The sequence below is a fragment of the Salvia hispanica genome, unplaced genomic scaffold, assembly GCF_023119035.1.
Source record: "Salvia hispanica cultivar TCC Black 2014 unplaced genomic scaffold, UniMelb_Shisp_WGS_1.0 HiC_scaffold_1114, whole genome shotgun sequence".
In the NCBI taxonomy this organism is placed as follows: Eukaryota; Viridiplantae; Streptophyta; class Magnoliopsida; order Lamiales; family Lamiaceae; genus Salvia; species Salvia hispanica.
In genome coordinates, this window is record NW_025951377.1 from 1 (window position 1) to 55,633 (window position 55,633).

The window sequence follows — 55,633 nt, forward strand, 5'->3', positions numbered from 1 at the left end:
AATTTTTTTTTTAACTTTCTTGCCATTTTCTTTACAAAGCAATCAATATTTTAAAACCCCAAAACCCATGTATGGGACATTATTCATGGGGGGGAGTATTAAATTTATGATCCCATGGAAAAAACCCTAGATCCGCCATTGGTGGGTCCTTGCCCCCGACTGACCGCTTGTTGACCGAAAGGGAAACGAAATTGATCATGGACTCAAATGGAAACGAAGAGAATATGAATAGTAAAATTTCATTATCCATCGGTATCTATTAGTAACAAACAGTTGCTTAAGAAAAAGAAAAGAATGTTAAATCAATTTTTTAATCTATCAATTGCCTATTTTTGGGGTCCCTCCCCCCGGGCTGACCCGCTTGTTGAAATCATTGGTCGATTAAGTTAATGACAATTGGCTGAGTAGATTATTGAAAATAAATTGATTAGTTGAAATCCACCACCATGATAATGTTAATAAAACCTAGTTGTGCAAATAGACACACACGTATCACGTATGGCTTTGGAGGGCATTGAGAGATAGTTGGGGAAAATTTCCCAGAAGATAGATATTGAACCTCTCGGTGCCGAGGGTGATCGCAACCAATCTCTGGGGCTCATGCTGCAGGTGCCAGAGCATATCGCCGGGAGAAATCACGTTTATGAGCCAAAAGGGTTGTTCCCCTTGGCCCATCACCACCTGAGCATCCAGAACGAGAGCTAGTGGAGCCACTCAAGAACGAGCTACGTGTAAACTCTGGGGAGACCGAAAAGCTCCCTTCTGAAGCAGATCCATGGCGGATAAGCGAAATCCGCCATTTCTATGGCGGAGCAGATACTACACCGACAAGGAGTTGGTTGAAATGATGCTTGCGACGCCTGCTTCCTCATAGGCTACGTGCAAGGAGGTGATTTTTCCCCCTAGTTAGCCGACGCCTGGGAATGTTCAGGAATTTGTTGATGTATGGAGATATGAGGATGCTGGAGAATCAGATTCCTTTTTGGCTCATCTCCTTAATACACCCTATCCCCATTCATTGCTGTGCAACTACATGAACCTCATTGCTTTTGGGGATAACAGGAGGCCGACACAAGCAAACGGAAGAGAAGGGGGTTATACAAAAGGATCACACAACTTCCATGGGAAAACGGAAGGGGAGAAGAGCCTCTTCATCTCTCAAGCTTCACGCCAAACCCTCCTCAGCCTCCTGCAACCAAGAAAATTGGGTAGCGAAGGAAAGCTCAGTAACTGTGTGGCAAATGGTGAACAGTCCGTTTCAGTCGGCGACGGATCTTAAAGCAAAAGGCATCCTTTTCGGCGAGTTCTCATTGCTTGACGGACATCAAGTTCTCCTCCTTCGCCTTCTACGCTGAACTCCAACTTCCTTCCTTCTACCTCACCAAAAAAGCCAGTGTTTACTTCTCAATATTTTGCCTTCGAGATGTCGCCCGAGACCAGCACGGACTTCGCGGTGACGACCTACTTCAACTTTATGAAACCCTGATCCACAATGCGAATGATGTAAAGGTGTTGCGGGAGAAAGGCATACTGTACGGCTTTTTTTGGTGAGCGATGACGAAGTGGTTGAAATGTTTAAAAGCATCGATACTTATGGATGCTCAAACCGAAGAAAGGCCTTTTTCGTGACGTGAAGATGAGGATTGAGGAGCACTGAAACACAAAGTGGGGATGTGGATGGCCGACCTCATGAAAACCAATTTTCGGAGTCCATGGACTGTTATAGCTCTCGGCGCCCTCTTCTGCTATGCTTCACTTTTTGCAAACTTTCTACACAATCAATCCACGCAATTGAACACTACCACTTGATTCCACTTTGTGCTCTATGTATTGAATTTTGGCTGTTGAATCCAAAGTTTGGCTCTGTGTATTTCATCTTATAATGCACATACTGTTTATTCCCTTTGTTTGATTGAACTCCAAATCACAACCCCGGAACCAAGCTAAAGAGATTATCAAACCAGACAATTAATTATGTGACACAATTAATATGACTCACAATCTACCAACTTTTTCACCCATTTTTTATTATAAAGCAAATATTTTTTTAAATTGGTACCAAGTCAAAACGTGTCTTTAACTAATAGATATGCAGAAAGTATATTCAAATGACATTTTTCTTTTTATTAAAATTAAAAAGGAAATAACTAAATACCTAAACTAATAAGAATCTGATATTAGAAAAAGAAGTATCTATCAAAACAAGGAATGGGTTGTGATCAATTCTACTTTAAAGTTCAACTTGCTAACTCATAATGATGTATTAAAAATGTTGATACGATGATATTAAAATGTCAACACATAATTTGTTGAACTTCAATATAATGTGTTGATATTATGTGTTGGCTTTAATGTCCCGTGTTGACATTTTTTAAAACCAACTAGATGAGTTAACAGTTAGCAAATTTTAATTCAAGTACTATAATTATAAAGTCGCATCATTTTCCAGATTTTACTGTCATTATTTTCAAGATTTAAAGAGATATTCTAGGCTATAGTTATACGACAAGACAATATATACGGAAAAAAAAAGACCCTACCTTAATATATTTAAGCATAGGTGTAGTTTTGTTTCACTTGCGAACGTGTCTTAGTTCGTTTCTATTTATAGTTTTGATTTTGATTCGAGATTGAACATCTAGTATTTTCAGTCTTAAATGAATTTAAAAGAGGAATCAACTTGGTTTGAATGGGACATGGGACCCGGGGGGGATCTTTTCCCCCACCCCCAAAATTTTATTTTCAATAATCTATAACCAATTTTCAAATCGACCAATGATGTCAACAAACGGGTCAGTCCGGGTAGGGCCCCCGAACCGGGCAAACTGATAGTTTAAAATTGATTTAACCTGTGGGGCATTTTGTCTTAGGATCTGTTACATCCAACTTGATTCTTTTCTTAGAATGTGTTTGTTAAAGGGCCCTACCTACAAATTTTGCTTTTTTGTAAAAAAATTTTATCCCACGTCGGAGGGAGTTGTTTGGGGGAGAGTTGTATAAAAGGAACTCTCTTTCCCCCATCCTAATATTTTTTTCTTTTCCTTTAAATAAAACCGGGGGGAAAAGGGGTTTTTGGAGACGTGGCAATTTGGAACTCCGTTATCAAAGTTTTGGGTGTGTTTTTCTTTATTATTTATTTTATTTGCATTTATTTGGGGTTTGCTTTTCTATTGTGATATTGTATTCAATATTATTGCGGGTTTTGTAGTAGTGTTTTTGCAGAAGCCCGATAAATTAAGTTGTTTGGAGTACGGTAATTAAGAGATGACGGTGTCCCCACGGTCTTTCCGAGAGAATTTATTTGGAGAAATAATTTTTATCGAGGTACACCCCATTGGGTTAACTCTAAAATGCTAGATCGATTCATTCTATTTGAGAGAAAATTACTAGGTTTTCTCCTTGAAGTGAGTATCGAGCCAAGGTTAGGTCCTTGGTTCTCTTTATCTGTAATATTGAATACTTTATTTTGAGTTTGTAATGGCGGGTAATGATCAAGAAGTCAAGGCTAGTTCTTCGTCATCATGGTCAAGGCTTCCTTTGTCAAATATGAAATTGACGGTGGAGATATTTGGGGGGCTTGGCCATTTTGGTATGTGAGGGAGAGGTTCTAGACTCTTTCCCAGCGAGAGTCTTTACATTGCCATTGAAGAGAAAAGAAACCGAGGAAGATATAGATGATAAGATTGGAGTACCATAAATCGGTTAGCTTGTGAAACAATTCGGTCGTGTCTGTCCTAGGGGAGGGCGAAGTATCTTGTCAAGAATGAGACCTCTGCACATAGATTGTGGAAGACAATGGAGAGCCAAATTTACGAAGAAAGAGTGGTTAGAAATAAGCTCCTTATGAAAGAGTTGTTAGATTTGAATACTGATCGGTACCACTATGAATGAACACGTTACTTTGTTTAATCGGTTAATGTGACTGCTAAATTTAGATGTGAAATTTGAGGATATGAAGATCGGCATTGATGTTGTTGCCGTCTCTTCTGATGAATTTGAACATCTGGAACCACATTGCCCATGGTAAAGAATGTGTCTTTAGATATTGTATGTTACACTTTTGTATAGTCATGAATTGTGAAAGGCGAGATAAAATGAAAGGCAAAGCGATTCGAGATGAAGCATTAGTGGCAAAAGTCGTCAACAAGGCCCGATCAAAGGAGAGAAGAGGAAGGTCCAAATCGAAAGAACGAGCTACCAAAGATGAGTGTACTTTACGGTATGAGAAAGGACATTGGAAGAAAAGAGTTGCCCAAGTTGAAGAAAAAGAAAGGCTTCGCGGGATGCAAATGTTCTTGAATGCAAAAATGATGCGGAGTCGGATTGTTCTTTGACGGTTTCACCTACAACATCGCATCCAGACGAGTGGATATTGGATTCGGGTTGCACATCATATGTGTCCCATCGGGGAGTGGTTCTTTGATTTCGAAGAACTCGATGGCGGTTGTTTATATGAAATGACGGTCCATGTAAGACAGTCGGGATAGGCTCGATCAGGCGCAAAATCGGGGATGGATCACTAGAATTTTGAAGGATGTGCGGTACGTGCCCCGGTTGAAGAAGAATCTCATCTCATTGGGGGCCTTAGATTCTAAAGGCTAGTTGTGATTATGCGAGATGGAATTCTTAAAGCAACTTCGGGAGCATTGGTGATGTTGAAGGCGTGAGGAAGAACAATTTGTATTACTACCTAGGTAGTACGGAGTTGTTGGAGACTGTGTAAGCTGCAACCGAGTAATAAGAAGAGTGCGAGAGGCGACGAAGTTTTGGCATTTGCGATTGGGACATCTTTGGTGAGGATCATTGCAAATTCTCGTCGAAGCCAAGGATTCTTTGAAGGTACGAAGTCTTGCAAATTAGAGTTTGCGAACGCATTGTGTTACGGGAAACAACGAAGAGTAGAAATTTGGCCTTGATCCATAATTTGACGCGCACTCGGATGTGTGAGGACATGCCAAGACTCCATCACTTGGAAGGTAGACAGCATTTTGTCACTTTTGTTGATGATTTTTTTCGAGAAGAGTTTGGGTGTACACTATGAAGAGCAAAGATGAAGTCCTTGGGATTTTCTAAAATGGAAAGCTCAAGTTGAAAATCGGGTGGGGAAAAAGATCAAGGTTCTGCGATCGACGAGTGGAGAATACAAGAGTGATCCTTTCCAAGATGTATACCGGGGAGTGTGGCATAGTTTGGCACTTCACGGTAGAAATACACCACAACGAGAATGGAGTGTCGAGAGCGTATGAATCGAACACTAGTGGAGAAAGTTCGTTGTATGTTGTCTAATCTTTGGGCTAGACGGGAAATTTTGGGCTGAGGCCCTCATACGCTCAACACATTGTCAATCGTTTGCCATGTTACGCCGTGATGGCAAGACTCCTTTAGAGGTATGGTCTAGTGAAGCACATGGCTTGATTATGATTCTTTGCATATTTTGGTTCTAGTGCATATTATCATGTCAGATCAAAATTAGATCCACGTGCAAAGAAGGCTTTGTTTATGGGTTTCGGTGTTGGTGTTAAAGGATATCGGTTATGATGTGTTTGGGTCTAAGAAGGCGGGGTGTAAGTAGGGATGTTACTTTTGATGAATCTTCCATGTTGAATAAAGAGTGGGAAATCCAAATATTAGTGATACTTAGCAACGGAGTGGAGTATACACCTAGCGAGTGGAGTTCGAAGATGCGGTTGTGATCCAGGCCTACGAACACCACAAATGACTCTCCTACGGAAGAAGAAGAAGAAGAAGAAGAATAGGAAGAAGAAGAAGAAGAAGAAGAAGAAGAATAAGAAGAAAGAGTAAGAAGAAGGTTCCACCCCAAAGAGCAACCAGCAATCGAGCCAATTATGATCGAAGGCTTGAACGACGAGAAAATAAAGACACTGCTCGTTTGCGGATATGGTAGATGTATCGCTTCCGTTGTTGATGATGTTCCATATATCTTTTCGAAAGCTATTGAAAGTTCGGCGATGGTTGAAAGGTGCTGGAAGAAGAGATGCAATCTCTTGAAGAACAAGGTGTGGAAGGCGATGCCGTTGTCAGAAGGAAAGAAGGCAATTGGATGTAAATGGGTTTTTGCAAAGAAATAGGGATTTCCTCACAAAGATGATGTTCGCTATAAAACAAGATTGATAGCTAAGGCATTTCCTTGAAGGAGGAATTGATTACGGTAAGTATTTTCTCCTTGTTGTTAAACATTCCTCCATTAAATTTTGTTGGCTTTGGTAGCGCGGTTGAATTTGGAGCTAGCTCAACTTGATGTGAAGACGAGCGTTCTTACGGTGATTTGAAGGAGGAAATCTATATGACTGACCGGAGGGATTCAAGGTTGCTGGTAAAGCTTGGGTTTGTAAGTTGAACAAATCGTTGTACGGATTGAAAGCTTGAGTCTTCAAGACGGTGGTACAAGCGGTTTGACAAATTTATGAAGGATCAAATGTACACAGAAGCAAATACGACCCTTTGTGTATTTGTGCAAACTTCAAGATGGGTCCTACATCACCTACTCTTATACGTTGATGATATGCGTAGCATCAAAGAGCCAAGAAGTTGAAATTGGCCCGGATTGAAGGCTCGAGTTGAGTAAGGAGTTCGAGATGAAGGATTTGGGGGAAGCCAAGAAGATTCTTGTTATGGAGATTACAAGGGATAGAGAGGGAGGCAAGCTTTAGGCGACAGGAAAGCGATGTTGACCAAAGTACTACATCGTTTTGGTATAAATGATGATACCAAACCTGTAAGTACCCCACTTGCTCCTCATTTGAAACTTAGTTAGTTATCTCCAAATACGGATGATGAGGCGAGAATATAGGCGAAAATTCCCTATGCTAACGCGGTTGGAAGCTTGATGTATGCAATGGTGTGTACAAGACCGGACATTTCACGGAGCGTTGGTATTGTGACGAGATACATGTGATCTGACAAGGAGTGGCAAAAGGCGTGAAATGGATTACGGTATATCGCGATATGTAGATATTGGTTTGTTGTTTGAGCGGGATAAATCACTTGGTCATTTTGTAGTCGGATATTGTGATTCCGACTATCTTTGGTGATTTGGATAGCGAAGATATACTACGGCTATTTGTTCACTTTATGGTGCGCCGGTTCGTTGGAAGTCTACTTTGCGATCAGCGGTAGCTTTGTCTACGACGGAGCGAGTACATGGCCATTGCGAAGGCGTGAAGGAGGCAATTTGGCTTCATGGGTTCTTTGAAAGAATTGGGTGTTGATCGAAACAACTTGAAATATGTCGGAAGTCTTATTCATTTAGCAAAGAATCGAGTCTTTCATGCAGGACGCGAAGCACATTGATGTTCGCTATCATTTTGTGCGGGAAATTCTCGAAGAAGAGAATTGTCATTCAAAGGTTCCGACTTTGGAGAATCCTGAGATATGTTGACCAAGGTGGTGACGAAGGCAAGTTTGAACATTGTTTGGACTTAGTTAATATTGCGATTTGGAGGCGGCACTTTCTTGCTTGAATATGAAAGCAGCGAGTCATTTGTTTGGATGGAGAAGATTTGTGTTCGGTGGAATTTAAAATTTTGCCAAGGTGGAGATTTGAAGTTTGCCTAGCCTACAAACTTGGACTATTTTGTCAAAATTTTATCCCACATCGGAGGGAGTTAAAAGCTTTGGGGGAGTTGCATAAAAGGAACTCTCACCTTACATTGTAAACATCCTCCAATATTTATTTCTCTTTTCCATTTTTAAATATAATCGGGCTGCGAGAGATTGCTCGGAGACGTAGGCAATTTAGCCGAACTCCGTTATCAAAGTTCCGGGTGTGTTCTTTCTTTATTATTTATTTTGTTCCGCATTTATTTACGGGTTTTGCTTTTCTATTGTGATATTGTATTCAATATTATTTGCGGGTTTGTAGTAGTGTTTTGTGCAAGCGATAAATTCTGTTTGGGTCACGGTAATTAAGAGAGGACGGTGTCCCCACCGGTCTTTCGAGAGAATTTATTTGGGGAAATAATTTATCGAGGTAAGCCCCATTGGGTTAACTCTAAAATTGCGAATCGGTTCATTTCACTATTTGAAAGTTACCCGATATTCTCAACGGTGTTCACATCAAGCTGTTTGATGGGAAGATCGAAAATTAAAACATGCTAGGATTAATGGATTAGGGGCCCACCCAGTTTGAAATCCCAGGAACTAATGTTTAGTGCACAAGATATAAGTCATGTTTTTGATTATGAAAAATTAATGATTTTGTACATTTTCATGAGTAGACCAAAAACTCCCTTTGTAAGTGTATCTTTGCTAATAGATCTTGATGGATAAAACAATTTTACTATTCATAACATACTCTTTCCGTCCCAAGTTAGCGAGTCGTATTCCTTTGTGGAATTTCCCACTATAAATGAGTCATTTACATTTTTAGCAAAAAAAATCTTCTATCTTAATTTATTTTCTTTTCACTCCTCTACTTTTCTTTCCTTCATACTTTACTCTCATTTATAATCAATTCTTTAAATCCCATGACCAAAAAAGTGTTTTACTTAATTATCTTGGGACGGAGGGAATATCTTAATTACTTATAATAATATGAGCTGTGCTAAGTTGCACTCCTTCGTAACACTTACTTAGGCGTTTCTTTTCGGTAAGGAATTTAAGAAAATTATATTTATGTAGTTAAATAAAGTAAAATAAAGTACAAAAGATAACAAAGTAAGAAATATAAGAATAAAGTAAAAAAAGAATATAGTATGCATGGCTATATATTTTATTTTAACTAAAAAAAAAAATGACTTAATAACTTGAGACAATAAAAATGTAAAAGAATGCATCATTGTCCACAACAAGAAAACCCCAGAGGAAAAAAAGAGGGTCACGTTCTTTTGAAAACCAATTTCAACCTCGGCTTGATATTGGGCGGTGATTGTAAGAGATTGGAATCGGTGGAGAAGCTTGAGTTGGCCTAGACAAGGGTTGCATATGGCTATGGGCCTTCTAAGTTGCGATGTAGATCGGTTGGGCCCATGACCGGCCCATATGAACTAACTTCATTGTTCATATCCTCAAATTGGATGCGTTTATACGGTTCGATTTATAAGATATTAATGACTTCTTTTGTGTAGCAATTCAATTCGCCCGTCATAAATAAAAAACTCTAGATATGCGGGGTCATTTGATTCTTTGTTGGTGGTGTTGTTGTGAATGTGCCGTTTCGAAAGATGGAAAATTGATGACGTGGGGCCCCAGGATTTGCAAATAGCTCTGAATCTCAAGAGAGACTCCACGGCCTGATGAAAGAAAATTTGGTATCGTTGTTCATGGCTATGTGTTTGATGAGAAAGCATAATGAAACTATGTATATATAGAGTTTGTTTAGCGTTATCTATACAATATATAAAAAGGGGGGTTTTGGAGAAATTTACAAAAATTTTTATTTAATTTAAAAATTATATTAAATTAATATATAGTATAATTTAAAGGCTATTAAATGTGTGATTAAGGGAGTGAGTGGGAGGTTTTACTAGATCATGTGTGACTCTATCTCTTTAAATCCATTTGTAACTTATGGTGAATCGGCAGGAAGAACACGTACGCGTGCGTGTTTTTACGTGTGGATTTACCTCTTTTCGGGGCAAGAACGAGCTTCAGTGATATTCAACTACTTTATGTTTAGGTCTTTTGTTCGCGATCAAGTGATTGGGGTGTATGCAGTAGTTGTTTTGATTTTCGCCTCCTTTGTTTCATTTTATTTAATCTTTGCAAACCAACCAACAGAGGTTCCCCGCACAAAAAAATTTACTTGGAAGATTGAGAATTTTTCTAGGATAACTGCTAAGAGGGTCTATTCTGGAATATTTGATGTTGGTGATTACAAATGGTAACTATTCCTTCCTAAAAATTGACGCAAAATTTACTTTTTTTCTGAATGTAATGCTAACCATAAGTGTTTCCTTCTTCTTGTAGGTGGATTTTAATTTTTCCCAAGGGGAACAATGTTGATGCCTTATCCATGTATCTGTGTGTTACTGATTTTGCCAGTTTACCTTGTGGATGGACTAGATATGCCCACTTCAGTTTGGCTATTGTGGATCAAGTCGATAGCAGTTATTCAGTCAGAAAGGGTAATGAAAGGATAATATATTATTTCCTGTAAAATAGTAAATAGCTCATTGCGTTTGCATTATTTATTTAGTCCATAGCAACTATTTGAAGTGATTTAAGGAATTAAAAAATTCGTTGAAGAGGGGCGAATTGTAAAGAATTGAAGGTTTTAGTTTATAATGATGAGATTGATTTTAATTTTAAAGTTAATGTAGTGTATAAAAGAAGTTTTAAAATGATAAGTAATTTTTCCTTGTGTTTAATTTTTTATTGTGATACATTTTCTTTCTTCCTATCCATGATTTAATGTAGAGACACATTATATTAGTGATCGTTTCAAATTTATTAGCTCGTTGTTGATTTGTATAGATTTTTGATTCTCATATACCTAAAATTATTACTCATATTGTCCATTGTTAATATTGATTCTAATTAATTTAAAATTAAAAATTAATATTTTAAAAATATATTATTCGTGCATAGAAAGTGTGATACTAGTTGGTTTAATGTTGCATAATCATAATATCTCCTAAAATCTTGAAAATAACTATACAATCCGTAAAATTTGGAAAATAATGCGACTTTATATAGAGTTTTAAAGTTCCTAGTTTTGATAAGATATTCTTTTTCTATATTCAAGATTCTTATTAATTGGGCAGTGATAAATAGGGGTGGGATGGGAATATGGATATTGGATATTGGTTTACCCGTATCCGACTCGATATTTGCCGGATATTAGATACCCAATATCCAATTTTATGGGTTTGGTATGGGATGGATAAATTTAATATTAATTGGGTATTGGGTAACCGGATAAATTTTGATATTACCCGAATATCCAATTTATTATTTAAAGTATTTTTTAAATTAGGTTTAGTCTTTTTGGACTTCAAGAGTCAGCTAATTTATTTACTAACTTTCTGATATAAATAAGTCAATCTCTTAGTCTAGGTCCCGCTTTCCCAAAATCTCAAGTTTTATGTATTGCATAACCAACTCATGTGGTTTTTATATTTTAGTTAATTGTTTTGACTTTTGAATTATCTTTCGGGTTTCTTCTACGGCTTAATTAAATGCGTAACTTTATTATTTTACTTACATATTGTATAACCAATCCCCATAAATATAATCATATACTTTAAAATAAAAGTGACCAATTTTTTTTTTAGTTTAATACTACAAAATAAATGCAACATTAAAGATATATTAGTCAATTTAAATATTTTTATATTTATATTTAATATATAAAATTTAATTTTTTTATTAGTTATTAACACATTTAAAGAGTCGGGTATTTGGGTACCCCATACGTCGGGTATGGATGCCCGAGGGGTATTGAAGTACCAAAATATATCGTGTCGATTTTGCATAGACATTTAGATGATTTTCGACTGGGGACCCGGTTTTTTTGGGTCGGATATCCATCGATACCCCTATTCCCACTCTAGTGATAAAATGCAAACTTATATATTTTACAAACTCCAAACTATGATTTGGACCGTTAGAAAATGTCAATAGATTAAATTACATCAATAGAAAAAGTCAACACATTTTCAATACAACATCAACCGTGACATTGTGTTTACATTTTCTGTTGATATAAATTTTGTCATGTGTTGACATTGTTTTAACGGTTCGATCATTGTCGGAGTTTGTACAATATTTAGAGTTTAATTTGATTACATCCCCTTATTAATTTACGTATTTAATTATATTCTTGTCATTTTAATAAAAATAAAATGTCATTTAAATATACTTCTTTGATCCTTGAATAAAAGGTAATGGGTGAATATATTAGTAGAATGTGAGTCTTAAATAAAATATAAATGAATCTAATAAAATAAAAGAAATTGAAAAGAAAAATATCCCATCAATATTTATCTACTCCCTCCGTTCCAAAGAAGATGGCACTGGGAGATTTACACGAGATTTGGTAGACGTATTTCAGGTGTTAAAGTGCAGAGAAAATATAATTTATAAATGATGTGAGAGAAAACTTTTCCAAAAGAGGAAATGTGACATCTTTTATGGAACAAATTAAAAAAAAAAAGTGTGACATCTACTATAGAATGGAAGGAGTACTTTTTATTACCAAATCTATCTTTAACACACTATACATTCCTCTCTTAATCCTCATGCAGACACAAGTGCATCCACTAGTACTGCAAACCAATTTTTCTACCTTTTTTATTTACAAAGGCAAACAATTTCTTAAAATCCGAGTCAGAGAAATGGGAGACATCAATTGGCGGATAGAGGGAGTTATTTTTATAAACTCATATCGTAAAATAAAAATTACAACACCGATTTAAAGACACAACATAAGCCTAGGTTGCGTAATACGACTAGGCAAAGAACCTTGGTAGAAGAAATCCCAGAAGGAGTCTAAAACCCTAGACTCGACACACAATTACTTGATAAAGAAGAAGCAATCAAATACAATCACGTGAAAGTTTTTTGTTCGGTTGGAAACATTGTGTAATATGTTTGTAGAAAAGTGAGGCCAAGTAGAATAGTGGCGGCGGTAAGAGCTATAACACTCCATGGGCTACGAAACTTGGTGTTGATGAGGTCCGCCATCCTTGTCCTCGCTTCGTTGTTGCAGTGCTCCTCAATACTTTTCTTCACGTTATATAAAAGCTTATCGTTCGAGTATCCATAAGTATCGATGCTTTTAAACATCTCGACCACCTCATCATCCTTAGCCAACCGGCTGTAGAGTATGCCTTTCTTCCGCAACACCTTTACATCTTTAGGCTTGTCGATCAACGTTTTCATGAAATGAAAAGTAAGTCGTCACGCCATAGTATTTTCCTCTGGCGACATCTTAAACGCAATAAGATTGGAGAAGAATACTTTGTTGTCGCTAGTGAAGTAGAAAGAAGGGAGGTGGAGCTCAGCTTTGGCGACTTGATGTCCGTCAAGCAATTTGAACTCCCCCGGGAAATCAATCCCTTTGCTCTTAGGTGGTTCACCGGCCGAAACGGACTGTTCCTCTCTTTGCCACTCTGTTCTTATGCTTTCATTATCCGCCCTTGGTTTTATTTATGGGTGTGTATATGCACAATTAGATTTGTATTAGTTTTATAGAATAAAATGGAATTAAACGGTTTCGCGGAACGTAACTCCACTACTAAAATGATAAAAGTGAAAAGTGATAAATTTTTGGACGATTTGAAAATGAAATACAAATGACAAATTTTTAGGATAGAGAGAGTATTTTATTTTCAAATTTTATAAAAATGATCATACCACCAATTAAAGCGCTATCATACATATTATTACTCTTTTACTTCCCTAACTTTATTCATGAATTGTTCAACGGATTGAGATTTTAAAATATTCAATTTTTGTTTTCCACGAAATAACACATCTACTACGTCCGACCCATTTGTCAATAAGCAAAACGATTCACGGTGTCAACCTAAATAAATACTAATTGGCCAATTTGCCTAGAAAGTCAAGTAAATAATGATTAGCGTAAATTGATGTTAAGAATTGCAAAGGCCGAGCACATGAGTTGTGAGTTGGCGGCTTAATGTCAAAGATAAAAACACAACTAACGGATCCAATATATTTATAATAACGTGCATATTGGTGTAAAGATTTCATTTTTTTAAAATTCAATCTTTAATACAGTTAATATCACAATAAATTAAACAAACAAATTTTAAAGTGTACATAGAAAATTGAATATTTAAATTTATTTATATGAATAAATAGATTGATTTTATTTACGACGAATAAATAAGTTATGGGAAATGAAAGATTTAATACTTTGATATCATTTTGGGCAAATTCAATGTTTATAACTTTTTATGCTTCATTCAAATTACAACAATTAAATTGTACTCCTATTTTGTCCGACGGAATTTTCATTTGTGTCGAAACCTAACTTATCTCGTAGGTGGATGGTAAAAAATTTGTGATAAATTTGTCCATGTTAAAATCGTATTAGAGAAAAAAAGAAAACTAAATTTAAATTTAATTAGGAACTACCTCATCCAATCTAATTGTGTTGGACCCAATTTATGGAGGGTGGTAGCTTCTTAAATGTGTAGCAATTAAATGACGATTGTACTACTATCAAATATTTCAAATTCCAATCAGAAACTAATCCGATGATATAAGGTTCAAAAAAAAAAAATTATTTTGAACTCCATGAATGTATTTACCTACTCCACAATTTATGATTTTGGAACAAACTTCATAACATACGTGTTTGATAGTGGGTCAAGTTTGTGCTTTTGCAGCATAAAGTTTAGGCTAGTTAAAATGTTAGAAGTCCTATTATAGTATTGAAATAGTCATATGATTTATAAAAAGAATTTGTTATTAAAAAAATTAGTATAAATATTAGTAGCGGGAAAAGGCTAGAGAGAGGCTCCACGAATATTCCAAGCATGAACTCATAATCACTCTCCTGTTTCTACTTTATGGAAACTACTTTATCAAAGTTATGTGTTCTACTATACGTCTACTACTCTAATTAAGTACTCCTCCATTTCTTGTTAATAAACGCGCTTTTCTATTTATCTGTGAGTTTAAAGAATAGGTTTTAATGAGGTTAAAGAAGGAGAGAATAACGTAAGAAAGATAAAGAGAGAATAAAGTAAGAATGATGGTTACTTTTTACCAAACATAGAAATTTTACTCAATTAACTTGGAACTTCCAAAATAGTAAAATGATTAACCTTCCAAACTCCGCCGTTGATCGGTGGCACGTCGAACAAGTCTGGGGCTTCATCGTCGCAGGCTTGGACTTTTCACCATTGTTGTGCCCATGTTTATTAAAAGGATTAGCCAGTAGTAGGTGTGCATTCGGTTCTGCCGGTTTTTTGTCCAAACCGAACCGAATCCGAAAACCGAATTTCCTTGAAAATCAAAACCGAACCAAACCGAAAAACCAAAAAACCGAAAACCGAATTTAAAAAAACCGAATTAAACCGAAAAACCAAATTGTTTGTAATTTCAACCAAAACCGAAAAACCAAATTATAGGGAAAAAACCGAAAACCAAAAAAACCCCTAAAATCCAATATGATTAACATCCATAAACAACAAAATATAAATATTTAAGCCACAACATCAATGCCAACCAAAATAAAATTTAATACTATCTAATAAATGTTAACTCTTCATCTTCCAAAGCTTCAAATACCATGCTCTATCTTGCCAAGTTCTAAAGCCTTCTCAATCTTCTCAATCTTTTCTTGATCACGTTCAAGTGTCAATAGAAGAACTTTGGCTAAATCTTTTGTTCATAGTTTTTTTCTTTTTTTTATCTCCTTTGTCATCCACCGAAGTAACTTCAATTACAATGCTATCTCAAATCATTTCACTTTCATTATTCAACATCTACAAGAAAAAGATTTAGAAAATTATATAACATTACATTGTAAATTGAGAAAATCATAACATCAATGGTATCTCCCAATCTGTTTCACTCAATATTAAAAATTAAACACTTAATTTCACCATCTAACAAAGCATATATCACAACAATCATTTATAGAGTATAAATTTTTAACACTCAATTCAACATATGAAATTATACATTGTATCAAAACATTAAACAATCAATTTCACAGCATTAGAAAATTAAACACACAATTTCACGTTAAAAAACTTAAACTCAACTTTGGATATAATACAAATTAAATAGGAATAAAAAATGAATATGAGTAGGAGTTACCTTCTTCGGCGTGAATGGTGAGGCTGAGGGAGGAGCACGGGATGGCTGGAGGGCGAGAGTCGCTGGGTGGAGGACGACGTTGGCGTTAACGTGCTGGACTCGGACCACCGCGAGGAGAGTTTGGTGGAGGGGCACCATCGTCGGCTGAACTCGGAGTACGGCCTGGAGGGCGGGAGGCACAAACGCAGCGACGGTGGAGATTGGAGAAGAGAGCACTGGGTGGAGATTGGAGGTGGAGGATTTGGATTTTGGAGAAAGGAGGCGAAAGTAAAAGAAGAGAATTAGGGTTAGGGTTTAAGTCTATTTATATATATGGTATAAAATATAATAAATATTAAAATAAATTGATTTTTGGGTTTTTTTTATAACCAAACCGAACAACCGAAAAACCGAAATTTTCAAAATTTCAAAACCAGATCGAAAACCGAAAACCGAAAAAACCGAACCAATTTCAAATTTTCGGTTTGGTTCGTCGATATTCGGTTTTGTTTTTTTGCTCACCACTAGCCGAGTAGCTTGTGTCTTCAGTGTCTATAGGAATTAAATTATGATTATGTTATTAAGTTAGTTGAGAAAATGAAAAACTAATTTAGCAAAATGGTATTTGAAAGAATAAAAAGGTATTTTAAAATATGGATAAAGATAACGTGGTAACATTCCCTTCAGTCACAGCTAGTTAAGCTCGTTTGAATTGGCACGCTTTTAAAAATGTAGTGAAAAGTGGGTTGAAAAAATTAACGTAACGTGAGTCATATTTTTATACTCTCTCACCACAAAAAATAGAGCACATTTACCATTTTTGGCCGTCTACAAAAATAGAGCACATTCATTTATGAAAGTTTTCAATAAATAATAACCTTATACATCATTTCACTAACACTATTTCTCACTTACTTTTTCTCCTTCTCTCTTACTTTTTTCCCTTCTCTCTTACTTTACCAATTCAACATTAAAATCCGTGCTATACATCAATTCCTCTATTTTTTGTAGACGGAGAGAGTATATTAGTTCAATGGTAAAATGTTACTTTGAATTTATTAATACTCGCGTACAAGACACAACCGTGAAAGTTGACGCCAAAAGTGGGTTGAAAAAGTTAACGACGTGAGTCCTATTTTTATTATGTATTAGTTTTATCGTAAAATGTTACTGACTTTATTAATACTCATCGTATAAGACACAACCGGTGAAAGTTGACGTCATTGAAACTTTAAAAGTAATCTTATTTTTAAGGAGTTTCATGATGAAAAGAAATCAATATATAGTATTTACATGTTTGTAATGAGTTTCATTTTACTAAGTCAAGAAATCTCAATCTCCACCAGATCTTTACTAAGTTGGGAATGGAGAAATACAATATAACTCGCTTTGTTCGTACTCAAGCCTTGTATTTGCAACTGGCTTCCATGGGGACATGGTGTTGACAACATGCCTATTCACTATCTGGAAGGCGCATCGAGTGCATTTCACCTTCAATGAGGGCAACGCCGAAAACCAATGGGAGCTCCGATGATTCAAATCGTGCGACGAATTAATATCCGGATATCCGATTCGGACGTATTCGCCATATGCTAAGAGGGTTAGGTTCACTCGCTCCAGCAAGTTATATCTTCCTAAGATATTCATCAATGTCAACTTCGAGGTTTTGTATTCAAACCTTATTGCTTTTGAAATATCACCGGAAGCAACAACAACATTTGGTGTGTTTATCATACATCAATTTTCTCAAGTCTCGTACAAAACAATAGCAACGTGAAAGTTCTTAAGGACGCCGAAATTTTGTACACGATATTTTCTAGCGACGATGAAGTCGTAGATGTGTTGAAGAGTATTGATACCTTCGACTCTAAACGAATGACCTCTTGCGTGTGGTAAAGAGGGGTATCAAAAAACCCCGGGAGCAAAGCCTACACATGGATGGGGGAATTTGAAGAACCCCCACTTCAAAAGTCCATGGACAATGATTCAATGTATGTCGCAACTTTGTGATCGGCTTCTACGTTGCCCCTTTTGTAGGCTTTAACCAAAAAAACCCCCTATCATCCCAATGGGCCAAACGCTTGGAAAGATAGGAGGGATTAGTTCATAGCAGAAAAAAACACAGCCTAAATGTTCAAACAAAAAAGCTTAATAAAAATTTATAGTTTTTTTATCAACAATTGGAAACATGGGAAGGGGGTTACTACGGAAGGTGTGAAAGGAAGTTTAAAAAATTTTGTCGAGAGGTGTGGCCTTGCCGGGGGGGGAGGAGTGCTGCCGCGAGTTGTGTTGCCGAGAGGGGGAAGGGGGGTGCAATGGGAGGGATGGGGGGTGCCCCCTGAAAAAGCACTTTTGAGGAGGAACCCTTTGCTTCGCACCCCGGTACTATTAAAAAACAAAAGGCGCCGGCAAGCTAAATTCATGGTGTCAACCTAAATAAATAATAGGTCAATTTGCCTATAGTAAGCCAAAAATAATGATCACGTAAATTGATGTTAAGAATTGCAAGAGGCCATGAAATGAGTTGTGAGTTGGTGGCTTAATGTCAAAGATAAAAACACAATTAGCGGATCCAATATATTTATAATGGGGCATCTTTTGGGGAAAAAAAAATTTATTTTTTTTTTTAAATTTTAATCTTTTAAAACAGGTAATATTTTAAAATTAAACTGGAACTTTAGTTGTTTTATTACTAATGTGCATTACATTATTGGATTCTGGGAAATTATCCCAAAAATTTTTGTTTTTGCTTTTTTGATGTAGTTGAAGGGGTTTTTAATTCCAAATTTTTTATTTTTTATTTTTTTGCCTTATCGTGTTTTTTAATTTTATATAAATTGAGTCGAAGAACCGATTGCAGCCCAATTAGTCACTTTGGGCCCGTAGTGGGCCAACTAATTTATTAGCCTCATGGCCCAATTTTGGGATAATTTATCTACTGAATTTAAAACTGATCAATTTGCCATGTAAATAGATTATATAATGGTTAAAAGAAAAGTGACGGGGGAAATTTTGTTTTATAGGAAAATTTAATGTGAATTTAAGGTTGGGAAAAAAGATTTAAGACATTGGGTCTCAGGCAACACAACTCTACCGCTAGGTCAACTGGGAACACAATGAGCCATGTCTTTTTTTGGGGGGGTTAGGGGGACTTTAGGCACTTACTTTTTTTACAAATTAATTTCAGTTTTATCTTGTTTAGAAGACTATTGAGATTTGATAGAAAAATCATGGCATCCATTAATTGATGAAGATAGAACCTAAATACTTGGAGACTTTTTTTTAAAAATGACCCGTTTACCCAAAAAATAAAAAGGACTAATAGCAAAAAATTCCCAAATTTTTTGGGAATTTATATTTTTCCAAAACTTTAAATGTTGTGAAAAAATACAACTTTTAACTTGAAATTTTCCCCAAAAATTAAAAATTTTCAATGAATTTAATCTAGGTGGCCCAGAGATGTACTTTTGTATTTTTTTATTTTTTAACATTACAATTTTGGTACTCTAAACTATACCGTTTAAGGGAATCGAGGTCAGATGGGGAAAAACTCAACATTAAAATTTTTACTACTCCACATATATAAAAAAGGGGCAAACAAAAAAAAAAACTCAAGAGTACTTGAATATTGTTGAAAACATGTCTAATTCAATTTTGGATTGATTGTGTAGAAAGTTTGCAAAAAAGTGGGGCTATCAGAAGGGGCGGCCGAGAGCTATAACATCCAGGACCCCGAAAATTGGTTTTCATGAGGTCGGCCATCCACCCCTCCTTTGCTGTTGGTCTCTCTCCTCATCTTCACGTCAGGGAAAAGGCCTGTTTTCGGGTTTGACATCCATAAGTTTATGCTTTTAAACTTTTAACCACTTCGGCCCAGCTACAAAACCGACAGTTCCTTTCTCCCCGCCACCCATCATTCGCATTGTGGATCAGGCTTTCATAAGTTAAGAAGTCGTCACGGCGATTTTGTGTGTCTCAGGGACATCTCGAAGCAAATATTGATGAAACATTGGTTTTTTTGGTGAGGTAAAAGGGAAAGGAAATTGGAGTTCAGCGTAGAAGGCGAAGGAGGAGAATTTGATGTCCTCAAGCAATGAGAACTCCCAAAAGGGATGCCTTTTGCTTTAAGACCCGTCGCCGCCCCGAAACGGACTTTCCCCTTTTGCCACACAGTTACTGATTTTCCTTTCCCTACCCAATTTTTTTGGGTTGGGAGGCTAGGGGGGTTTGGGCGTGAAGCTTGGAGATGAAGAGGCTCTTTCCCCTTCCGTTTTCCCAGGGGTTTGTGGACCCTTTTGTAAAAAACCCTCTTCCCCCTCCGTTTGCTTGTCCCGGCCTCTACCCCCAAAAAACAATGGGGTTCATGTAGTTGCACGGGAATGATTGGGGATGGGGTGTATTAAGGAGATGGCCCAAAAGGAATCTGATTCTCAGCTTTCTCATATCTCCATACATCAACAAACTACATTCCCAGGGTGGGATAAGGGGGGAAAAATCACCCCCTTTTTTGTAGCCATGAGGAACAGGGTTGGGGAGCATCTTTCACCAATTTCCCTTTTCGTGTAGCCATCTGCTCCGCCATAGAAATGGGGGATTTCCCATCCGCTCATGGATCTGCTTCAAAAAGGGGGTTTTCGGTCTCCCAAAATTCGTAGCTCGTTCTTGAGGGCTCCACTAGCTCTCGTTCTGGATGCCCGGGGGGTGGATGGGCCCGGGAACAACTTTGGGGTCATAAAGTGTTCCCCCCGCGCCCCTGTTACTCTGTCAGCATGAGCCCCGAGTTGGGGTTTTTCCCGGGGTCCCCCCTCGGCACCGGAGGTTCCAATCTATTTCTGTTTTTCCCAAATATTCTCATGCTCCAAAACCATACGTGATACGTGTGTGTCTATTTGCACAACTAGGTTTATTAACATTATCATGGTGGGGATTTCAACTAATCAATTTTATTTTCAATAATCTCCAGCTAATTTAAATTGTCATTGATTTAACAACCAATGTCAGTCCAGGGCGAGGGACCCAGGGGTAATTGATAGATTAAAAAATTGATTTAATCATTCTTTTCTTCATGCGCAAGTGTCTCCTAAATAGATAAAACTGATGGATAAAAAAATTTTTTAATATTCATAACTTAATCCTCCCAAAGATAAAAAAAGATTCTTTTGGGAGCCCCACATTATAAAGTCTTTTTTTTTTTTTTTAAAAAAAAACTTTCTTTACTTTTTTCACCTCCCGATTTTCCACCCCCAATTTTTTTTTCGCTATTTTACTTTCCCTTATGCAATTTCTTAAATCTGGTCGAAATGATTCACTTATCTTGGGACGAGAGAGTATCTTAATTCTTATAAAAATAGAATTTTCAAATTTTTTTTTCCCTTGTTTCCCACTTATTTGAGCGTTTTTTTCATTTAGAATTTAAGAAAATTATATTTATGGACTTAAATAAAATAAAAAGTAGAAGAGATAATAAAGTAAGAGAGATGAGAATAAGTAAAAGAAAAAATAAAATATGCATGATTAGATATTTTATTTTTAGTTAAAAAAAAGAAAATGAATTTGAGACAATAAAAAATGTAAAAAAAATGCATCATTTTCACAACGAGAAAATCCACAACGAGAAAAAATAGAGGGTCACAATCACATACTTTCTTTATAAAACTGAAAAAGTAAAAAGTCGTCTTTGACTAAAGAGGGAGAATTACGTTTTATTTAAGAAGCTGTAGATTTAACTTTAATGCACGTCTACCTAATGCTGTAACAATTTCTAACAAACTTCATAGGTGATTTTGACTACGCATATAATTTGACTGACAAGGAAAGGCTGAAATTCTGCGTACGTGTATTACTTCCTTTCTAAAGTAAGTTTGGGTTTTTTGGATGATATAAGATTTTATACTTTCGCTTTGAATAATTTGGGCCATTTTGACTTGACACCGCGGTTAATCAGAATGAAAGTGGGTTGAAAAAATTAGTGGAATGTGGGTCCTACCTTTATATATTAGTTTTATAATAAAAGTGAATAGGATTGAGTTAGGGGAATATGAGGTCCAGCCAAAAATGGTAAAGTGGAGTGGAACAAATTATTTGGGACTGACCGAAATGGAAAACCGGACCAATTATCCTGGACGGAGAGATCGTAGTTTACGCTCACATATGTGACATGTGATAGAATCCTAAATAGAAAATTGAATTTTTAACGTAATACATTAACTTGGTACAAGACACATTTTTCCCTAATATTTAATTAATTATTCTATTAATTGGAATGAAATTTGGTGGTTTCCAAATTAGTCTTCAATTAGTCATAATGTATGTCGCCTAATTTAACTAGTCATCTATTGCAGAATTAAAAGTAATTGCAGTAAGTAAAGGAATATTTCATTCCTATTACTAATAAGATAAATGAATATATATTATCATTTGATTGGCTCATGTAACCGATCAAATAAGAGTAAATATATATAATTATGATTGCAATTAATCATGTCATTGATTTTACTATAATTAATTTATAGTATAATTTTGGTCAATTAGGCATTACCGATTGATTGAGGAATTAATATCTCTTATTAATAATTTTAATAGCCACTTTGATGGAAAGGGCTTTAAGGTATTACAATTAGGGTTTGTCCTCTCTCTGCTATAGATACAAGTGTGGTGATCCCATCAAATCACACACATTACGAAACACATAAACGAGGAAAAGAGAGAAACAAATCCTTGGAGTTAGAGTTGCGCCACTACGCCAAAAGAGTCCGAGGAAATTCTCTCAGTCTTCCCCAATCGCTTCCGCTATGGATCGTGAAGGTAAGTTTTCGATCCTATTAAGTTTATGGTTAATACGTGAAATATATGATGTTCGAAGATCTTGCTTTATTTATATTCAATTATGTAATCTTGAATATATGACGATAAATATTTTCCAACAAGTATAATTTTATTTTACGTGTTGAGCGAAAAGAGTAACATTAAAGAGTGAAATAAAATAGAGATAAAAATATTTTTATTTTAAATAATGAATCATCTTTATTTAAAATATTAAAAAAAAAAATTATCTTTAATAGATCAGGTAGGGAGTAATTAATTACCCCATCCATATTCCAGCTAAAAAGCTCCAATTTCTAGCCACGTACTGATATAATCGATAGAATCGGTCAATTCAATCGAATGGAGTACTTCAATAAAAAAACTACTGCTTCGCATATATTCTAGTACTACAATATTCACATTAGCATTTTACGTGGAGTGGGGCGTCTGATATCCCGCCCTGTAATTTTAACTAATATTTTATATTTATTTTTTATTTTTTATGTTTACAAATATGTCAATTATTAGTAAATACTCCCTCCGTCTCGATAATTCGTCCAGTTTCTATTTCATTGGTCCCCACATAATTTGTCCACTCCACTTTTACCATTTTTGGTAGTGACCCATATTCCACTAACTCATTCATACTCACATTTTATTATAAAACTAATATATAAAGGTAGGACCCAATTCTACTAACTTTTTAAACCCACTTTTCATTACGATTCTTAAAACCGTGCCCTGGTCAAAGTGACCGAATTATCCGAGACGGAGGGAGTAAATTTAAAAAACCATAAATTAAAGGCAAATCCTATATTTATTTAATTAAAAAAAAGTTACAATTATAGAAAGATAGGAAGATAGGAAGAGTGGAGATTGAGATGAAGAAAAGAGTGGAGTGAAAGGTGTGAAATGAAGTAAAAATATGGTGATATATATAGAAGAAATTAAAAAGAAAATGAAAATATGTTGCATTGTCGGACCTATCCTCCGGACCCACGAATGGGACAAAGGATAGGCCGGAGGATGCAAAAATGGTTTATCGTCCACGAAGGATGCATAGGACGCGGAGGATGGGAGTATTTTAAAAAAAATTAGCATGATAACGCATTCTCTATTTATATTCCATCTTATTTATTGGAAACTTATCAAGTTATGTTCAGTTCAACTTTTTGCAATATTTTTTTTGTTTGGACTTTTCATTCTACTACGCGACCAAGTGAAAATTGCATAAATATTTTCACTTGGACTTTTCATTCTACTATGGGACCAAGTGAAAATTACATAAATAATAATTTACATAACTAACCAGATATATATTGCAGCAACGGCATACTTACTTTGTCACTCTCCCATTTTTTTAATTAAATTTAATTTATCTCTTATATTTTTAATATAAATAACAAGATGCATTCTTTTTTCACCACTATACTCATTTTTATTTTGATACATCATGCACTAACAATTGCGTATTAAAATTCACGGAGAAAGGTAGAGTCCTTCTTAGCATAAGAGCATCTCCAATGCAAATAGGTCACCATAGGCCACTCTCTCTCCATAGCTACATCAGCTTAAAAATCCATCGCTACATATTTGATGGCCAAAAGCACTGAATAAAAATAATTCAAAATATACTACATTTACGGAATTAAAATTACGATTAAATTACGAATTAAATTTACGAGACATATACGGGAAAATTCATTAATTGCATTAAAAAAAGGTACATAGATAAAAAAAATTACATAATAAAGAAAAAAACTATCGGCGTACAGTCCTCCGTGCCCACAACTCTTCAATTATATCCTTTTGGAGTTGAATATGAGCTTCCACTTGGCGCATGTCGGCATATTCCTTGAGGCGGTGTCTTCGACGATCATGTTGTGCATGATAATGCGGCGTACATTATTTGGGAAACGCATCGACATCCCACAAACGCGTTGGACCTGCCGCCCATCGGGGCCCGGAGCACACCAAATGCGCTCCAAGTCCTTCCCGCCGACTCTCCCCTTTTCCGCAGTAGGCCTTCCTTTCATCACTTGCGTGCCCGATCGTCTTCACAAAGACAGCCACCTAGGTATATCCCATCCGCAAGTAGTAGCCCATATCATGCCGTTGCGTTGGCCACAAATGAGACAGGCTGGAACGATGCCCGACATTTCCCGTGAATAGGGGTGACGAGTTGAGAGGATGTTGAGGTCGTTGTTCGACCTGATACCCAAAATATGCATGCCGATCCACACGTTATCGGCTACGGCCTCGAGGATCATCGTGGGATTCTTTGACTTGTAGCCGGTCGTGTAGGCCCTCTTCCGAAACGTCGGACGGTTCTTCCACTCCCAATGCATACAATCTATGTTGCCTAACTCTGGGAACCCATGCTGCTCCGTGCATCGCATCAAATGCGACAATCTTGGGGAGTAGGGCTTGAAGTGCTGCTCACAGAAAATGTTTATCATGCCCTCACGAAATACTTCGGACATTCGGGCCGTCGACTCCTCGATGTGGAGGACTCATCCCACATGTACGCGCGCCTCCGTAAAGCCATGCACGATTGCCGCCGTGCACTTTTGAATAGGGGTGTGGTCGGGTACGCCAACCGCATCGTGCTTGGCGGAACACGGATATCGGCGCTCCAAAAGCGTCAACGATACGCATAAACAACTCCTGGCATTCAAAACGCCGCCTTAACATGTTTGCGGAAACCGCGGGTTCTCGAAAAGTAGTCGTCATACGGCCGCTAATGTGCGGCTACGTGATCCGATCAATCAGCGCACGGCGGTGGACAACCCGTGGAGGGCGAGGTATCCCCTGTCTTGTTCCACCTACGCATGTACCGCTCCATCTCGCGGTTCATGTAGGCCTCCATAGTCTCGTTCATCCTCCGTTCGTACTCCTCGCACCCCCCACTACCACCACTTGCTACCACCCGCGTTACTCATTGCTCGATGATGCTCTTGTACGAGAAAGTTAGAAAGAGAACTCATTAAAACAAGTGGTACAAATGAAAATGAAACTAAAATCACGTTTATATAGGTTAAAAAAATCAAAATTGGGCGCTAGCCAATGACGCATCAATGCAGTCAGCGCATCGGCCGAGCGCCACGCAATCGGCCGGCCTTCGCGCTTTTCGCGATTCGGCCCGCTGCCAATGGTTCGGTAGCCGACGGCTAGGACAGCGAATCGACTAGCCGGCATTGGAGATGCTCTAAAATACTTTTACAAAAATGAGAGCGTTTCATGGAAAGTCACTTTAACTCGTGAGCCTTTAATCAATCCTAAATAAAAGCTTGAGTTCAACACAAACACTATAGTCGACTAAACGCCTCAATGGTTTACAGCTCTTCAAAATATTGTTTAGAAAAAATGCTTGTACAATATTTAAAATTTGAGATACTAAAGCTCGTTCTTTTGACAATTGTCTACGCCTACCCTTGGTTTCTCAGCATCTATAACAAGACATCCTCAAATGGAAATCAACCCTATGTATCGTTGCAGAACGATTCCGTCTCAGTTGATCTTCGGCTTTGGTCTCCTCGGCTTTAATACAAACCACAGTACAAGGCCAACAACCCCAAAGGCAGGAATTGTAGTCATGTCAAACTCGACTTCCACTTTCCTCTGCCTGGTGCAGTGAATTGGATGGAGACTTGCAACAGTCGCATTTGTGTAATCAGCAAATCTGTGGAAAACAGCATACGTAAACTTATAATGCCGAGATTGTCATCCTTATTTTGAAGCCATGGACAAATAAAAATCAGAACTGTGCTAATTTAACCAGAAATAATAACTGAAATTCAAGAAGTAAATTATATGCTAACCCTTTTGTTGCATCCTCTAGAGTGTGAAGCAGTCTCAGGGCATCCGCATAACGTAGTTCCCCAGTTACAGTCGAAATCTGAAGGAGAAACCAAAAAGAAATTCAAAATAATGATGAAAAATCTAATCAGGGCTAAGCATTATATATGCGATTTCAGCTGTCACTTACTCTTCTCCACAGACTGATGACATAATTATACTTGTTCAGCAACTCACGCTCCTGGGATAGGAAGAGCTTGAAAGTGTGTTCTGCTGTTTCTCATTTAGTGTCAACAATCAAAGATTCAAGGTACAATTGAAAGTGACAAACTTTCACTACTAAACCACAGATTTCGTGGCATTAAGTATGAAGTGCAAAACTATGGTCCTGAAGGGCCTGAATGAGATATTTAATTCAAATTTAGGTTCTTTTATTATAGTATATTTTGTATCTAGGAATCACATAGGTACTCAGGGACTGAGGGACAGATTCTTGAGTTTGTTTGTTGTTTGATGAATGTAGCTAATACCAAGACCAAGATACCACAAAGAAAGGATACATGTACGCTCCATCAAAAGAAGATTGATTGCTGAATTCACAAGTTGTATTGACTCCTCAAGAGTTGTGAGTATATAGCTCCTAGCAATGGTATCAGACTGGAACTGGGAAATATGCCCATCTCCGGAGGTAACAGAAAATGGGTTACAACCCACTGACCATGTCCAGTCCTGTCGCACATCACAGTATGATTCAGAACATTATTGGAAGTATAGATGTCTATTATATCTCTAATTCCCACACTAGAAGTTATAAAACACCGACTCAACACGAACCTGAACAAAAAAAGAATCAAGAAAAATAGGAACATAACAGACATAACTGGTACATGGCCCAACATAGCAACCACTAGATTCAGCTAAAAGGGAAGGTAGAGGAAAACTAAATCAATGTGCAGTTGTGCATGTACCTAATTGATGTGAGAATAACATAAAAGTAAGGGAATAAATGACAAGACATGCTTCAATTTTAATTGGATAGGACTATAATATTAATGCCCTCATAGTCTAGTAAAACCTGGAGCAACTAAACTTCCAAGCAAATGCAAATGAATCCACAACTTACTGCTCTTGTTCCAAAGTTACTTCTGATACACGTCCCAAATACTTATATATAACTGAGCTTCAGTTATCAAACTGGAAAATTATGCAGCATAAGAAGGTATTTGAGCAATGAAGCACTACATTTCACTGTTCATTAACAAATTGGAGAATGATTAAGTGCAACAGGGCTTTCCACTTAACAGGCAATAGTCACAGATTAGGTTAACGAACTTGTCTAGGCCAGAGCAGATATATAGCTCCATCGAGAACATAGGTTAATCAAATACATATGTGAACTTTTAGCTGGGATTGCACCTGAAGCTCGCCATGATTATAGGATGCCATTGACCATAGAATCCGAGTCTTAAATATATTAAAGTCAACGCACAAAGCAATTCCACAAAGCAATTTAAGGCACTAGTGTGCATATAAATATATATAAGACAAAGCTTTCTTGGCACGAGGTAATTAACAGATATATGATGGGATACAGATTGGAACTTGGTGAAAGCACAAATAAACATTGATTTAATAAAACATGTATAGGATGTTAAGGATCCAATAGGTTAATATTACTATTATTATATCTATTTGTAGAAAAATCTTTCCATCACGTTTCAAATCATTATCTCTCCTTTCCTACTCATGTAAATCACAGAAGCAGAAATATTTACTACATGCTAGGACCATAACAACTGAGCTTAACTGTTGAAGAGCAGTAAATAGGTAATAACCTCAATTGCAGCTTCATGGGCTTGACTGTAAACTAGATGAAGTGGAAGCACCCCAGCCAGATGTTCAGAGACAGCAGCCAGAGCAGCTTTTGTAGGCTTCCTGTGCAACAGACAACAATTTAGCTTTTTGTGCTTTACTTTGAGCATTTATCAGTAGTTATAACAAAATAAAAATTATAGATTTTAATGCTATTATCTATGTCCAATGTTTTCATTATAGTAGCAAGTGTTTTAACCTCAAGTCCCACAAAAGTGACTGTCCATTGCACTGCAGATGGCTTTCCCAGGATGATGGCTCGATTGACAACAATTACCATGTCAGAGAGTGCTCTGGCCTGATAATGCTTGTCGACTAACAAACCCTCATTGTGAATGAACCAAAAGATGGGGATTTCCAGTGTAGACCTGCTTTGTGCATGCGAACCTACATAACAAAATGATTAGTGAAATGTATTTGTGCACATGAATTTGGAAAATAAAATTTAAATATGAAATCTATAAGCACCAGAAAATAAAACCTTTCAAGGAAGCATGACCATGTAGCCTCTGTAACTGATGCTGAAGAATAGAAGAATCAAGATATGAACTAACTGTCTTTCTGAAAGTTCCATTCACAAGTAACAGAGGAACAGCAGCTGCTCTCCTAGCCACTGAAAATGCCATTGCCAAAGCAGGATCTTCAGAAAGTGGTAACCTAAGAACAAGTCAAAAGTTGGGTTAAGACCATTAATCAAAGAACAAAATTCAATTAACTGTCAGTAAGGGGTTATCCAGTGATCTAGTCTAACAGCATGGCTTAACAGTTTGAAATTTGTTTACATGCTCCACGAACCTCAACCAAAAGAAAAGTTAAGGAATGTTGATCATAATCTATTCTTAAAAAGTAGTGCACTATGGGCTCCACATTAGTTTCTTTCATTCTGGCTGAAGCAAAGTGAAGACCTATCAGCAAATTCCAACAGAAATTCTTAATATTTAGATATATATATAATTTGAGCAAGGATTAATTGTTATTCATTATTGATAAATTCATGTTTTTAATTTTAGATGGCAAGCCTGTTTGGCATTTAAGCTCAATTCATATTATCAATATGTTTCATAAATTGTGTTCCTGGAGCTGTCAGAAGCAGTACTAGAACTTCCTATCATTTTGTCTACTGCAGAATGTACAGGCTTTCGCATGTAGTAGACACACAAGAACTGCATGCATGCAAATCTTCTAAATGCACACTATAATGGAGAACGTATTAGTCTATTAGATATAGATGAACATCCTAAATTACCTAAGATGATATATAGAAGTTATGAATAGAAAGCATACATGTGTTCGCTGAAGTGAACTTGCTGAGAAGGTAACACTAGAGAGGAAAGCCTATGTTTTAGACTTTCCAGATCAACAGGTAACTGCTTAACATGTCTTACTTTCTGCATAAATAAAGGAAGAGTGAATATAAGATTGGAGATACTTTCTTTAGAACTTCTAAAGAATGTTTTCTTTCCCATACATCTCTACCTCTTGTGTGACAAAAACAATTGAAAAGAGATTTTTTCATAATAGTGGAATGCACCCTCTGCAAGGGAGGGAGAAATAATGTGCCTCAACGAACCCCAGAGTGTTGCCCCTAGATGTGAAAGGAAAGTGTCACGTGCAACAGTGTAGTTCTGGAATTCCTGCATGGCCAGAGTGTGGTCAGAATAATACATTAGTGTCCACTGACAACAGAGAAATAGCATCAATTGTCAGGATCTCTATTGTGAACCAAGAACAATATATATCAGACGTGTCTAATTTGGAGGAATGGAAGAGCAAACCTCATTAGTATCACTGAACAAATTCCAGCTCTCCATGCGTTTCAATGCGTCTATGGCTTTTTTTCTATGACTTTCATCATATTCCTCACCCTCAAAAGACTGGAGCTCATTTTTCAAATCATCCATGTTCGTCAAGCTCTGTATTGATGTTGCAGGAGTTCAATTAGAACGTACAAGAAGGGGGAGTGGGGGAAAAAAGGTCATCAAGTGAAAGCCCATTATTACCTTCACAAAGTGAAAGTTTGATCTTTCTTCCCTTGCAATGTTTGAAAGCAAAGAGCTCGTATATGTCTATCTCAGCTAGAAGGATATCAACGGCATGATGATCTTTCTGCACCATATCATATGAAATTTAGCTCATAAATCTAATTGAATAGAGGATGCTTACGAATTAAATATATGCATTTTGCATTGAATAGAAATACTGTACAAAATTGAGGACTACAGCAAAGGCTTTCTCCCTAAAATAGAACAAGCAAAAGTGGTACATCGCATTCACAAGTTCTGGCAACAATGTCTAATAACTAAAGATGCTCGATCATTACACCACGAAGAATAAACTTTTAAATATGCATGGAACATAAAGCCAGGCAATCAGCATCCTCATGAATCTGGTGTCAAGAGTTACAATATCATAAAGTCATGACAAACAAGAAATCCAAGAACCGTACTAGACTAATAGTACATATAATGATTAAGGTTTTCCTAAAAGCCATATTCAGTAACTCAACGCCTCCTGCTACCATTCAGTTCAAGGTGAGCATCCAGGCTACAGTCCACATTAGAGTAACTTGGCAACCACCACCAGTCAGAATACATGATGGCCTTTTTTGCCCTTTTTCAAAAAGAAATGTCTTTGATGGTTGAATTACTTTTCATTAGCAGCAGTAACTAAAGGTCTCATGTATGCCAACTATATTATCAAGTCTCAGAAGGAGTTACTTGTACTCATTCATGCAGCATATTTAACTCATCATTGTCAAACAGCCTTTAAATGAAATACTATCTAAGATAGATATGCAGTATTTACGATATAAGGGATCATCTAAGGTAGATATGCAGCCTTTGAAAGCTCAATACAGCTTCACTGGTGGATGCTTTTCATGCTGGGTCAACAATTTGTTACACAGTTTATTCGACTGTTGGACTTGCTGCTGCCTCGACTGTTGTGGACCTGGCCCTTAAATTTGCTCAAGAGAACAAAAGGAGGCTTTCTCCTTACAAGATGGACTCGTCTAGAATATGACCTTTGACCAGAAAGGACGCTGTTCCGCTTGGGCTGGAGAATTCTCTCTTCTGATTGTTCTTTTTACTGTTTGGATATTGATCATATGATTTTATTCTAGAAATATTGTTCTACATTATGTTGGTTCTCCTGTAATCTAAGTTCTGCTCTTCTACTCGTATAAAGAATCAAATTTTTTACTATTTGAACATGGGACTTAACTGCTATATCCCTTCTATAGAATTATTACACTGAAGTGATCCATTGAATTCAAATAAAATGTAATAACTAGTAAGTACTGTACACCCAGCCACAAAGACAAAGAGAGATGTCAAAAAATAATGGAAAAAATTAGAGATACATTTTTCAAAACAATCTTAACTGCAAATAACATAACCAATAAGGTTGCTTTTTTCAATGTATCGTCATTTTGGCTAAATAGTACTCCCTCCATCCCAATAAATATGAAACATTTGGTTTCCGGCACAACTTTTATGCAATGTTGTTTTGTGAGTTAATGAAGAGAGGGTAAAGTACGAAAGAGGAAAAGTAGAGATGATGTTGTTTCCATTTTAGGAAACATTTCATTTTTTAATGGGACAATTCAAAAAGGAAAACATTTCATTTTTAATGGGACAAAGGGAGTATTTCTCATCATGTAATTGAATGCTGTAAGAAGCTTAAATAAATGCCTACTTCACCAAACACCGCAAACTTCTCCTGAATTGCCTTTTGCAAGCGATCTTCAGCTTCATCTTCTGATATCTCTGGATCATTAAAACATTGTAAGGGTGAAACAGCAAGTACATTAGTTTACCATTATCAGGAGGTAAGAATAACATACATTGACAATTAGAAACAGACAAATGGCGCACATAATTCAAATATATGAAAAAAAGGGACATAGACATTAAAAATATAATCTCAGGGTGACAGTGGCCGACCAATAATGCAAAAGATATCGATGGAATTGTGAAAAGGAAACATAGTGATCTGCGGCTTATCTGAATACAATCAGTGTGATTAATTATAATTCACTTCCTCTGACCGACTATTACCTGCAACTGCACCAATTGTTTTCTCCACATTTGGCAGGCTTTGTTCTGTACGCACTCCTTCCCACCAACCGAAGGCCCCCAAAAAAGGTCCAGCAGACAAGTCGATGAACGCCCACCTGGTATAAAACGATCCAACTTTTAAAGAATCAAGATCTCGAGGGTGAAAAAAGAGAGAAAAGGGGGGGGGAGGACTTCACCTTTGTTTCCTATCCACGATCTGTGAGACATTCAGCATGAAAACCATCTAAGTTTCCAGACTCTAAATTTTTTTAGTAACAAGCTTCAGATTTTCTTTTTTCCCTTCCAAAACTGAATAGATTTTGAAAGATCATACCGAAGACTCCAGAGAGAAGCTTGAAGCACAAGGTGATAAAGCTTCCAAACTATCGTCACAGCCAGTCCCGTTTAAAGATGAAACTGGCATATGCTTTCCCCTTAAGCATTTTCAGTTGCATTTCCCAAAAAAAATATACCTGCATAACTTTGCCTGTATACATGAGCTGTGTCTTTCCCTTGATGTAGCACCCAGCATTGTTCAATGTGTCAAGGCATCTGTTATACCAGTCTATCTGATAATCATTTGAAAATACCCAGAGAACACATCAGAATCATGAAATCTACAATAGTTTGGTTGATAAAAACTTGACATGTTTTGTATTTGTTACCAACCAATTTTCAGAATGAGAAACAGAAAAAAACCCAAACCCAAAAAAAAAAATGTAAAATTAGTGAGGTTATATAGCACACTAGTGGTGCTATGACTAGTTACAAGAGCTCTGCAGTAATTTTCAACTTATATGTCACAATTAGATATATAAGAATACAGGTGAAGTATAACGAACCGTATCAGTCTCTTCCATTACAGTCCAGGAAAACTTTGCCATTGGATGCTTTTCATACAAAGGTCTTTTGATTTTCTCAAGCGCTATCAAGATTATTCAATGTATAAATTAGTGACTGGATAATATGTCAGTCATCTGCCAAACTAAAGAGCAAGTACTACACACCAAGAACATTTTGGATTTTTTCCAGACTGAAGAATCTTTGTCTGCAAGGTCTTATTCTGCAATATTAATTACAGTAAAGATTAGTGGAACACTATACAAAAAGGGAAAAAGAAAGCTGATTTTATAGTTAAGATGTATGGCTCAAATATGAAAATGATCAGGTCCTGTAAACTAGTGAAGAATGGCTCTTTTCTTACAAAGAACAGCAAGGTAAATCTGATCAATTAGTTGAGAAGAATCTTAAATCTGTCCTAAAATTTAAAATTGAATGTAATCAGATCGGAAATGGAACTTCTTGAGTATGTACTCCCTCCGTCCCGGCTAAGATGACACATTCCTTGGCCGGCATGAGATTTTAGGAGTTATTGGTTAATGTGTTTAATTGGAGAGAGAAAAGGTGGGTGTAAGTGTTAAAATAGAGAGAGAAAGAGAGATGAATACTTTAATAGGAGGGAAAAAGTGGTTAGGTGTTTTAAATTTGGGAGAGAGAAAGTCCCCAAAAAAAGGAAATGTGTCATCTTAGTTGGGACAAACTAAAAAGGAAAACGCCCCATCTTAAGTGGGACGGAGGGAGTATTGAATAACTCTCAAATAAGGAATGCAAAAGAGGCCAAAAATTATAAATCATACCTCCTTAAGAAAGTTTATTTCAGACTCAGACAACCCCTCCTGCAGTGTAAAATCTGAGTCAGTGACTCAGTGACCTCACCAACATGAAGATATAAACACAATGCCAATTTTAAAACAAAGACTTTTCTGCCAGACACAAATGGATGATGCAAACTATTTGAAAATTTCTCCTGCTCTTTCTGCATTTCATTATCCTTTGGTTTTTTCCTCCTCTCTTCCGTTATTTTCATTTCATTCTGAACCTTTTCTTTTTTCCCCGGGTCTCTTTTGCATAATAGTTCTCATAATAACAGAACATATGGAATCTACATCTTGTCAGAAACATGTATAATAAAAAACAACCATGTATTCATAATAATTAGGTAAGATCAAAGATCAGAACTGAGTTTTCACTCCTTCAATGCTAAAAGTTATTACAAGAGTTTGTCAGACCAAGGCAAAACTTAATCTTTTTATCCTAGTTTTGAGTTAAACTATTTAGGAAAAAAACTATGTTCTTTATGTGTCTGAGTTGAAGCTTTTTCAAATTGGGTTGCAACAGTATACAGTCAATGTGCATCAGAAATTGCCCCCCTATACTGGCTGGTTAGTATATAATACTGGATAGAAGTTCAAAATGTTTACTTATATGATGGTGACTCCATGGTCTCAACCATAATCTTTTCAACGGACTTGAATTGATCAGATTAGTAGAGCAGATAACTTTTATAAGTAGATCAGGACAATTCATGGTTCAAAGTGGATGCTAGTTACACATAGTCCAAACCTGGATCATATAGGCAGCTAACTGAATATTAAGTGGATTTCTAAATTTTGGCATGGCATATGCTTGTATTACAAAAATTATAGCTGGTAATAGTAATACTAGAAAAAATAAAATAAAGCATGAACATAGTTCCTACAAATCCAGCAGTAATCTAATACACGTTATATTGAAAGGCCACAAGGCTCTAATCATAGTATCTTATAAGATGATCAACATATAACAAACACCATCAATTTAGAAGTAATTCTCGAGATCCTTTTTTGAATAGAACTTTCAATACTTGTAAGCTATCATGGGTTGGTTAAAACGTTTTACAAGGCACTGCGTCAAACAATAATAATTCCTCAGTTTGAGAAATTTGAAACTTAACCAAACCAAATATTGGTGTAGCCAATGTCTTCAGGTTGGTCTAGCTAGGAAAGGCATCCAAACTTATAAAAAACTCTCACAAAAGACATGATAAATGTAATAATGTATTTTGATCTGCATGCATCCTATTATTGTTGAAATGAATGGTATGTAAGCATAGTCAAAACAACTGAACAGAGGTGCATGGGTGTCCTAAACATGGAAAAGAAAGTACTCTAAACCATAGCAAAACAAACGCCATTTAGAGAAGATATACAATAGCCAGGTTTATCTCAAATTCGATTGACATTCCTCATATGTAATAGAAAATGCTCGAGGAACTTACCGATAGCCATATTTAGGTCTTTTTGCATCATGATTTGGGTTCAAAATAAAGATGTTATATGCACCTTCCAGTTCTAAATATTCCACAAGGCTGTTGATGACAACACTGATCATATCAATATCAACTTGCCAAAGACCTGCAGGATCGTCCCTTTGAAGAAAAAAAACGGGCACCACAAACATGAGCATAGGCCAGCTAAACTAAACTAAAGTACTAAACAATATATCAAGTCTTCGCCTAGTTCACATGGCATTTAAATACCTGGTATTGGATACGTTATCCCTGCGCCCAAGGACATCGATTGCACGTTCAAATATAGATGTGACTTTTTCGCCCATCTGGATGGCATGAACAGAAAAGCTACAGGTGCATTTGACAAAAAGATTAATGTTAATAATCAACTACAACAATCAATTCACAATTCTACAAGAAAGTTCATGAATCAGGCAAAATATAAAAAGTAATGAAGGATAGAATAATTAGTGAGAGCATTACTTGTAATTTATGTGACTGACTAGTGGAAGATGGTGACGTTGCTCGTGATCAATGTTAATCTTGTAAAACGGTGTAAGAATTTCTCCAATTTTTGGAATTCTAGTGTGTTCAAATATATGATCAATTTTTGTGAACCATCGCTCTAATTCTTCTGGATTTAGCTTAAAATCTGCAAAACAAGAGATAGGAGATAGTCATAAATAAAATACACCTTGTCCAAAAACAGCAAGGTGATTGAAGTGATCATTTGCAAAAGTAAAAAGTGCATCTCTAGATACCTTGGTTCCCATTGCCTTCAAATCCAATGAAAACAAAGTTCACAGGCACGGGAAGGTAGATTGAGTGAACTTCCAAAAGCTTGAGATAATTTGCAATATTTCCTAATATCCAGAAAAATACAACTTCAAGTTCCGAACAGGTGCAGTAAATGGCATAAAAACTTCATGTACCCAAGGTAAAGAAATAAATTGTGCAAAGCAATCATATACCCAATGTAATTCTTAGCTAATAGAATTATCGCAGCTAAATATATTCATCAGATAATGCAAACTCAATATCTACTGACGTCTGACACATAAAAGTTCTTAAAAACATTTCTTATTTGAGTGTCACCAGGCGATTCAAACCATAACTGTGTACCACGCCTCCTCTAAAGAATCTTCTTTATCCTCAAAGATTCTCCTTTTACTATTCCGGATGTAAAACCAACAAATGGCAGGACTTTACAACAGTTAGCCTCATTTAAAGATCAAGCTACTAAAACCAGACAATAATAAGTCAATGACCATAGCAGAGTACAGTGACAAGCTGGTTTAGCACTCTATACTAAAGTCTGAGAGAGAGGGTCCATGAGGAAACACGTGGTTAAGATCTTCAGACTAATTCCTAACACAAATGCTCCAGTTTGAGATAGAACATTATGTGGAATCACATGCTTCAGTCTCAGAGACCTGCCTAGAACAAGGAGTCACTTTTCTAAAAGTTAACAGCAAACTCATCCTTGGATATTAATCTAATAAAAAGAAAAGGTCATCACTTGTAGATTGGAAACCTAGTCTGTAAAGTTCATCTATGTTTTACTTTATGACATAATGTAAGTACTACCCCAAAAAGTTGCTTAGAGGGAGCATAGGCACCCCCGCACGTGTCATATAAAACTGTCCTACAAACAGCTCCTGCTAAACCTGATGCAAATTATTTTAACTATGATTTATACAATAATGCTCTATTAAAGAAAAGAAAGTATTTGAAGAAGTATATCCAATAAAACTTTCAGGATTCAATCAAGAACCCTATGCTGGTGTCTTTAGTCCATATGATCTTTAAAGATTATGAAGTTTCAGTAAGGTTTGAAGTATCCCCAGCTTGGCAAGTGGCAACCTAGTTAAAATTTAAAAGAACAGAAAACAGCAAAAGGAGAAGTGGAAACTACATGAATGAACATGCAAAGAAATATTAAACGAGTTACCAATATTCAGGCAAGACAGACGCGTGTTTGTTCATAAGAAAACAACTAACAGATGTTGTGGAAATCAACAAATGAAGCTTAATGAATCTTGGTAAAATTTAGCTACCCCTAAGAGATATACTGCGAACAGAATAAGTACCTGCCTTGGTGAAGTTGAGGGATCAAATTTGCTCGGTTAGATGATTCCAAATCATCAAAACCTGTATACCGTGAATGCCAGGTACAGAGAAGGCAATTAATAAGCAACTGCAACATTAAGGCACCAACAATATGCATCGAACAAACTGAAGATTGTAGAAACACATCATACCAGTTTTGATTACAGACTCACTCCAGAAACGACTTTTCTCCTTGAGGTTGAACAAGGAAAAAAAAGACGACGGTGATTTACCGCTGTTATGATTACCGAGTGGAGCCCCATTTGACGTATTCTCTAATAGCTGATATAAAGCATAAAAAATCAAGTCAGCCAAACAATAAATTTCCACCAAGGTTAACTCGGTATTCATCTAGCATGCTGTTCTCCCTCAGTTTCAAAATCAATTTCTTCAATCTAGAGGGACTTAATCAACTTATACACATAAAGTAAAGCCAAATCAAACAATTAAGCAAAAACGAAAGCAACTCGAGCTAATTGGGGTGTTAAAGGTTCAGATACAGTTAAAAACAACCTAAAATTATAAAAAGAAAGTGACTAAACTATTTATAGATGTAATACGAAGGAAAAAGAATTACTCACCAGAAGAGAAAGCAAGAGTAGGAAGAGAACGCGAGAAATGCGGGACCGAACATCGGAGCTGATCTCCACATAAAATCTTGATCCCCCTTTGCACTATCGGAAAATCGGAAAATCCCCAAATTGCAAAACAGGTGCGATGAATTTGTATATATACCCTCCTATTTTTTTTTAGTGTATAAAAAAATTAATTGTGCATTTCAACAAATTCCCATTTGCCCAATCCAATAGTACTATTACTCTATTATTTTTATTTTATGTGTATTTTATATTAGTCATAATTTTTTTTTAAATTTTTAAAAAGGTACTACATTTTTTTATGATTAAGATATAAATTTATAGTTTAAAATTTATGGACAAAAAATAGATAGATATAAAATTGTAGTACTACAATTTTTATGGTTAAGTTAAAAAATTTTTTGTTTAAAACTTATGAGACAAAAGGTAGATAGATATAAAATTGTACTACGAGTATATATCAAAAGTAGGTTCAAAAATTTTTGGGAAAAAATGTGAAATTTGAAGCTATGACATTGTAGACACGAAAGTGAACGTCACAAAATTAATAATATGAATTAATTGGAAAAATAAAAAAAATTTTATTTTAAATTTTTTTTTAATAATAATTTCCCAAAAATCGTAAATACTTAACTAAATATATCTTCGGTTGTAAAACAACTGTATAATTAAAACTACACTTTAAACTCTAAAGCAAAAACATTACAAAAAGATTGCAAATAAGACAATTTATAAGTGCCAAGTTTAAATCTAAAGTATTTGATTTATATAAATAAACCATAACATTCAATGCATTAATCAACAAATTGTTTTTTAAATAGTTTGTTTCATTAGTTGAAAAATAAACTTTACATATTCAAACTCGGCAAATTTTTTGTGTAGAAGAAGTTAGAACATAACAATATTTTCGCCGCCAACAGCAAAAGTAAATTGGCTTAACTTATTGTGCATAAAGTTATTAATCGATTTATCAAGCAGTCTAAATTAAACATTTTTTTAACTTCTCCAATTTACCGTGAAGATAAACTGTAAAAAATGAAGAAGTTAAATATGTTGAAGAATAGTTGCTGCTGTAGCTAATGTAATAGAGCAGGATCCGATCACTGCACAAACCACTCAACCGATTCTTCCTGCTACTTCGCCGAGATTTGTCCATGGCGGTTGGTCTCAAAGATCTCGTTTCCTCTCTTTTGCTCAATCATCTATTTCCCAAATTTAGAATTGCCGTTTCATTTTTGCGCGCTTGATTCAGTGAGGGAAATCAATGCTGTTTAATTCGTCATTTCCACTTTTTACAGGAGTCATCGGGCACGACGCTCATGGATCTCATAACCTCGGACGGTTCGCCGTCGAAGCCTCACCGGCGGCGTCGACTACGGCGCCGCCGCCCGTCGATTCCCCGGCGCCAGCTGGCGCGCCGGTGCCGCATGTGGCGGAGCGGAGGTCTAAGAAGGGGACATTAATGCAGATCCAGAGGACACCATCTCTGCTGCCAAGGCTGCTTTCAATCCAGTTCGCGCCAACATTATGCCCCAAAGACAAAAGAAAAAGGTCTCCGATTTTGTGTTTCTATCGTACTTGCAAGTTGAGATATGCGGTGAAATGAGCTAGGATTTGATTCGCCTGAGGTCGTTTTTTTATGAATCATTCTGTGGTCTTTTGATCTACCTTGAATTGTTACTGCATTTCTTTTATGTATGTTTTTGTTGGTTCTTCATTCGAATGGAATCGAAGCTTAGGTTTCTTTTGCGTCAATGGTGTGCAGAACTCAATTTCTGTTCATAACTTGACACTGCTGTTATGACATGCAAATGTAGTATGTAATGCTGCAACTTTTTACTGCTTGATGCTTTTATCTGGTTGTAACAGCCAGTGTCTTATGCCCAACTTGCAAGGAGTATTCATGAGCTAGCAGCCTCATCTGATCAAGTATTATTCCCTTTGCTTTTATCTCTATTTATTTATTGTATGTTTTTATGGTTTTTAAATAAGTTTATCTCCTGATTTCCACTTTCTTGGTGTATATTCGTAGAAAACTCACAGAGGCAATTGGTGCACATGTATTTCCAAAGCTTGCTGTCTACAACTCTGTGGACCCGTCTTTGGCACCGTCACTTTTAATGGTATGAGTTTTCCACGGAGAATTTTCTACTGCTATTTTTCCCCAATCCATAAGACCTAGATGCTTGTCTAAAGAAAACCTAGAGCTTTAATTTTAGCTATTTGATATTCTTTGCTATCAAGTTCAGCGACCCAAAATTCATTTCTTAAGTTTTGTTAATAGATGTAACATTTGGTTTGCTTGCTGTGTAAGAATTCGACTTCTATCTTGGGCTGTGGTATCAAATCATGAGATCATTTTTTACATTGTATACATCCAGATCATTAACTACTGAAGAGTACATCCACTAATAGTGAACAGATAAATCCTAATCAGACAAGAAAAAATCTAGGACGAGCAACAGTCATAAAAAACTGGAATATTGCGAATTTTGCTGATTCATCCATATGATCATGTTGTGACGCACATTTCTCGGTATCCAAGTTACTTATAATGGTCAATATTGTTTTCTAAGAATGAAAAGTGATTGTATCTTTTTGTTTATTCTGAAATCTAGCTGGACCAGCAATGTGAGGATAGGACTGTGCTGCGGTATGTTTACTATTACCTGGCAAGAATTCTATCAGATTCTGGTTCGCAAGGTTTAAGCCCTGGTGGTGGGATACCTACACCGAATTGGGATGCTTTAGCTGACATTGATGCAGTTGGAGGTGTGACAAGAGCTGATGTTGTTCCTCGAGTAGTTGAGCGATTAACTTAGAAGCTTTAAATGAAGAAGTTGAATGTGAGTAATGACTCTTTCTTACATAATTTAACAAGTTATTATCCATCTCGCTTTACAGCTTTCTTTTCTTGAATTGTATTTTTTTATTAATATTGAAAATATTTAAAAAAGAACATTTTAAATTATAAATAAAATTTAGGGTTTATATTCTTTACAAGTCTGGTGTTTTGGAGCATCCTTATTAGAAAATGACCATCACTTTTCTAATCCTTCATAGCATAAAAGTTTGCAGTCTTGTTACCTTTTGTGAAAAGCCATTTAATTCTTGCATACTTATTTGTTATTCAGCTGTTCTGTTGGCTGACCTTCACATTGGGTTGTTAATCTTTGAGCATCATTCATGAATCTCTGCTCCTCATTGTGGTGCTTTGTTTTTAATTTTGAATTTCCTATACATGTGACCGCACTTCCATATTAAACCACTAGAGGTAGTACTTTAACCTGGCGAAGCATCTTGGTCTGCCACTTGATTCTCATCTAGTACAGACCTAGCTTCTCATTGTTACATCTTCTAAAATGTTTTTTGGGACTTAATCTCCAAGATCAAATAGACTTGAGAGATAAGGGAATAATGAATAAATTCAAATGTAATGTCTTTTCCAAATTTCACAAAGCAATTAGCCCCAGTAGATATGAGGTGGATACTGTATATTTTGATAGATATCCTGGTGTAAGTCTAACTAGCTTATATGCAAATATTATTTGAACCAACTTTTTAATAAATATAATTCAATGCGGATTGATTCTGGTCTATGCTGGGTTTTGGAGAGATCGATAAGAAGTTTACTATTTGGCCACAAGACGCCGGTTATGATCTTGTTACTTTGGTGGTGATTATGGAACTGCTTTATAGGTGTTCTAGGGTCAGGACAATCCATGGAGCATTGTAACGATAATTTTTTGTGTGTGTGTGTGTTGGGGGGGGGGGGTATGGTTGAAAGGTACATTCTGTGGAGTTAATTTTTCCATTCACCCACGGTGAAAACATGGAACTGCAAATGTTGGTAAGAGTAGGAAAACGCGAATAGGAATAGGTGTGAATAAACTTTCAACATATCACTTGTTTTTCAATATTATTGTACCTCTGGCTTGCATGGGGTTTGGGGTGGCTGTAAAGTTTCATATTTATAAATCAAATATTCAGATCTTCAAGTTTCACTTGAAATTACTGGTGCTGGTGTGTGTTAGTTGTAATTCATGAAAAGTGCTGCCTAGACAAAGTTTTATGTAATACCTGAAACTGAAGATCTGCAATTTATTTGTTTATGTTCTCTTAAAGTTCATCCACGGAGGCTGCAAGCACTGAAGGCTCTTACTTATGCTCCTTCAAGCAACTCAGAAATCCTATCCAAGTTGTATGAGATAGTGTTCTGCATTTTGGAAAAGGTTCGTTTAGTTTTAACTTTCTACCTAGTACCTATCTCTTATCTGGGACGAAAAACTGTATACCTACTTCTGAATACTCAAATAGAAGTTTCTGATTGCCAGGTTGGTGAACCTCAGAAGCGAAAGAAGGGGATATTTGGAATAAAGGGAGGTGATAAGGAGGTAATGACTGTAGTTACTGACTTCTTGTTTTCCTGTTTTTCTCTAACTTCTTGATTTTCTTGCTTCTGATTCCGCCTTAAACGTATCTTAAATGTTAAAACTTACATCTGAATCTGAGACATCAATTGACTACAAATCTCAGGGCTAACTCCATCTTTTATTTTGATATGATATACTTAGTGTTCTTGGTTTGAGTTATTAACTTTATTATTTGCATCCAAACCAATCATAACTTATTGTGCCAGCTGCAAGCTGTATATACTGTTCATATATTTATACCTTGAGAGATGGTGCAGAAGAATTGATAATTGCCCTTTTTTAGGATTTTTCACACCCCTACAGCCTATAATGTCGTTCAGTTTTAGTTGAAAATAAATTATTATGATCTTTATCATCTATCCACCTGGATGTTGGCAGCTAGTTATAAGAATTCACAATCGTAGTCCTTGAGGTTTTTAGTTTAATTGATGTATGCTTTCTTGATATTTAAGTGCTTCCACGCTTAACATTACTTTTTCCTTTTTCTTATTAAATGTATGTTTAATTCAAGGAACTTTGGGTGGTTTGTCATTGACTAACTGGCTCTTTGACTTCATCTATATAGGTGGATTGATCTTACTAAAACTGACTTATTAAGCTTTTCTGTGTTTTTGGGACTGTTTAAAGTAAATGGTCAATCACTTTCATCTTTCTTTTGGTTGGTAATTCATCAGTCGGTCATCCGAAGCAATTTGCAATATGCAGCCATAAGTGCTTTGAGAAGACTCCTCTGGATCCAGGAAATCCTGCATTTCTCCACCGGGCTGCACAAGGGTTAGCTTACTGTCTTTAATTGATGCTTTACTTACTAAGGATGTCTGGAGTGCAAATGTGCAATGGTCTTTCTGTACTAGGCTGCTTGTTTGTATTTAATCTTAATCCCAATCCTGGTTAATAATATTGATATTATGAGAAACTTTTGGACCTTCGTTATATTTTGTTACTTACAAAGACACCCTTAAAGATATCAGTTAGTTTCTGCATCCAATTAGTTTACTCTATTTTATTACCAATCTTACTCTATTTATAACCACCATCTATCCATTAATCTTCATTTTTAAATCATCTAAGACCCTCCTATTTGGAATGACATTGCAGTGTTTTGTTCTCTGATCCAGTAGCTGTGAGACATTCCTGGAAATTCTATCTGAATTAGCTTCAAAAGATCCATATGCAGTCGCGATGGCATTAGGTAATGTTCTGCTTTGAACTTTGAAGTTTCTCAGTATCTCGTTTTAGATTTTGTTCATAACATGCATATCAATTGGTGTTTACTTGGTGATAAGATATTCTTGTGATGGGCATTTTTACACATTTTCGTATCACAACTCATTGTTCTATATATATTGGAGTATCTCAATTTGCTAACTGCATGTCTTATTCTTCTTAGTTCTTAAGAAATGTATAAAAAAACTGTGGAGCCCATTTTGGAAAATATAGCTAGCTATGGAAGCAAAACCATTTTAAACTGAACGCTGGATAAAACCCTGTCGATGCAGCAGAGGTTCATTGTTTTTAGTTTTTCTTAAGACTTTTGGAGTCCTCCAAATGCTGCTATTTATTGTATGTGGTCATATGTTCTAAGCTGTAGAGCAAATCTTTACCCCTTCCAGTATGTCCTGTCCCCTTTCAGCATGTGCATGGGCATATTTCTTTTTAATATCTCTTAAGAGAAAACAAAAGATTGTGATCAACATATTAGCGGAAAACCTGTGGCCTCATTTAGCAGTCACTGGACACTGCAGACCCCGTGAGAGGGTCCACCAGATTGTTAAACGGTGTGCGGACGATGAGTTGTGAAGTTAAAATTATGGTAGACAAATGGTTGTTTTTTCACTCGAGATTAAACTTGAAAGGCTCATTTGTGTATAGTTCGATACAAAAGGCGAGCACAAAAACGTGGATGAAACCTTTTAATATCTTAATGCTTGCTGTACTTCTACTTTTATTGCTAGGATGATATAGTATACGTATATTTGAATTTGATATGTTAAATTATATCTAATTTTCGTAATTTTGGTATTTGCAGGAAATTATGTCCAACCTGGGGGTATGACCGATATCTTTTACCTTCTGTTCCCTTAGATATGCATGAAACCTATCCTTGAATTCTTTTTTACCATTATCTTCATCAGAGTTTCTATAAATCAGGGGCCCTGCACGATGTCCTTCATTTGCATGATGTTCTTGCTAGAGTTGCACTTGCTAAGTTGTGTCATACCGTGGCCAGAGCTCGAGTTTTGGATGGTACATGTTTATGAGTTTACCTTCTCTATGCAGTTGCAGTTTTACTTCTGAACTGTAACCTTAGATTATATAGAGATGACATCCAATTATTTGTGAGTGCAGAACGTCCAGACATCAAGTCTCAGTTCAATTCTGTACTCTATCAACTTCTCTTGGATCCCAGTGAAAGAGTTTGTTTTGAAGCTATACTTTGTGTCCTGGGTAAATTTGATAATTCAGAAAGGTACCCATTAATACCATTGCAGTTTTGCGTTGTCGTCTTTAAATTTTTTATTTGGACCTTTGATGGGTGGCATTTGTACATAGCTGATGCATACATATTTCTCAGTTTCCCAATATACTCTAATAGTTCAATTATTTTTAAAATTCAATACAGGACTGAGGAAAGAGCTGCGGGATGGTATCGATTAAGTAGAGAAATTCTCAAACTTCCAGATACCCCTTCTATGAGAGAGATGACTTCTGATGAAAAGGATGCAGCTCCACCAAAGACCACCAAGGATAAATCTGCAAAAACTAGGCGTCCACAACCACTGATCAAACTTGTCATGCGGAGGTCATACTCCTCTTTTTGTTATACATTTGCTTGCTTAATGTGGCAAGGTGTCTACATTCTTTGTACATATCATCATTAATTATCTATATGAGATTCAAGCATTACATGGTGCTTTTGCTTTTATTTACAGATTGGAAAGTTCTTTCCGGAGTTTGTCTCGACCTGTATTGCATGCAGCAAGCAGAGTTGTTCAGGAAATGGGAAAAAGTCGTGCTGCTGCTTTGCATTAGGTCTACAAGACATAGATGAAGGAGCTGAAGTTAATACTTTCTCTGACAACAACGACTCATATGATCCAGATATAAATCCAACTGCACCGTCAGAAGGTAGTGCATGTGTTACCTGCATTACCCTTGTTTTGATGTCCATCATTTCTTCTCAAAGCCATGAGCTAGTTAGCAGGATGAAACTTATATTAGATGATCATGAGTTCTGCCATTTACCACCATTTCACAGGTGCAAACAATGCTTGTGTTGTATTCTTGAACTTTTAAATAACTTATAAGCTAAACCAGGTGGTTGTTATAACTTTTAATCAACATGTAAGACAATTGATTGTTCATGATCAGTGTCCCCAAATGCATGTCTTATGGGTTGGGGATTGTCCTTCACTACTCATGAGGCCCTATTGGATTGTTCACTTTGCTGAGGTGTTGAAGCAAATGGTATGGAAGGACCAAAGAGGAAAGGGTGGAGTCATGAGTAATATAGGGATAAGAAGTAAAGGAAATGAAGTGCACCTGTTGGAGAATTATACCCTTCTCTTCGCTGGTCAGTCTAGAGTCCATGTTCCTCCTATGGAAAATGAAGCAGAAACCAAGTTAATTCTTGTTGAACATTGAGTTGAGCTTAATTTTATTTTCCATTAGGGTTGTGTTCTCAGGGTGTGATTGTCAATTCTTTCCTTCTATTGGTTTAATGGTTCTTCGTCAAATAGTCATTCTATGATGTGGACCTGATTTAAGTAACTGTGCCACTTTCCTGATTGGAATCTGATACTCTCTTAACGTATTGCTTATTCATTTGGTTCTAAGCATCTGCCATTTCGATAATCCATCAAACTATACCTGGATCTTGTATATTTATATAATTCAACCTTTTCAACTTTATTTATGGCCATACTACTTTGCTTTATGATTTTCCATATTCTCTGGTAATAATTATGTTTTTCTATTCTGCTATTGTTGCCAGGTCGCAGAGTTCCCAGTATCCAGTGGGATTGGTTCGAAGGACACAATTGCAAGTTTGTTGGCTTCACTAATGAGGTCGTGCGAACAACTGTTGCATGTAATGCGTATATGTACGTGCAATGGTGATTAAAGCTCTGATATGGATGCAAAGTCCATATGAATCTTTTGATGAACTGGAATCTATAATTGCTTCTGAGCTCTCAGATCCATCTTGGCCAGCAACTTTGTTAAATGATATATTGCTCACACTGCATGCTCGTTTCAAGGTACTAAAGATGGAAGGAGACTATGGTTTAATATTTCTAGACATTATCCCTCTTTCTTTGTGGTCTATGAATTTTAATCTTCCCCTTCTTCCACCTTTCAACCCACATTTCTTCTATTAAATTCTTACTATTGTGCTATCTGGCTGGAAAAGTTTTATTTTTTAGGCTAAAAGAGTTTTATTTTCATTTTTGAAGTGGCTAGAATTTATTAAGTTTCATATATTTTCATCTCTTATTTCAGAAATTAGTGCTTCTTGTCTTTTGACTCTTGCTTCCCTGGAAATAGGTTGCTCTTCTATTATGTATATATTACCTGTGTTTTGATGAAACACATCTTTAAACATTTAACACTCTCAACTTAAGCTTAATATTATAATCTTTCAAGAACATGCTATGTTCTTACACAGGGCAGAGCCAGGAAATAAAATCAAGAGGGGAAAAAAATTATGTATAGTAAATAGTTGAATAATTGAGAAGGGGCATTTAAGAAGAAACTCCAACAAACATACAAATTTGAAGAAATATTAGTATATGTACAAATTTTTGAGGAGGGCAAATGCCCACTAAGTCCATGTGCTAGCCCATGTTCTTACATATCCACTATCTCATTTGTGTTTTTCAGGCCACACCAGATATGGCAGTCACTCTTCTTGAAATTGCTAGAATATTTGCAACTAAAGTTCCAGGGAAGATAGATGCTGATGTTCTTCAACTACTGTGGAAAGTATGCTTAGGATGATCCAGTCATAACTCTTATTGCTCAACTTTTTTTTACCTAACAGCATATGTTTCTAGACTTGTCTTGTTGGAGCTGGACCTGATGGAAAACACACGGCCCTAGAAGCTGTCACAATAGTTCTGGACTTACCACCCCTCAACCTGACTCAGTTTCGGACTTACCTCAATTGATAGAGTATCTGCCTCTGATCCTAAGTCAGCACTTGCTTTGCAGAGATTAGTTCAAGCAGCAGTGAGTTATATTCCACTAGTACATTTTGCATATTAGTTTCCCAATTGACAATTTTACCATATGCTAAGATACATTTCAATCATTTTAGGTTTGGTTCCTTGGGAAAATGCAAATTATGCTGCCTCTGAATATGCTTGGGAGTCAGCAACCCCACCTGGTACTGCATTGATGATGCTGGATGCAGATAAAGTTGCTGCTGCAAGCTCCGTATCGAGCTGGGCTTAACTCGCTTAAAGGTTGCTTTCAGTGGAAGCTGGGAGGTTTGTAATCGTGTTCCTTGATTTCTTCCTTGCCCTGATGGAATCTTTGAAACTTGTGATATTTGAGCATATTTCTGCAAGCCCTATTTTTGGTTTACAGAATTTGAGTACAAATTCTTAATCTAGGCCACTTATTGTGAGATCTAAATTATAACCTTGCATGGTAATAAAATGATCTGGTTGCATTTTTCCTATGAGGGCTTAAACTCATGATGCTTCCTTCTTTCCACCTTCCACCTTAATGTGCTTGAATAAGTGCTAATGCGATGTGTTATTGCTATCAGATCCACTTGAAGCCCTTGGTATGCATTTAATAGTGTATCCAGAGTTCCATTAGTAGGTCTTTGTTAGGATGGACCATCACAAAGTGAGGATTTCGAAGCGTTTCTTTCAAATTTGTATCACTTTTCATATATCGTTGTTTCTTATAGTTTCTGATCTACCTTTGCCTATTTAGGGGTCTCATTATAAAAGAGTAAAGTTTCATTTAGGGTTTATTGTTTCAGAGTTTACAGTGGTCTCTTTGTCTGAAAAGAAGCAATAGTTTTTAGGTCTTGACTGTATAAAAAAATTATCCAAAGAAGGGAATGCTAACATGGGTTTCTATGTGTGCAGCCAGATTCGCATTGTTGCTGCTCAGGCTCTTACAACTATGGCAATCAGATCTGGTGAGCCTTATAGGCTCCAGATCTATGAATTTTTGCATACTTTGGCTCAGGGTGGTGTCAATCTCAGTTTTCGACATGCATTCTAGTAATGGTGAAGATCAGGGAGCAAGTGGTACGGGCCTTGGATCTTTAATAAGTCCTATGCTTAAAGTCCTTGATGAAATGTATATGCTCAAGATGAACTGATAAAGTAAGGAATACTTTTTTTCTGCAGTTTTAACTTTTCTTGATGTGCTTCTAATTTTGTTTTGCCCTTGAATGTTAGGGAGATGCGCAATCATGACAATGCAAAGAAAGAATGGACGGATGAGGAACTTAAGAAGCTGTATGAGACTCATGAGAGGTTTGTTAGATCTTGTCTCACTTTTTGCTATGTTCCAAGAGCAAAATATCTCCCTTTAGGCCCAACAAGGTACTTTGTCCTCATCTGCTTTACCTTTTACTTATTTGGTTTTAATTGCCACCTAAAGGGGAATATTATGGAGACTTCAATTTCCAGAAAAGAGGGGTTTAATAGAACTAACAATTAGATAACAGGGGAACTCAGAAAAATAATTTTAATAACCAAAACAAATATCAACTAACAAATTTGCATATGAAATTTTGGGGTTATAATACAAATTGTAAGCATGGAACAGTTAGTGAAATAAACGTTTGAAGATATTAGTGGAGATGGTGATAACAAAAATCTCGTTAAAAGAATCAATCCCAACTGCCATTAATTTTTATCTATTTTAAGACAGGCAGTGATCAACTATAGCAATCGGAAGAGTCTACTTCTGCCCTGCTCGTGCTGGGTTCTGATCTTAAGAAACACAAGCCAGGGTTCTTTTTAAGGGGTATTGTATATAACAAGGGTTGATTTTTAGAGCTGTCTTTAGTTTGCAAAGTTATATTGAGTATATGCAATTTCATTGTAGTTAGTAATTTCTTGGACAATGTATGACCAAGGGAAAACATAGACCATTGTCCTTGAGAATAATTAACTGTTTTCCTGGTCATTGCTGATGTTGATAACAAAAACTCAGTTACTAGAATCAATCTAACTGTTTATTTTATTTATTTTGATATTATGAAACAGTGCTAAGCTCATTGATATCTATCGCACTCGGCACAATATAAGTGCGTCAACGGGCCTCAATGACCCTGCTGTTGCCACGGGGATTTCTGATCTTATTTATGAAACTTCCAAGACAAGGGTTCCTGATCTTATCTATGAAACGGTCAAAACAAAGTCAGCTTTGCCAGATGCACTTGATGATGACCTTGTTAATTTTTGGGCTGCAAATCTTGCTGATGATGGGGCACCTGCTATGAACAGGGTAAGAATCAATGAGCATGTCCAAGAATTAATGTTTATTATTTCCAAAAAAAAAAATATTGGGATAAATAATTTTTTTCTCTTTGGCTGCAACAAGTGAAGTAATTGGGCACTACCTCATTTGTTGTTGCCCTTTGTTAATGTGTTTACTTTTATCTACAAATATGATTCTTAAGATGAGGATTTAGGATAGCCACATAATTAATGGGAAATATGTTTGGGCAGTTAATGATTTGGCATGATTTATGCCATAGCCATATCCAGTTAAGGATTCAATCCTGTCTCATTTTGTTAGCTTAGATGCAAATGCAAAAAGGGTAAATCATTGTGTTAGATTATCGTACCAACCCTCCGTTGGTTACTAAGGCTAGACAGGAAAGGACGAATGTTCGAGGATAAATAAGAAACTTTAGAGGAGGCGTGGGGATAGCCGGGTAGGTAGTGTTGCTCGGTGTGTTTCAAATCACAAATAATATCAGTTTTTCTTTGTATTTTTGGTTTGTTATAAGATATTGCCAGTTGGTATGTCAGTATTTTTTGAGGGTTACTCATCCCTTTCTGATGAATTACTCTTTCCGATTTTTTAAATCAGACTTTTTGTTTCTTCTTAGCACCCCTGCACATTTTCATGTTGTATTGAAGGGTTTAACATTATTTTAAGCCATTATAGGAAATTGTAGTTGATTATCTTAATATGTCATGCTACTACTCTGATGTTGTTAAGGAAAGTGTTAAGTAGATGCTGGGAAAATTATCAATTTAGTTAATATTCTTATTGAATCATGCTTTCTCTGCCTCTTTGATGGATTGTTGTAATTTTCTTGTTTTTTTGACCTGAGACTGAGAGATTCACTTTATACATGCTGTGTTTCAGGTCAATGAATTTCTTGCTGGTGCTGGTACAGATGCCCCTGATGTAGAAGAAGAGAACATAATTTCCAGACCTTCTATGAGTTACGATGATATGTGGGCTAAGACTCTATTGGAAACGACAGAAACGGGGGTTAGAATCTCTCCTGGTCCTTTGATATCTATCTCCTCTGTAGACAACTTATTAAATATGTGTGATCTGCAGGAATATGATGCAAGATCATCTGGTTCTTCATCCCCAGAGTCAGTAGGATCTGTTGAAACATCCATATCCTCCCACTTTGGAGGAATGAATTATCCATCATTATTCAGCTCAAAAGCATCTACTAAGGTATGTCACATTTTCATCAACTTCTGTTTATCACCATCTCATAGCTGATTTTGGCCTAAATAAGTTGGTGCATGTCCTTGAATGATATTTTAGGCTTTCTTGGAAGATATATTTATCGAATGAGTAGTTTTTGTCAGACATCAGATCAACCCCAAGTCCCCAACCAAGTTATATTCACAATATACTCAAATCTACAAATTGGACCGTATAACTTGTCAATATAGTCTGCTCATACCAGTAGTATAAATATCATAGTTCTAGATGTTCCTTCAACTGAATCCAACCAATGTTGTTAATTAGCGGATATGGCGGCACCATGGCGCTATGGCGTGGCGTTCGGTGGTGGAAAGTGGAAACAGCATCTCCACGTCGGTTTTTAGTGTGTTTTTGTGGCGGGTGCCACGGGCATGGCGCCATAACGTTGATTTTGATTTTTTACCTCTGTTTTTGAATTTTGACTATTCAGCCCATTAACTAGAGACCGGCCAATTAACCCTAATAGACCGACCCAATTAACCCATGCCCGGCCCAATTTTAAATTAAAAACTCCAACTGGCATAGACTATCTTTACTTGGCCAAAAATTTGTTAATTTAATTTCACCTTGTTTACCAGCCAAAGTGGTTATATACATAATACAGTAATAAACAATTTTGAGTTGCTAAGCAGGAAAAGCCAGGTGCAAGTAGATATGGTGCATATGAAAGTCCTGGTTCCCCGGTTAGATACCTAAACTTCCTTCTTTCCCACATTATAATTGTTAAATAAAAAAGCTAGCCTGATATATAAGTTTTGCAGATAAGAGAAGAACCTCCACCTTATTCATCACCTGATCATCGAAGATATGAGTCATTTGAGAATCCCTTAGCTGGGTCTGGGTCTGGATCTGGGTCACAAAGTTTTAGTGATGGACGACCATCTTCAGGGAATCCACAATTCGGGACAGCACTTTATGACTTCACAGCTGGTGGTGACGACGAGGTGAGTTAAATTAACATTTCAGCTGCCCACTTGCAGAAGCTAAGTCGTGCTTCATATGGATTAAAACTGCTTGAATGTTACTGCTGTAGTTCTCACATCATCACATGTGTATATTCTCATGCTTTCTGATACCTGCAGCTAAGCATTACAGCTGGTGAAGATTTAGAGATAGAGGATGAAGTAGATGGCTGGTATTCTGTAAGTACAATGCACTTTAATATGCATCGCTATAATTACTATAGTTACTTTATTATTAATGTCACTGTGTTTCATAAGTTACTTCCTGAAAGTTGCGAGCATGATGATCACACAACTTATGGGAAATGGCTTCTCTTGTCTATATCAAGATTTTGCATTTGACTACTAAATCCTTCTCATCCTTTCTTTCATGGGTGCTGGTTAAATCTGCGGTTAATGGTTTTATTTCTTTCCATTTCATCAAGAGCGCTTATAGATGGTTACTGTATCATATATTAATGTGCAGGCTAACCACACAATGCGCAATCTAAAAACCCTAGTTCGTGACTCTGTTAATAACATAACCAGTGCCTTCTACAGGAGCAAAACTAGTTTTCGTCTTTATTATCTCCTAGTCATGCCATACAAATAAAATTTTTACTGATGTCCAATGGTGTAACTAATTAGGATACCAAGAAAATTTGATTGTTGAAATTCGAAAATCTTTGAATATCAACTAAGAATTCTAAGTTAGCGGAATTATTTTTTCACTATTGGCTGCTTGTACACATGATTCTTGATTTTGAGCAGCTAGTGTAGTTTGCTAACTCCAAAGTTGCTGAGCAGGTCAAGAAGAAACGTCCAGGGAGAGACGGGAAACTGGCCGGGCTGGTTCCTGTGCTGTACGTCACTCCATCTTGATGCTAGCAAAGAATTCTTTCTTGTAGTCGGTAAATAAGAGTATATGGCATGGGTAGAGGATAGGAAACCACATGTAGTTTGCGATATTGTGTGCGTATCCACTTTGTGATCAGATGAGTATCAGCCTGCAGATTGTTTCGAGAATTCTACATTTACTGCTTCAGGCTGCGAATCATGTTGTTTAATCCGATCCTTTCCTGTATTGGTTGAGAAGATAACTTGTGGGAAGGGCTGATTTGTAGATGAGGGATTAGTATACCGACTTTCTTTCATCCTCCCCGTTTGTAGTTGAAGGGTGGTTAATTTGCAAGTCCATGTTGTTTGTTACCTTATGGTTGTTTGTATGTGATGTATGAGCATGATGATATTTATTGGAGATAAAATACTAGGTACTTCCATTTTTGCAAATTGCTTGTTTTGTTCATAAATTTCGGGCAGAACTGGAGAGCCACTTAAAATTGAATTTACATAATTTTGTTTGCAGTCTCAATGAGAGAGTCTCAATGAGAGAGTAAAGTAAGAAAGATGAAAAAGTAGAGATAGAGTTTCTTCGATTTTAGAAAATATTTATTTTTAATGGGACTATTTAAAAAAGAAAAAGGTTCATTATTAATGGGATAGAGGGGGTAGGAAACAACACTTCAGATTGCTCCTAGCAGTAGAGGGTAGAAGAAACAATTGGGCTACATAGGAAAGTACTTCTTCTAAAGTACTTCTTCTGTTCCATATTAATAGAGTTATTTTTCTATTTATGGAAATTCTAAGTTAATTGAGTCATTTCTATTTTTAGCAAAAAGTAATTTCCCTTTTTTACTTTATTATCACTTACTTTTTTCACCGATCATTTAACACACTATTCTTAAACTCTGTGCAGAAAAGAAATGTCTCTATTAATAAGGAACGAATGGAGTAACTTTCTTGCTGCTAAATAATACTCTTCCTGTCTCATAAAAATAAATAAGAACATTTTTCATTACAGGATGTCCCATAAAAATATTCACTTCTGTTTTTATTAACTTCTTTCCCTCTAATAAAGTGGGCCTCGTTCTCCACTAGCAATATTATTATTACTTTTTCTTTCTATCTTTTTATTATTTTACTAATTATGCATTAATTTATGTGGGATTCTAAATGTTCTTATTTTTTTGGGGCTGATAGTTCTTAAAAAAAAATAAAATAGATTTATAATATACGGATTTTTCCCCCATCACTTTTAATTTTGTTTTTTAAAGAGTCTCACTGGTTTCTCTTTTTTTTCCTCCACTAATAGATGAGGTCTTTTTATTTCCCACAAAATTCTCTCTTTTTGCGGCCCAATATGATTTTATCTTTGACTTATTAAGCCCAATGGAGGTGGATAAATTTTTAAAACCAAAAAAATCAATAAAAAATACCTATCTCCAAATCCATAAAAAAATACTCCCTCAATTTACACACACACACACACAACAACAAAACTGATAAGGCGTCTATCTATCTATCTGATATCCTGAAGCAGAGATGCTTATTCATTATAGCTCTCCTTTTCTGCACAATCATCCTTTAATCTCCAAATCCATAAAAAGATCAGATTTTACCATAAAGAAAGGTATAAGAATTAATGGTGCGGAAAAGGAGTCTGAATTTGAGACGGATGAAGATAAGGCCCGCGAAGCTTTGAGGAAGCTTGATGAACAGCTTCAATCTCTCTCTACCAAACAACCTACCACCCCTAAGATTAGAGGTTACTTTTCTTACCATTTTTATTTATCATAAAAAAAGTGATAAATGGTAATGCTTTCTATTACTACTATAAATCTAATACATGTACGTGTAATCAAATTCCAAGCTTAAATCAGGTTTTATTTCACTTAATTGTTGCAGATTTTGAATACATGTTATGTTTATATTTGTGAATTGAACTAATTTTTGTGGACATAGCTCAGCTGTGGACATGAGCCGGTCGCCGAGTTTCGAGGGAATAGAAGAGAATTCAGAAATATCAGGATCATTTTGGGCATATGCTGTTTCATTTCTATTTGTTTTTACTATTGTCTATAATGTAGTTTTTGCCACAATTATAAAGCCATCTATAGATGGAGAAGAGCCCATCCAATCTACAGAGATCATCGAATGATGTAAATAACATTTATTAGTGAGTTTCTCCTTCTTGTTTATTAAGTAATTGAATACATGAATATTATTTGAATGTAGGTATATAATTCATAGGGATATGATCATAACATAACCCATATTTATGGTGATAACCTAATAATCCTCATTTTATGGACGAAAAATATCATTTTATGGAATAAAAGTATCATTTTATGCATGCTGAAAAAATATCATTTTATCGTGTATAAATATCATATTTAGTAAAAATGATACTTTTGACACATAAAATGATAGGGTTATTAGGTTATCATATAAATATGAGTTATGATATGATCGCACCCCATAATTCATATAACTAACACTAATTTGATATGTATAGATATTTTTTATTTGTCTAATTAAATTAAATTTAAGCTAAAGAATATTCAATTTCTTATGAGAATAAATCTAGATATCATTTGTTAAGCTAAAGAATATTCAATTT

At 36.1% G+C, this 55,633-nt stretch overlaps 1 protein-coding gene and 2 pseudogenes across 1 annotated transcript; 2 read left to right on the plus strand and 1 right to left on the minus strand.

Moving 5' to 3' along the window:
• Nucleotides 1–25,873: 25,873 nt before the first annotated feature.
• On the minus strand, nucleotides 25,874–37,491 carry LOC125197948 (annotated as a pseudogene).
• A 1,699-nt stretch (nucleotides 37,492–39,190) lies between these two features.
• Nucleotides 39,191–53,463, plus strand: LOC125197949 (annotated as a pseudogene).
• Nucleotides 53,464–54,474: 1,011 nt separating this feature from the next.
• LOC125197950 lies at nucleotides 54,475–55,243 on the plus strand. The gene is made up of 2 exons (XM_048096443.1): nucleotides 54,475–54,778; nucleotides 54,981–55,243. Exons 1-2 carry the CDS (start codon nucleotides 54,556–54,558, stop codon nucleotides 55,169–55,171), a joined length of 414 nt encoding a protein of 137 aa, XP_047952400.1. The 5' UTR covers nucleotides 54,475–54,555; the 3' UTR covers nucleotides 55,172–55,243.
• The last annotated feature ends 390 nt before the right edge of the window (nucleotides 55,244–55,633 follow it).

Bases quoted from the DNA above. Each gene is read 5' to 3' on its own strand.
- LOC125197950 (XM_048096443.1), top strand. From the start codon at position 54,556: ATGCTTATTCATTATAGCTCTCCTTTTCTGCACAATCATCCTTTAATC. The intron at 54,779-54,980 runs GTTACTTTTCTT...GACATAGCTCAG, and splicing joins TACCACCCCTAAGATTAGAG to CTGTGGACATGAGCCGGTCG.